The sequence below is a fragment of the Enhydra lutris genome, unplaced genomic scaffold (genome assembly GCF_002288905.1).
Source record: "Enhydra lutris kenyoni isolate GAN:26980312 unplaced genomic scaffold, ASM228890v2 scaffoldscaffold43, whole genome shotgun sequence".
NCBI classification, from domain to species: domain Eukaryota; kingdom Metazoa; phylum Chordata; class Mammalia; order Carnivora; family Mustelidae; genus Enhydra; species Enhydra lutris.
The window spans coordinates 4230644-4292014 of NW_019154127.1; the positions used below are offsets into that span (position 1 = coordinate 4230644).

At 44.4% G+C, this 61371-nt stretch overlaps 2 protein-coding genes and 1 pseudogene across 2 annotated transcripts in view; all 3 read left to right on the plus strand.

Moving 5' to 3' along the window:
• LOC111155723 (interleukin 10 receptor subunit beta) overlaps positions 1-817 on the plus strand; it is a 22930-nt gene extending 22113 nt beyond the window's left edge. Inside the window, 2 exon segments of the mRNA XM_022516065.1 lie at positions 536-743; positions 746-817. Coding sequence (XP_022371773.1) covers positions 536-743; positions 746-789 — 252 coding nt within the window. The 3' untranslated portion in view covers positions 790-817.
• A 23636-nt stretch (positions 818-24453) lies between these two features.
• Positions 24454-25277, plus strand: LOC111155666 (annotated as a pseudogene).
• Positions 25278-35475: 10198 nt separating this feature from the next.
• LOC111155707 (interferon alpha and beta receptor subunit 1) lies at positions 35476-59878 on the plus strand. The gene is made up of 11 exons (XM_022516024.1): positions 35476-35732; positions 39967-40090; positions 45293-45471; positions 47394-47551; positions 47662-47800; positions 49012-49126; positions 51621-51820; positions 51925-52082; positions 55416-55566; positions 56459-56604; positions 57558-59878. The coding sequence occupies exons 1-11, from the start codon at positions 35660-35662 to the stop codon at positions 57795-57797; spliced, it is 1683 nt and encodes a 560-aa protein (XP_022371732.1). The 5' UTR covers positions 35476-35659; the 3' UTR covers positions 57798-59878.
• The last annotated feature ends 1493 nt before the right edge of the window (positions 59879-61371 follow it).

Below are 61371 nucleotides of genomic sequence, written 5' to 3' on the forward strand. Positions count from 1 at the left end.
CCATTAAACAAGAACTCCCCCTCTCGCCCTCTGCAGCCCCCGGCACCCCCCATCCTTCCTACTTTCTGTCCGTGAATTTGACTCCTTGTGGGACCTCACATTTAGTAGAGTCATACAATATTCGTCCCTTCGTGTCTGGCTTACTCCACCTAGCATAACGCCCTGTGTAGCAGGTGTCAGGAATCCATTCCTTTTCAGGGCTCAGTAGTTTTCCACAGTAAGGATAGACCACATTTTCCTTTTCCGTGCCAGCGCTGACGGACACCTGCGTTGCTCTTACCTTCTGGTTCTTTCTTTGAGACCCAGCTTTCTGTTCTTCCGGGTATGTATTCAGAAGTGAAATTTTGCACTGTGTGGCCATTCTGTTTTTAAACTTTTGAGGAACTCTGATGCTGTGATTGTCACATGCTTTAAACCAGCCTTCTCCAGCCAGGAGTTCCATATAAAATCTGTGTAAGCCCGGAACAAGGAATGGGGAAATTTTGATCACTGACTTTGTGTTTTTTTTCCTTTTCTTTTTTTATCCCCCTCACAGTTTTTAGGCCACCCTCCTCACAGTACGCTTCTGTTTTTCTCCTTCCCGCCCGCTGATGAAGTCTTTGACAAGCTGAGTGTCCTTACACAAGTCCCCGACAACAGCAGGCAGAATCCTGGCGATGGCAGCACCCCCGGGGCCCCATCTGGGCAGGGGTCCTCCGAGCTGGTCCCCGAGGAGGGAGTGCACACCAAGGGGTACAGCACCCCCTCCTTCTCTCGCCCACCTGTGAGGGTCAGCGGGAAACCACCTGAGCAAACCCCGCATCTAAAACTCTCAGATTCCAGGACAGCAACTGAACAACCGAAGAGCTAGATCTTAAAGGCTCACTTGGCAAAAAAAAAAAAAAAAAAAAAAAACACTCCACAGGGGGAATGTGTTGCTTTATAAAGGCCTCAATGATTAAAAAAAAAAATTCTTGATCACTAAGGAGTATAATTTCCAGCCTCTTCTGCGCACTACTGTGAGGAACAATTTGTAATTAGAAGAAACAAAAATACTTAAAATGAGGGATAAAAAATGAGATGCTGCAAAATCCAGCCAGATGGCCAAGAGACAGATCCGGAAAGCAGCCTCAAGTCACGGTGGCCAGCGAACTTTTGGGATTCTCAGGGATACTTGGACTGGATTTATTTTGCTATCTGTACGTGTTCTATATAGTGCTGGTGCTCTAGTACAGTTTTATTCTCTAGTTCATCTGTATGCGTGAATGGTACCCCGTTTGGGTACTTGGCAGATAGCGCGTGAGGCTGTCGTTTGCTATTTCCCGTGTCCGTTCCACAGGTATTCCTCGGTCCTTTCCTCCGTCACCTGGGAACAGTGCGGGGTGGGGGGAGGGTCTAATGGTATCTGGGAGCGATCAGTCCAGGAAGCCTTGGGTTCCACTCAGGCACCTGCTAGCCTGTGATCCTTCAGCTTCCTCATCTGTACGTGGAAATCAAAAGACCTAAGGATTAGTCATATTCCATGAAAAGCACCACCCCCAGGGGCGCCTGGGTGGCTCAGTCGGTTGGGGTCATGATCTCAGGGCCGTGTGATCGAGCCCTGTGCTGGGCTCCACGCTCAGGGCAGAGTCCGCCTGAGGATTCGCTCTCTCGATCTCCCTCTGCCCCTCCCCCTTCATGCTCTCTCTGTCTCTTTCTAAAATAAATAAATCTTAAAAAAAAAAAAAAATTGGCTTCTGGGTGGCTGTCATTAAGCGTCTGCCTTCAGCTCAGATCTTGATCCCAAGGTCCCGGGATCAAGCCCTGCATTGGGCTCCCTGCTCAGCAGGAAGCCTGCTTCTCCCTCTCCAAACCCCCTGCTTGTGCTCCCTCTCTGTGTCTCTCTCTGTCAAGTATATAAATAAAATCTTTAAAAAAAAAAAAAGAGTGCTGTCTCCAGTAGGCACTCAACAAATGGTAGCTCTTCATATCAGCGATACAATCTCATGGGTATGAACTTAACCCCACACACTGAAGTCAGCAACCAGTGTCCCTTCCTCTGTGTCAGATTGCCCAATAAAGCAGATTCCGTAAAGGCCACAAAAATGGGGAAAAACTCTTCTTGGAATGACTTGACATTCTTAAAATGAAGTATCATGGGCTCGGGAGGTGGGGGAAAGGCAGGGTGGGGGTAGGGCTGGAGACGAGAAGATCGTTGACCTTCCTTGCACTCATTTTACATTTCAGTATTTTTAAATTATTTTCAGTAACACTGTGAGGGAGGGATCACCATATTTTCAGTTCTTTGTGCTCCCAGACATCTTAACTGGGGTCTGGGTCTCATCTTGAGACAGGGGAGAGAAATTGATTCTCTTCCCCAGTTAAGTTCTTACTTCCTAAACACACATCGATGGGGGAGGGGCACTCAACTTGGGGAGGCATCTAGCTCAGGAGAGAAGAAAAGAGACACCCCATCACCCACCCTCTCACCCCTGTGGACTCTCAGCATTCTTTTGCCTCCCCTCGCACCTGACTCTCCTGCATGTGTCTGAGGAATCTCCCCCCTTGCAGATGTGAAACTCTTCCTCTCTCTGGGGGCTCCAAATGCTACATGCTCATTTCCCAGCCCCCTCACTGCTGGCCTAGAGGCTCCAGCCCAGCTTTGACTTAGAAGGTGGGCACCAGCAGCAGAAGCAGGAGCTTGGGAAGAAGTAGCCAATGGCCAACAGGGGCTCACACCAGCACAGTGACGTCCCCACCAGAAGGGGTCTGATTTGAACGTTGTTCCTGCTTGGGTCCCCGCTGAAGCTATTTCCCTCCAACTCTTTAAGAGAATCTGTGAGATCCTCTCTATGTCCATCTCCAAACTCCTTTTCTGCTTGTATCAGCCCCGATCAGTTTCTCATCTTTGCATCTAAAACCCTGAGCAGGGGCCCCTGGGTGGCTCAATCAGTTAAGTGTCTGCCTGTGGGTCAGTTCTTGATCTTGGGGTCCTGGGATCAAGTCCCGCATTCGGCCCCCTGCTCAGCAGGGGGTCTGCTTCTCCTGCCTGTGCCTCTCTTTCCCCTCTCCCCACTCTTGTGTCCGTGCGCACACACTCTCCCTCTCCCTCCCTCCCTCTTTCTCTCTCTCAAATAAATAAAATCTTTAAATACTAAAAATAAAACTGGGAGCAGGCCTCCAACAGTGGAGCGGCATGGATGTGGATTTCCCAGGCCTAAAAAAGCATGTGCAAGAGGAAGGTGGGCATGAGACATCTCTCTGCTTGGTTTCCTAGCTGAGGGAGTTGACAGGAACACCTTCCCTCCAGAGGTGGGAGGTCCTGAAGGGTTTAGGGAAAAGGAGTTGAAGCCCAAGATTGGCTAGCTGGAGCCTGAGGGGCTAACAGCCTCCTACCGAGGATTGGAGATACGAGGTGCAAAGACAAGGGGAGAGAAAACTATGGGTCCTCCCCGGCCAAGAGCTGACAACTGGTATCCTGCCCTACTGGGAAAGACCCCAGGTATTTTGTGTGGTAAGGGTGGAACCAGGATCACCTCAGCGACCAAAGATTCGAAGCACACTGACAAGTGCACTGTTGTCTGCTCCCCTCACACTGCCCACACTCCCCAACTCCCACTGCTGACAGACATTTGCTTAGTGCTGAGAAGCAGCCCCCACCATGTATTCCCCATCCCCCTAAGCACTCCTTTTATCTCTTGACCACCTCTTTAATGACATGATCTGCTCTTGCCTTTAGCACAGTAAATAATGGACACGTCTATCCTTTGGCAATCTTGATGATAAGGAATGCCGATTTGACTTCCGTTTCCCACAACATGGCTGACTAGACAACCTTCCTGACCCTTAGATGAAATCAACTGAAATGTTGGAGTAATGTTTAAAAAAAAAAACATTGTAGTTATTTCCTAAAAAGGAAGGAAGGAATATCCAGAGGCCAAAATCTATAAAAGCTGACCAAGTGTCACGTTTCACCTTGAGGGCATTTGACAAACCCTGTGGGTATCAGTCCCTCACAAGTTCTGAGGGGACAGAAGACAAAGACCAGGGCTCACCTAAGATGGGGTCTCAAGGAGCCCTCTTCATAAATCTGAAATCCCAAAAAGCCATCCCCTCTGTGTAAGGACTACTAGGAATAAATGAATCCCACCCTGTGACTATATTTGTTTTCTAGGGCTGCTCTCACAAAGTACCACACACGTGGTGACTTAACAGAAACATATTCTCTCACAGTTCCAGAGGCCAAAAATCCAAAATCAGTATCACTCGGCTGAATTCAAGGTGTTCGAAAAGTCTTCAGAGTTTTTAGGAGACAATGTGTTCCTTCTTCTTCCCAAACACTGACTGTCCCTTGGCGGGTGGCAACCTCACTCCAGTCTCTGCTTCTGTGTTCACATGACCTTCTCGACCTTCTGTGTGTGTCTCCCTCTGCCTCGCTCTTCTGAGGACATTTGTGGTTGCATGTAAGCCCCACCAAGATAATCCCGGAAATTTTCACCATCTTGAGACCCTCAGTTTAAGCACATCTGCAAAGACCCTATTTCCAAATAAACATGTTCGCAGGTGTCGGGGATTAGGACCTGGAATCTTGGAGGTTATTATTCAGCCTACCACACATCCCTAGCTGGGACTACAAGGGCACCTTTTTGGTTTTGGTTGTGTTTTCAGAGTGAAATGGCAAAATATATCCTCCCTGAAAAGTTATCATCTCAAATGAAAGGTGTGCAGCCCAAAATCACACTGTCTCAGTGGTCAACGAAAACTTCAGAGTTCACTGTTAGAAATCACAAAACCCAAAGGGAAAGCCTCATAAGCAAGAGCCAGCAGAAACAACAAGCAACTAAGTCAGACCCACAAAGACTTTAGACCCTGCTGTGCACAGAATATACAGCATGCTTAACAGAGTTAAATGCATGTAAGGGGCACTGATAATGTCAGGAAGGCACAAGAGGCTGGATCATTCCACTTTATTGTGGCAGCACATGAATCCCAAATCTCAGTGACTAAGAGCAAAGATTTGTTTCTCACTCATTTTGTTTGTGGCTGAAGGTCAACTGTCAGTCTGTTCTAATCCCAGTGACCTCTTCATTCTAGGATCAAGGCTGAAGGGCATGCTAAATGGTGAGAGAAATGTCAGCCCCCACAATAGTTTTTAGAGCTTCTGCTTAGGTATAGAGCCTGTCATTTCTGGCCACATTCCTTTGGTCAAAGATATGGTCAAGGCCAATGTCAATGAGTGAGGAAGTACTCCTCCCCTGGGGAGGAACTGCAAGTCATGTAGTGACAAATGGAGGAATGTATAATTCTCTTACAAAGAAGGGAGAGAATCACTGGGAGCAATCATTACAATCTGCTACAGACTGAGAAATTGCCAAATAGATTTGGGGGGTTGGGTGCAAATAGACCTGTAGAAATGAAAACTCTAATCACTGAAATGTACAAGTTAGAGAATGGGTTGAACCACCAATTAGACACAGCTGAAGAGAGAATAAGAAAATTGGGCAGGAAGGGGAGTGTATCTGTCAGGGTTCAGAGAAACAAAACCAATAGGATGTGTGGACTTATATGTAGAGAGAGATTGGTTTTAAGGAATCGACTCATAAGATCATGGAGGTTTATGAGTCCAAAATACATACGGCAGACTGATAGGCTAGAGACCCAGGGAAGAGTTGACATTTAGTTGAGTCCAAAAGCAGCCTTGAGAAAAAATTACCTCTTCCATGAATACCTCTGACTTTTTGCTCTTAAGGCCTTCAACTGATTGGATAAGGCCCATCCACATTATGGAGGATAATCTACTTTACTCAAAGTCTACGGATTGAAATGTAAATTTCATCTGAAAAATATTTCCACAGCAATATTCAGATGCATCTGATCAAATACCTGAGTACTATGGCCCAGCCAAGTTAACATATAAAATTAACCACTGGAAGGGTAGATCTGAAGTGAACATCAAGGAGGCAATATAGAGAAACATAGGATAAGAAAATGTGAGAGGTTAATATATAAGACATATGATGTATAGAGTGAGATGATCTAGTAAATGTCTGATCACAATCTCAGAGGACAGGTGAGAAATGAGGAAGCCACTTTGAATATTTGAAAAGACAACAGCTGTTTAAGACACCAGTCTACCAAATCAGGAATCCCAGCAAATCCCAAGCTGGACAAATAAGGAGAAACCACATCATGGTAAAACTACCAGACATCAAAAACAGAGAAGGTAGATTACCTTCGAAGGAAGAACAATTAAATTTATGGATGATTTCTCAGCAGTAACAGAAACCCAAAGTGGATAAAATAAGTTCTAAGTGCATCAAAAATCTCAGTCAGGGGCACCTGGGTGGCTCAGTTGGTTAAGCATCTGCCTTTGGCTCAACTCATGATCCTGGGGTCCTGGGATTGAGCCCTGTGTCAGGCTCCCTCCTCAGTGGGGAGCCTGTTTCTTCCTCTTCCTCTGCCTGCCATTCCCCCTGCTTGTGCTCTCTCTCTCTCTCTCTCCCTCTCTCTCTCTCTGTCAAATAAATAAATAAAATCTTTTAAAAATTCTCAGTCAACCTAGACCTGTATATCCTACAAAATGTGTATCCCTTCAGGAAAAGAGACAAAAAGACTCAGACAAACAAAAGTTGAGAGCATTTGACATCAAAAGGTCTTGATCAGATAAAGATCTAAAGGGTGTGTTGTAGGCTGAAGGATACCCTTCCCACGTGGAAGTTACGATACCTAAGAAGAAAAGAGGAGAGAATCTGGTAAATACGTGAGTTAATCTAAACAAATATTGACTACATATGACAGTAATGCTCTATTCTGGGTTGTCAATGCAACAACTGAAACACAGAGGGGAAGAACTGTAGGGAAAGTGACTTCATGTTCCTGCTGTGTTTCAGAGAAGAATAAAGACACTGATTGTTTTGAGACATGGATAAGTTAAGCATGTATAGATTCCTAGAGTCATCTCATCACTAGAGAAGTGGTTTCCATCTGGCTCAAGGAAGGGAGACAGTTTTGACCGCAGGGGACATGAGACAATGTCTGGAAACATTTGTGGTTGTCAGAACTGGAGGGGGTGTTACTGGTCTCTGGGGAAAAGAAGCTGTGAGGCTGCAAAGCAGCCAATCAATGATGCACAAGATAGCCAACATGCAACAGAGAATTATTCAGCCCAAAATATCAATAGAGGAGAGGTTGGGAAACTCTGTACCAAAAGGAAAAAGCAGAATAAGGAAAATGACTCACTCAAGAGATTACTCTGACCAAAAAGAAGGGACCTTAAAAAAAAAAAGGCAGAACAAATGGGAAACATAAGTAATATAATAGAAATAGATCAACAAGTCAGTGGACTAAGAGATCCAGTAAAAGATAAAATTGTCAGAGTATATTTTTTAAGTGATAGTAAAATTCTAGCTGTTTCTAAGAGACCCATAGAAAACATACAGATCTAGAAAAATTGGAAATTTTTAAAAAGAGGGCAAAGTATATGCCAGGCAAATTCTCATGAAGAAAGCTGATTTCATTACATTAACATCAAAGAAAGAAGACATTGGGGCGCCTGGGTGGCTCAGTTGTTAGGCGTCTGCCTTCAGCTGGGGTCATGATCCCGGGATCCTGGGTTCCTGGGATCCAGCCCCGAATCCAGCTCTCTGCTCAGTGGGGAGCCTGCTTTTCCCTCTCCCTCTGCCTGCTCCTCCCCCTCCTGTGTGCTCTCTCTGTCAAATAAATAAATAAATAAATAAAATATTTAAAAACAAAGAAAGAAGACATTAAGGCACAGAGCATCTGTGTAGAAGTTTCGATTCATCAGGAAGGTAAAACAGTTCTAACCAAGCACACACTTTGTGGCGTAGCTTCAAAATAGATCAAAATAGGTAGAACCACAAGGAGAGCCTGCCAAATTCCCTGTCCTATTAAGATAGTAATAATGGCCACCACTTGTATGGCACCGACAATGAGCCAGACGCTGTGCTGGGCACATCACCAATTCTGTTGTCTGCTGACTCTAAAATGCCATCAGTTGTAAGAGGAACCATTAGTATTTGAACAGAGAAAAGAGAAAGAGGGAAAGAGGGTCTGCTGGGGGGGCTCAGTTGGTTAAGCTTCTGTCTCTTGATCTCGGCTCCAGTCTTGATCTCAGGTGGAGAGTTCAAGCCCCACCCAGTGTAGAGCCTACTTTAAAAAAAGTTAGCAAAGAACGAGAGAGAGAGAAAGGAAGAAAGAAAGAGAGAGAGGAATAAAGAAAGAGAGAGGGGGGAAGGAGGGAGGGAGGGAGAAAAGGAAGGAAGGAAGGAAGGAAGGAAGGAAGGAAGGAAATATTAGGATGGAAGTTGCCTCGGTATTGATTGTCAGACAAAATCTATATGTCAGGGATGTTAAAAATGTGTGTGTGTCTGTCTGTGTGTGTGTAGAGAGAGAGAGAGACAGAGAGGAAGTACCCATGACAAAGTGTTAATAATGATTCTAAATGCCCGGTATCTAGACATTCAACTTCTCTATAGCTCAAAAAGTTTTCCAGACAGGGGCGCCTGGATAGCTCAGTCGGTTGAGCATCCAACTCTTTCAGCTCAGGTGGTGGAATCGAGCCCCGCTTCGATCCTGCGGAGCTCCAGGATTCTCTCTCTCTCTTTCAAATAAATAAATCTTTGAAAAAATTTCTCACAATAACTAGTTGGGGAAAATTGTAATAAATATACAAATGCTTACAAATAGTCCTCATTCCAACACTTTTCAATTCCCATATGTGTTCAAAATACATAGGATTTTTCTCAAAATGAGCTGGTAATGGATTATTGTCTCAGGAAAAAAAAAATCTGTGCAGGCGTTTTCACATTTGTTTTGTTGCTCTAACGTTATAAATGGCTCTGTCCTGGTATCTTCCTATTAGGTGACATTTCCACTGCCCCTTGGCAGGGGGATGCTGTTGGGGGACTTCTTTGAGGGGATGCTGCCTGGGCTGAGAGGTAGCCCCTAAACAGGAGAGAGATCGAGAACACCACACCCTGGTGTGTAGTGTCCACACTGGTGGTGAGTGGGACAGGCTGAGCCTGTGTCCCTGAGGAGGCTTCGGGGCTAAGTCACAGAGCCACACGAAAACAGGAGGGCTAATGGCATCCATACCACACACAGGGACACTGGCAAGGACATGAGGCCACCAACCCTTGTCCCAGCTAACTGTCCAGTTGATTCCTTCTCATTTGCCTTCTTGTTTTGTCTGTTCGGCAGTCAGAGGCTTTTCTCCCCAGAGCCGTCTAAAGCCCTTTCTCTACATGATGGAACCGTTTGAGGTGCTGGAAACTTCTCTTTTTTTTTTTTAGGATTTTATTTATTTATTTGAGAAAGAAAGAGAGAACACGAGCAGTGGGAAGGGACAGAGGGAGAGGGAGAAGCAGACTCCTTGCTGAGCAGGGACACCCCCCACCCTGCCCCACTTGGGACTTGATCCCAAGACCCTGAGATCACAACCGGAGTCGAAGGCAGACACTTCACGACCGAGGCCCCTCGGGGGCGGGTCTCCTTTTTTTTTTTTTTCCTTTTTCATTAAGTAACAACATTGACACTATTATCATATATTAACTTTGTGCTGGGTACCGAGCTTTGTGATTCATTATCTCACTTACTCTTTGTGGTCGAACCTTCAGCACGAACCTCTGAAACCTTGTAACAAAAGGAGCTCATCCTGGATCTGTGACGAGAGATAGGGTGGATCCTGCTGCCTTGTCGAATGTCTGGAGGCCTGCCATACTGAGGAGGATGTGGGCAACTGACTGCTGAGCCTACAAACTTGGCAGCTATGAAGGAAGGCAGGGACCCCACTTATGTGGAAAATGTCCAAGACTTCTGGGACAAGAGTGGATTCAGCAGATCATCTTGTGGGTCACCGCTAAGACTCTGTGGCAGAAACATGAAGTCCCTCTGAGGGCAGCCAGCTGAGCCAACTTCCCCTCTTCTAGGTCCTTCCTCTTGGAGACTCTTCGTGGGAGTCTAGCCTGATGGGAGAAGAACTCACCACACATCCTCATGGGGTCCCTGCCCGGTTGCCCTTAGCTGCCAAGGCATTCTGGTTCCCTTCTCACATCTGTGGGTGCCCATCGTAGCCATCTGGGGAGCATTAGAAAAGCCAGTGCCCTGGCCTTGCCCTGACCCATTAATTCCGGCTCTCCTGGGGAGAGATTCAGTCATCACTCTTTTGTAAAGCTCCCCCACGTGATTCTAGTGGGCAACCAAAATGGAGAACCACGGCTCTCTTTGAGCATTTATGCTGCCGTTCAGAAGACAACCATGGGAGGGCCCAAACTGGCGTCTCTGAGACCAAGTCGCCAAACTGGCACTTGATACATAATCTAATTGCAGTTTCGACTGCCCCTAGAAATGCAGTCTTAACTGGTCAGTCAGGGGTGTTTCCCTCAGTGCCAAGGAGTCTGCCACAGGGCTCCCCTTCCCTCCCCCAAAGGAAGATGCGGTCATCTGCTTGATAAGACCCCTTGCTCTTCCCTCAAGGGAAAGCTTTGCCTGGAACAGTTCTTTGCTCCTGCTAATAATTTTTGTGCCCCACCCTCTTTCCACAAAATCCTTCCATTTGGTACATCTCCTCAGAGCACCCTTCCACCTTCTAGATGGGATGCTGCAACATTTACGAATCAACGAATAAAGCTAGTGAGATCTTCAAATTTACTTGGTTGGGTTTTTGTTACTTAACAGTAGCTTGTGAGTACCTGCTAACGACACTCCCTGGGTCTTCCTGTTCTCCAGTCTTCAAAGGAGGCACTCTTGCTTTTAATACCCAGCTAACACGGTCCACCCACCATCCTGTGTTTTTCTAGGAAAGTCAGAGGTCACCCAGGGTTATAAGCATCTCTGGGAAATATTTTCATGGCCGACACCTTCCCCTTCCCCCAGCACTGCTTCAGGCTCCTGACACGCTCACCACAGGCCATCTGGGAAGCAGTTCTGGGTGCTGCTACCCCTTTCCCTGGGCCAACACTTGTCACAGAGCCTAGTGCTAAGAAATGCCTATTAAATCAATAGCTAATACAAAATGGTAGACTGCAGCCTTCTAGAACATGCAACAATGGCACATGTGGATGGTATCAAGAGTCATAAACATGTGTAGCTTAAACAGAGCAGATTCTGCTCAGATCCAGTAAGTTCACAAAACACCACTAAAACACATGAAAGAGAGCAACAAATCCAGTGAAATGCCCAGCTAAAAGAAAAAAGGGTTCTATTCTGTAAAGCTATCCTGACTACTTTTTAATTGAGTTGAAGATGCTTTTCAGATCCAACCATACATCAGGAATCACTCAGAATGTTACCGCATCTCTATCCATTCCCCATTCTTAATATTTTGGTTTCTCATCACTAAAATGTAGCCTCTACTTTAGCTGGCAGTGGAAGAGCCCATTGGGAATGGGCTCAATGGCAAACTCCGTTTTCATGTTAAAAGCCATCTTGGAGCCTAAGGACCAATCATGGAGTATTTTTTGGAATGAGTTTTGAAATAGCTGGCTGGCTGTTTAGAGAAGCCCAGCATCAAGGTGTTTCTAGATCCAGAGTTTGGTCCAATATTCTCGGTCCTCATTGAATTCTCTGATCATCCTTAGAGGCAGATGTGAGAGTTAAAGCGTTCCTGTGCCCCCCACCCCGGGGTTTGTTTTTTCCCTCAAAGACTGGCTTTGCCTGTTCCTGTCAAGATGGGCTCCTGAGGCTACCTCCATCACTAGGTGTCTGCTCGTAGCTTCCGTCATAGGAAATCACATCTAATTTCTCAGACTCTCTTTCTCACCAAAAGGTGAGGAAGAAACAAATGCAGAGCTAGAATAAGGGTAGATCAAATAACTGTGGAAGAAAACTTAAGTTAAACAAAATCGCTGTTTTGCCTTTCTTTTTCTAGCCTTCCAGAAATTTCATATAGAGCTCATGGTAAAAAGTGACAACAGATTGCATTTGCCAAATAAAATCAGGGAATGCTCATATTTGGATGCTTCCAATCTGAAACTGGAAGATGCTTTTGTGGCTGATCAGAGCCCAGGAGGGCCTCCAGGAAGCCACAGAGACATGCAGTACTAATATCAGAGCAAAAAACACAGGAAGTGCTCCGTTTACCCTCAAGGGAGCTTGTGGCCCTCTTCGGTCCTGCCCAGCATCCTGTGTAAAGTGCAACTTCAGTACTTTAAAAACTAATAATAATAACATCTTTCCTGAGATGTAATTCAGCTACCACACAATGGGCCCATTTGAAGCAGACGAGGCAAACGTTCTCAGCGTATTCACAAAGTCAGGCAGCTGTCACCACTATCCACTTGAGGAACATTTTCATCTCCCCAAAAAGAGGTTCTCTACCCATTTAGCAGTCCCTCCCATTCCTCCCTCCCCTTTCAGCCCTTGAGAACTACTAATCTGCTTTAGATGTCAGTGGATTTGCCTGTTCTGGACATTTAACGTATGTGGAATCCATACAGTCTGTGAGCCTTCGTGACTGGCTTTTAAAAAAAAAAAAAGATTTTATTTATTTATTTGAGACAGAGACAGAGACAGCATGAGTGGGGCAAAGGACAGAGGGAGAGGGACCAGCAGACTTCACACTGAGCACAGAGCCTTTATGTGGGGCTCAATCCCAGGACCCCAAGATCATGACCTGGGCAGAAGTCAGGCGCTTAACTGACTGAACCGTGCAGGCACCCCATGACTGGCTTCTTTCACTTAACAGAATGTTCCCAAGAGTCACTCATGCCATACAGTGTGTAGCCAAGCTTCATTTGTCTTTATTGCCATTTATTGCTTGGTCACCATTTATTATATGGATAGACCACATGGTGCTTATCCATTCACCAGCTGGTGAACATGGGAGTCACTTCCACTTTTTGACCCTCATGAATAAAGCCACTGTGAACCTTTGTGTATAGATTTTTGTGTGAACATGTGTTTTCTGTGCTCTTGGGCAGATACAGAAGAGCAGAATTGCTGGGTCATATGATAATTTTCTGTTTGGCTGTTTGATGAACTGCCAGATTGTTTTCTAAAGCAGTTTCATACTTTCTAAGTCTCTCTGAAACTGTGCCTCATAGGGTTAATGAGGTTAAACCTATTACCAGCAAGACCCCCACTGACCACCCTCCCCTTCTTCACGGGAATGGTAACTTCATCTTTGAGAGGCAAACAAGAAGAGCTCAAATAGCCCACCATGTTGAGCTCAACCACTGGTTCACACCTGCACAGATGGACCAGGGAGAGGAAAGGCAGAGGATAAACACCGAAAGACAAGTGTGGCTGGCTGGCCAGCTGGCTCAATGTACCAGTATTGGATAAATCTCATGAGTGCTTTCTCAACTCAAAGTCTCCATCTCCAGCAAGTCTCTCTAAACTCAAACTTATTCTCTGGGCCATGGTTAATGGATTCTCTGCATTATGCATCAAACCAGAGAATTTAATGACATGAGCACCCTGATCTACAGTTTCCTTTGTCCTCACCACCCCAGCCTCTACACCAGCCCTTCTCCAGGAGCCCCACATCCCCACATTTCTCAGATGAATCACAGGAGCTGGCTCTGCAGGTGGGTTTGCAAAGTCTTCTAGTCTCAGAGGGGGCTCATTCCAACGGCCCCTTCGCTACAACCATCTCTGGCTTTGGACTTGCTTGGAAGCACGTAGTCCCATCTGTCCTTTCCTGTCTGACCCGCTCTCTGTGATGGTGAGCCAGAAATAGAAATAGCAGTTGAATAGTTCTGCTTCCTGTTGGGTCTCCACTTACAATACACCTTCTACCCAGAACAATGGGCTTGCCCCTCTTTGTTCTTCTTGTTTCTCAAGAGCTCATAGAAGACTCTTGGCTCATTCTGGTGCTGCAGTCTCCCTCAACACTCTTGTTAGAAGGTTCTAGTCACTCTAAAACAATTGCCTTTGGCTGTGTGCCCACTTAGAATCTTTAGAATGGATCCTCTTTGAGTCTGGGCTCAAAAAACCTTAGTGGGTAAACATTTATTTATGACATTCCTCCTTCTCCTTTATATGTTATTATATAGTCAGAATTTCAATTCTTAGCACCTCTTCCTGACCACCGTGCCTCAGTGGCAGCCTTAATTTAGACTAAAACATTACAACTGGCTTTCTTACAGTCTATGATTTCTGTATCTCTCAGCCTTTCCATGACTGGACCATCATGGAGGCTATGTTTCTCCTCCTAGTCCACAAAAGCATCATGTATTAATTACATCATGGAATTAATCAGGCAGTAGGATGGAAATAATGTGGTAGGCTGAAAAATGCTTCCTCCGCCTCCCCCCCATCTCCCCACTCCCCACCCCCCCATCAAAGATATCCAGGTTCTAATCCCTGGAACTTGTGAAAGTGGCTTTATTGGGGTGGGGTGGGGGAGGTCTTTGAAGATGGGATTACGTTTAGGGTCTTGAGATAAAGACATTATCCTGGAGTACTGTCCTGGGCCCTAAATGCCCTTATAGTGAATTAGTGAAATCTTACAGACTAGCTTCTCCTTCACGGTGTTTCCCATAACAGTAGGGTTCCTCAAAATGGTGACCCTAAAAAGAAGATTGATGATTGAGGAACTGGGAAAGCAGTCAGTTAAACAAAAATAGTTTGACCACATATTGTTACTGCAGGACTTTTCAAAGCATATTATGTCTATATATTCCCAGAGGGGGAATATAGCACAGACCATTTTTCAACATTTGATGATAAGATCCTTGTTTGGAAAAAGACCCATGAATACAGATGCCAGTCAAGGAATGTAATAGTGATTTAGTGATAGCCATGTGGAAAAGAAGAGGAACTAGCCTAGGCAATAATATAGTTAGAAGCAACTGTGGCCGGGGCACCTGGGTGGCTCAGTCAGTTAAGCATCTGACTCTTGATTTCAGCTCAGGTCATGACCTCAGTGTAATGGGAGAGAGTCCTCCCACCACCACAACCCAACCCCCCCAAATCAGGCTCCATTCTCAGCAGGGAGTCTGTTTGTCCCTCTCCCTACCCCCACTTGCACTCTCTCTCTCTCTCTCTCTCTCTCTCTCAGATAAATAAAAATATATTTTTTAAGATTTTATTTATTTGACAGACAGAGATCACAAGTAGGCAGGGAAGCAGGCAGAGAGAGAGAGGGAAGCAGGCTCCCCGCCAAGCAGAGAGCCGGATGCGGGGCTCGATCCCAGGACCCTGAGATCATGACCTGAGCCGAAGGCAGAGGCCCTAACCCACTGAGCCACCCAGGCTCTCCAAAAAACCTTTTTTTTCTTTTTTCTTTTTTTTTTTTTTAAGAATAGCAAATAGTTAATGATGTCACAAAGCATAAGGAATTAACAAATACAATTAAGTTCTGGAAGCCATTCCTTTCAAATCTGTAGATAAGACAAAGCTGAGATAAGTGATGAGCATATTAAATGAGACATTCAATAAGACTTTTGGCAAGCTGTGGTGGGCTAACACTAACAAGAGATCCTCAGCAGGGGCTATTCATTGAATCGGGGTTTCTCGTGGCTGAGTGCCACAGAGAAGAAGGCAGGAATTGAAAATGAGCTGGAGAGTGTATTTGATGTCAGACTGGGCCTGTGGTGATGGTGTGCTGAGCTGTGTCCTAGAAAGCTAGGTAACTTCCGCCTGCATTCTCCACATCCCAGCACACAGGCCACAAGAACCATCTCCAGAGCCCTCCAAGGGCTTGCCATCGACCCACCCTGTTTTCTAGAGAAACATCAAGTGCCAAGTGGAGCACCCGGGTTAAAGACATAAAGGAGTTCTTTGTATGATTCTCACAACTTCTCTATAGGCTTTAAATTACTTCAAAATAAAAATTTAGGGAAAAAAAAGAAGAGGAAAACTTAAGGGTCCAGGACCTGTGTCAGATCATACATAGAAAACTACATTTCGGTCCTGGTACCACCATGAAAACCTGCCACACACTGTGGAAAAGGTAGCAGGATAGGGATGTTTTTAAAGGAAGTCAAGATATGATGGGGCCAACCTTTCTGTGGCTGTCTCCTGGAGGGCTAGTGAGAAGGCAGAACAGTGAGGCTGGGCTTGAGGAGAAAGAGCTCGCTCATAGAAGGCAGGCATTTCCACCCATCCCTTTGGTCTAAGAGGGAAGAAGCTGTCTCAAGAGGTGATGGTTTTCTTCCAGCATGAAAGTGATCAGTCAGGGTTGAATTAGATTGCCGTCTGAGCTGGATCAATGGTATTAAGGAGACTTCCCACCCTAACTTGGTGGGTGTCTATAAGGCTATTTTAAGAACGTCTGGGTGGCTCAGTCAGTTAAGCATTGGACTTTTGATTTTGGCTCATGCCATGATCTTAGGGTCGGTCATGAGTTCAAGACCTGCATTGGGCTCCACTCTGGGTGTGGAGCCTGCTTGAGATTCTTTCTCCCTCTTCCTTTGCCCCTTCCTCCCTGCTCATGCTATAAATACATAAATAAATAAAATAATTTTTTAAAAAGCTACTTTAGATGCCCGGGGAGGCAGAATTATATAGATGGTACATCTCAAGACTCACTGTGATTGATTGTTTGCTCAAGACAGACTCACTTTATCTCATAGTTTTGTCCTATTCAAGAATAAATCTTAGATAGCTAATATCCAAAATATCTGAATAATTTACACAACTCAAGAATGGCAAAACAAATAATCCGATTAAGATTGGGCAGGGGACCTCAACAGGCATATTTCCGGGAAAGACATACAGATCGCCAACAGACACACAAAATGATGCTCAACATCACTCACCATCAGGGAGAAGCAGATCAAAACCATGATGAGATACCACCTCACCTGTCAGAATGGCTACTATCCAAAAGGCAAGAAATAACAAGTGTTGGTGAGAATACAGAGAAAAGGAACCTTTGTGTGCTGTTAATGGGAAAGTAAATTGGTGCAGCCACTGTGGGAAACAGTGAGGAGGTTCCTCAAAAAATTAAAAATAGAGCTACCCTATGATCCAGCAACTACTGGATATTTACCCAAAGAAATGAAAACCCTAATTCTCAAAGATATATGTATGCCAATGCTTATTGAAAGACCTTTTACAATAACCAAGTTATGGAATCAACCAAAGTGTCCATCAACAGCTGAATGGATAAAGAAGTTGTAAGGTACACACATGCATGCGTATACACACACACACGCACACACACACACACACACACACACACACACACACACACAGTGGAATATTACTCAGCCATAAAAAAGGAATGAGATCTTGTCATTTGGGACTACATGGATGGACCTAGATGATACTCTGTTAAGTGAAATAAGTCAGATAGAGAAAGACAAATACAATATGATTTCACTCATATGTGGAATCTGAAAAATAAAACAAATGAACAAACAAAATACAGAAACAGAATCATAAATACGAGAACAAACCAGTGGTTGCCAGAGGGGAGGGAATTGGGCACATGTGAAGGGGATTAAGAGGTACAAGCTTCCAGTTATAAAATACTGGAGTTATAATACAGTTATATACAGTTATAAAATCATGGGGATGAAAAGTACAGGACCGGGAATATAGTCAAGAACATTGTAATAACATTGCATGTTGACAGATGGTAACCACAGTTGTCGTGGTGAGCATAATGTACAGAACTGTTGAACACCTGAAACTAATATCATATGGTATGTCAACCACACTTCAGTTTAAAAACACTGATAATAATTAGGGAGAAAAACAATAAATCCTAGAATTAGAATACAATAAATTGTCCATAGCTCTAGATTTCCAGAGGACCTCAGAGCCATGATGTGAAATAATTTGCAATTAGTGAAGATGAATATATACAAACGATGGGAAGTTGTACTGGGTTGAATAAAGTCCCTCCAAAATTCACATCCACCCAAAACCTGAAAATGCGGCCTTATTGGAAAATAGTGTCTTGGCAGACACAATTAATTAATTTAAGATGAGGTCGTACTAGATGGGCATAGACCCTCGTACACTGCCTGGTGTCTTGTAAGACAAGACACACAGACACACACAGGGAGAAGGTCATGTGACTCTGGAAGCAGAGATTAGAGCAACACGTCTATGAGCCAAGAAATGCCAAGAATTGCGAGCCACCATTGGAAACTTGGAAGAGAGGGGGCATGCCCGTCTGGCTCAGCCGGTAGAGCATGTGAATCTTGAGTTCAAGCCGTACGTTGGGTGTGGAGCCTACTTAATATCAGAAAAAAAGAAAAAAGAAACTAGGAGGAAGCAAGGAAGAACCTTCTCCAGAACCTTTGGAAGGAGTATGACCCTGCCACATCCTGACTTCAGACTTCTAGTCTCTAGGACAGTGAGAAAATAAATGTCATCATTTTAAAGCACATAATGTGCTGTAATTTCCTAAGGCAGCCACAGGAAAATGACACTTCAGTGAAAGCCTCCATCCCTTTTTTGTCTGTATGATTTTTTTACAATTCTATGTATTTATTTGAGAGAGATAGAGAATGAGCAGAAGGGACAGAGGGAGAGGGAGAGAACCCCAGGCCAACTCCACCCTGAGCAGGGAGCCCAATGCGGGACTCAATCACAGGATCCCGGGATCACCATCTGAGCAAAAGGCAGACGCTGGATTGACTGAGCCACCCAAGCACCCCATGCCTCCATTGCTTTATCGTGACCAGATATAACCCCCTTTTAGTGCTTAAAATGGGGAGGGAGAGCAGGATGTCCGGAACTCTTGCTGCCCTCTCCTTTGCAATGGACTTCTGTGAGCTGTCTTATATCCTGGACACAGTGGTTCAGACAAAGCTCGAGCCAAGCCACTTCCCTAAAAAAGAAAAGGAAGAAAGAAAAAAAAAAGAACAGTCCATCTCAAGCGATGGAGACTCCATGGGATTTTCTTCCTGAGTCAAGTTCACACGTCTCCTAGCTGCTTTCTCCTGGCTCCTGTCTAGACCAAGCAGACCCCCAACAATGCCTTTGTGGCCACACACATTAGAACTCTTCATGAAACAGTCACCGACTAGTGGGCTGGCACTTTCTGAGCCCAGATTAATTGCCTTGGTTCAGGACTAAAAATATACCCAGAAGACTTACCAATGGGAGTAAAGCCTCTGAGCAGGAAAAATCATGGCAAAGACAGGCTCAAGGCTGGATTGAACAATTCCACAAGAATAGGAAACCCAGCATAGCTGTGACTCCCCTTCCTTTGGGGGCCGCACTGCACACCTGCCCCAACGGGGCAGGAGAATAGCCAATCTCTGTGAAGCAATAGTTATGTACAGGCCCTGTTTTATGCATTTGCCCATTTTTATTTAATTCCCACAACAATCCTACGAAGCAGGTACTATTATTTGCCTCATTTTTCAAAAGTTGAAACTGAAGTACAGAGAGAGTAAGTAACTCATCTAAGATTACACAGGGAAGAAGTGACAGAGTCAAGTCACGGTTGGAACCTAAGTGGGCTGGCTTCAGAGTCTGTGCTCCTATCCACCTGTGACGGGCACACTAAGAAGAGCACCCATGCCCCCATCTCCTGATAGTCACACCTTTGAGTAACCCCCTCCTCTTGAGTAAAGATAGTTCCTGTCACTCAACAGAATATGAGAAAGCTGATGGGATGCCACTTCCATATTTAAGTTCTGGGGGATGGTAATTTCCATTTTACTAGTAGACTCTTTTTATTGTCTTCCTGGCAGTGATAAAAACTTAAGCAATTAAGCTCTTCGAAATGAAAGCTTGATGAAAATTATGAGCCAAATCATGAGATCCTTTTAAATTCTTTCAATATCTTAAAAATCTGATACACATGAATACAATGATTACCAAATTTTCAGGAAGAACCCTAAAAAATGTTTTTGCAAAAATGCCAGTCTCCCGGATCTAAATTTACTTCTTCATTGTCTTTGCTTTTCCTCTTATTCTCTCTTTTTCATATTGCTTGCCTGGGGCACTGGAGACCCCCTCTGCCTCCCTGGGTCCATTCTCCCTTCATCTGCCCTGCTCCATGCTCTGGGAGACTCACTGTAGAAAATGCATCAACAGAATCCTTTACTCCAGTCTTTGCTTGGGTTTTATCAGTGGGAGGCATCAGCTCGAGATTTGAGGGTGGAGGAACAATGAGGTCGGCTCCTTTCCAGAGGAGTCTGTATGAGTTGGCTGTGTCTCTCAACAGAACATCATATACTCTGTCACTGACCCCAGCTCCCTGTGGCATTAAGAGTGCCTCCCTTTCTCCTCCAGGCGTGGAACTGATAAGCTCCCCATACAAGCCTCTTGCTCCTGTATTTTTCCTTTTCAGTTTCCCTTAACCCTGCCCATCCCTCTACGGGAGAGTACCTTCACGCCACCCTCCCCAGTCACTCCACTGGAGCGTGCCATCTCTTTCCTTTTAGGTCTGTGACTTACAGACTGGATTACAATTTTATTTGCTTGACTTGGAGAGTCAGAGTGACCTTTGCTGACCAGTTAGGTGACCAATACAGATTAAGATTGAAGATTAAGAACCAGGGACAGAAGACTTGGATCTGCCACCTAGAGGATTCTGTCCAAGTGGAATAGACTCTTTATCTTTTTTATAAAAGATTTCATTTATTCATTTAATAGAGATCACAAGTAGGCAGAAAGGCAGGCAGAGAGAGGGGGGGAGGCAGGCTCCCTGCTGAGCAGAGAGCCTGATGTGGGGCTCGATCCCAGGACCCTGAGATCATGACCTGAGCCAAAGGCAGAGGCTTAACCCACTGAGCCACCCAGGCGCCCCAACTCTTTATCTTTTTGAGGACAACTTTTGTCCATTACCTGAGGACCTCCCAAGTGATTGGCTCTAACCAATCAATTTTGCTTTGATTTTTTTTTTGTGCCCTTTCTCTTAGAATTCTTTGAAAAATAATGCTGTTTGAAGGTCTTATCTTGAAAATAGAGCCTGTTTGTGATGCAACCAACATAAGACATTTGGCAATGACTTTTTCAAAACCCCAGAGACTTACCGCTATCTATCATGTGACATATTTACTCATGCTCATTGTCTACTGTATTAGTCAGAGTTCTCTGAGAAACAGAACCAATCAGATTTGTTGTAGGAATTACTTCACATGATTGTGGAGGCTGAGAAGCCCCATGGTCTGCTCTCTGTAAGCTGGAGGCCCAGGAAAGTTGGTGGTGTAGGTTTCAGACCAAGTGCAGAGGAAGACCTATGTTGCCTTTCACAATAATTTCTCTTCTTTTGTTCTATTCGGGCCTCCAACAGATGAGATGAGTGCCCCCCACCATGGCATGTGTCTTGTTTACTGCTGGATCCCCAGTCCTTAGAACAGTGCCTAGCACTTAATAAGTGCTTAAGATCTACTCATTGAACACATGAATGAATGAAGTAAATCAGTGGCAAATTCAGATCCAAAGATAAAGTCTTCTGTGTTCCTTTTCCCGGTCGGTATATTACATCCTAGGACTCCCCATTTTCAGATTCTTAGACACTGTATGTACCTGATTTGGAATCAGCACACATATAACCTTTCTCACATTGTTCAATTTGTCGTTAAATTATATCTGTACCCATAGCTAGGACTTTAACAGCATTGGTTTCTTCTGAGTGGAAATGCAAGCACTTTCCTATTGATTCTCTTCCATTCCTTCTAAAATGTAGAATTTGTGGCTGAGATCCTACCCCACTCATTTCTTTCTCTCTTCTGCCCTTGTCCCTTTGCTTCTGTCTTTATCACAGGAGGCTTCATGCATTAGGGTTCTTTCTTTCTTTCTTTCTTTCTTTCTTTCTTTCTTAAGGGAGATAAGGTGGCTGAGAGTCAGCCAGCATCAGGAAAGTGTCCCAATCAGGTCTCTAAGGTATGCAGATTCACTGCCCAGCTGCAGTGCACACTGGGAACAGACCTGGGGGATGGAGTGAGAAAGCAGAGGGAAAGGGGTCTTCTGTCCTCACAGGTGCAGACAGTCCAACCTGTTCACCCTCAGACCTTCAGACCTAACTGGCCAGAGATCTTCAGTTGTCTCAGAGGTACTAGGGTTAGACTGCTGAAGGGCCACAGAGAGAAAGGAGAGGGAGAAAAGTGTCCCTCCTGAGGGCTAAATTGGATATCCCTCACGCTTTCTAGCAGGGGCAGTCCCGCTAGTTCCTCTGGGGCTTTGGATCCTCACCAAAGAGTCACCTTAGCTGGAGGTCATCATTTCCCCCAGCAGCCCTAGAGTTGGTCCTCCAAGGAAAAGTCAGGAGAAATTGCCAGAGAATACAGGAGGAGCCCAGGGCCAGCAAAGGCTCTCCATGCACGGTCCACCAAATGTGGGATCCCCCAATTGGATAGGGACCACCAAATGTGGGGCAACCCAGCTGGGTGGAAGCCCACAGATGCGGGCAAAGAATGCACACGAGGCAGAACAAAGGAGAGAGTTTTTGAACACACCACAAGGGAGCAGCAGGCGGGACAGCAAACCAGAGACTCTCTGCCCTATTAGGGCTCTAATTACATGAGTCAGGCTTCCCTCCTCTGCTCTGAGGTTGGAGGTGCTAGAAGCAGCATCTGGGAAATTCATCCTCAGGTGTTCTGAGAGAGGGAGGTTGATGGGCCGCAGGCAATAGTCTCTCTTTTTTTTTTTAACTGAGGCGAAACTCACATGACATAAAATTAAACGTTTTAAAGTGTACAATTCAGTGGCATTTAGTACATTCGCCATGTTGTACAACCTATTTCAAATACCACCATTTTCATCACCCCAAAAGAAAACCAGAACGCATTACGTAATCATTCCCATTCCCTACCCCAGTCCCTAGAGACCACCGTCTCCCTTCTGTCTCTGCGGATTGACTTATTCTGTGTAGTTCATATGAATGGAATAACATGTGTGACCTTTTACACCTGGCTTCTTTGACTTCCCCTAAAGTTTCAGCGGTTCATCTACATTGTAGCGTATTTCAGAATTTCATGCCTTTTTGTGGCTGAATAATACACACACACACACACACACACACACACACACACACATCACATTTTGTGCATCCATTCATCCACCAAGGGACATTTGGGTGATTCCAGGCAATGTCCTTTCGAGCAAGTTTGTAAAGATAAAGCTGAGGCTAGAAGCTAGTGCTTTCTGACTCGCAGAAGAACCCCATAGTAATAGCGATTTGAAATACACACTGGTGTGGTTGTGGCATGGATTGCCTAGATTGGGGAGGTATCACAAGTGTGTTCATTTACAATGTCTTGAGCAATTCCAAGGACAAACATAACTTGTTGTGTATTTCTCATCAAATAAATTATACCTCTGGGCACCTGGGTGGCTCAGTCAGTTAAGCATTTGGTTCTTGATTGTGGCTCAGGTCATGATCTCAGGGTCATGGGACTGAGCCCCATCAGGCTCCCCACTCAGCAGGGAATCTGCTTCTCCCTTTCCCCATGCTGAGTGTGGAGCTTGCTTAGGATTCTCGCTCTCCCTCTGCCTCTGCCCCACGCACCCCCTGCCCCGCTCACGCACGTTCTCTTGAGTGTGCTCTCTCTCTCTAAAATAAATATGTAAATATATAAATAAATAACATTTTTCTCCACAAAGCCTTATGTTTCTCCTCCTTCTCCTTTTCCCTCTTCTTCTTCTCCTTCTTCTTAATCCTCCTCCTCCTTCTTCTTCCCTATGATGAACCTAAGGAGATTGATAACAGGAGATACATGGAAAATGGCCCCTGTGGTACAAGCTATAATGAACTTACCCCACCTGCCTAACAATGTTTTATATAAATTAGGCTCTAAACTTTTTTATATCTCACTCTTCAACACAACAACTGGATGCCACAGTGTTTCTTATTTCATAAAACTGGGACATATTTCATGATTAGGAGACAACTTTTACTTTGTTCCTTCCAACATAGGGTGTGCTTTTTGCCTCCCCTTGCCCCTTTTTTCTCCAGCCCTCTGTCCCCCAAGCTGCCTTGCTCCTGCTTCCCTGCTCCTCCTCTCTGATGTGCTCAGGTTCTGGACCCTCCAGGTCTCTACCGTATAGTTGGGCTTTGCTGGTGGCCCTCCTTGCTCTCCACAGCTGGTCCTCCAGCTGACATCTTTCCCTTTTCTTCTCTTCGCCCCTGCGTGGCATCAGTACTCACAGAACTTCCCAGAAACTCCTCAGAGGACCTCCTTCCTTGTTCTGGGAAATACAATGCAAATGTAATTAAGGAAGAGAGCAGAACTTTTCCTTCAAAGCCTGTCACTTTATGTATGTAAAACGTGTCCCAAAAGACTAGAAACCTTATAACTTTCCACAGAATCTGCACTGTATTTGCAATACATTTGGATATGCTAATTAAGTGTTACAACTAAAAAGAATGAGATTGCTCGTGCACATTTAAAATTAAATGGGGGAGGGAAGCAATACAAAACTTTAAATTAAATTAAATTAAAGGAAGGGGCACTTGTCTCGCTCAGTCAGTAGAGCACACGACTCTTAATCTTGGGGTTGTAAGTTCGAGCCCCACATTGGGTGTAGAGATTACTTAAAAATATAATCTTTCAAAATGTTTAAATTAAATTAAATTAAGTGACGTAGACACCTTCCGCCACATCTGCCTGCAGGGCAATGCCCTAATCCAAGCGTGACAAGAATGTTTCCTTAACCAGAACTCCCAAGAAAGGCTTAGAACTGAAACAGAACCTGACAGAAGCACTTGGGGGATGTGTGGACACGTCCAGGTACCTTTTCATCTTCTCAATGGCTCCCACGCGGAAAGACATCTGGACTGCCTAGAAGCACAGCTGGGTGTTCTTTGGTGAACACAGCTCGATGACAGTGGCCTCGGGTGGAAGCCCATCTGACGAGTACAAAGACAACCTGTGTCAGGTCTGCGAGAAGTGGAGGGGGGAGGTTCAGTCTCCTCTCCATAGAACGCCACCAAAGAGGAAGTGAACGGGCGGTTCACCAAACACATAGAAATGGACTTCACTGGTGCAGGAAACCAAGCAACTTTCACCATGAGCCTGGCCCCCAGGGCTCCTGAAGCACCACACCTGCCCCCACCATGGAGTCACAGCAGAGACAGCTGGTGCTGCCCACTGTCCTCAACAGAGGCCTGGTGACCCTGCTGTCTGACCAGGAGATATGCAAGGAGGGCGATGTGCTGTGCCCAGAGCAGTCCCACATGCTGAAGCTTTTTGGGTGTGAGATGGCTGAATTCAAGGTAACCATCAAATACACATGGGATGCACAATCCAGAAGGTTCCAACAGATAGATGGGAGAAGACTTGCCTGAGAGCGCGATGGAGGGGCAGAAGAATGAGAGCGGGAAGACAACGGCTGACAGGCACCTGGGGCCAGGACGCATGGGACCACCAACCCCGCTGTGGGGGAAGCTGTCTAGCTATTTATATCGCTGTGAATACAGACAAACAAGGGAGGGCGAGTAGAACAGATTGTTCTTCTATAAGGAATAAAACCAAAGGGTTTTATTGCTCCCTGTGAAAAGCAAAGAAGACTTATCATTTTAAAAAAGGTCTTGGCTTTGGGGTTTTGTCTGGATTCCCAGGATTCCTCTGTTTACCTGGAGCCAGCTTCCAGCACTGGCTCCTTCATGGGGACTGGGGATGTGGGCTGGGGATGTGGAGAGCTAGGGCTCCTCCTCTTCCCCAGCCCTCCATGCCTCTCTGCTGGAAACAGGGGTGTGCATTTGTCCAGGAATATGGGAAGCCTGGCTGCCCTCCCTACCCCTTTCTTTCTCTTCCTCCTCGCCTCAGCCCACCTCCTACCTTACCCCTACCCTCCCTCCCAAACCAGGGCCAGGAGTCTTACAGATGACAAGGGGATGGGATCCTTTCACTAAGACAAGAGTAAAGCCACTGCTGAAACCCAGAGCAGATATGAAAACGGTTCCACAGCAAAAATTAAAATTAAAAATTAGATGAAGCAGGCTAAAGTTTTACGAGCTTAAAAGAACTGCTAATGTAGAATATGCCAGCCCAAGGATGCCTGTGTAAGTAGAAAACTCTAAATATCCCATCATCACTAATAAAAGACCTTGACTCCACTAGGGGCAATACGATTACATGGAAAACTACCTAAATCATATTAGAAGATTCTACAAAAGAAACAGACTGTAAGATATAATCATCTAAGCTAGGAGGGAGAAGAACATCAGCCCCTTGAAGCAGGTGTTCTTAAAGTGTGCTCCCTGGACAATAGCAGTTGCCCGGAAACTTACTCGAAGTGCAAACTCTGGTCCCACCTAGACCAAGTGGATCAGGGACGCTACGGTTGAGGACCTGGGTTTAATCTAACAAGCCCTCAGGTGATCTTGATGCACACCAATGTCAGAATCACTGCCTGAAAATATACCCAAGTTGTTAATTGAGTATAAAATCTGCAGATTTCTGGGTTATTGTGCTTTCGATTTTTGCAGGAGAAAAAAAAAACACCTTATTTTGATAGAGATAAACAGATATGAAACCCCAGCATCAGCAGAAGAGATGTGACAGCTGGAGCCTACATTTCAACTAGTCTTGCGGATTTGCATTCACTGTGGTTTAACAGTCTAAGTAAGAGACAACTCTGCCACATTCTGGGGGTCTGAATTTTTCCTGCCATAACAGGGTCGAACACATTCTGAGAAGCACAGAAGTGGGAATTTGCTCCTCTTTATCAATCTCTCTATTGAACTTTTAGAGAGAAAAGAGTTGGGCTTTTGGTGTAAGGAGATATGGGAAGGGTGTCGACCTTTGGCCCATACTATCACTGATCTTCATTGGATCTCGCCCCACAAAGATCCTGAGATGACAACTGCGGGAGTGTAGTTTTTCTGGGAGGTGTAGGACAGCGCCAAAACAGGGAAGTGATACATGGAAGGGAAAACTTCCAACAAGCCAGTATCAAAGTGGGAGAGTAAACCTTAATCCCATGGAAAAGCTCAAGGAAATGGGGTAGAGCACATTCCCCAGAAATATACGGGCCAGGGGCACCTGGGTGGCTCAGTCAGTTAAGTGTCTGGCTCTTCATTTTGGCTCAGGTCATGATCTCAGAGTCGTGAGATCGAGCCTGGCATTGGGCTTCACGCTCAGCACGGAGTCTGCTTGAGATCTTCACTACCTCTCCCTCTACCTCCTCCCCCCATTTGCATACACACATGCTAAATAAATAAACAAATAAATAAATAAAATATTTTTTAAAATAAAAAAAGAAATATACTGGCCAAGGGGCAGGGAGCTAGGATATTTATACACCCACCCATCATTTCTAAGAACTTCTGGCCCAAAAAGAGGTGCAGGTGCTTGCCACTGAAAATGCAGGCTGCTGGACCCAGACAAGTAAAGAGGTTACCAGGTGTCATGGACTGGCCACCCAAGCATTAGTATATGCAAGTCTGCTCCAGGTCTGAAAAGTGGACAATGAGGACTTGGTCCCTGCTTAGGATGGAGTTTTATTTGGGTTCATTCCCAAAGCAACAAATAACCCTTGAAAGTGATCAAAATGAGGTAAAAAAACAGATGGGTGCCTGTGGCTCACCACTGTTTCCCTTTTGCCTCAAGCTCACAGTTCTGTTGTCTCAGCCTTTGTACTGAGAAGAGCCCACTATCGTGGGTTCACAAACTTGTATTGCCTCTAGCGCACAACAACTTGTCCTACTAATAAGACATTAAGACTAATGTCCTACTAATAAGACATTAGTTATGGTGCCCAAGAATCATTTTTTGTGCCTCTTGAAGGGAAAGAAAAATAGCTTTGACCTTTTAAATATAAATGGACACCTAAAGATTATCAGACAATGAGAGAAACAAGCAACATAAGGGAGAAAGACAAAAACAAGCAAACAGAACAAATTGCCTCTTGAAGAAATAGAATGTTGGAAAGATGAGAATGTCACAAAAACCCAAATACTTAAAGATTTGACATATTAGAGCATCCATAAAACAAAGACAGGGTGCTATCTTTTTTTAAAGATTTTTATTTATTTATGACAGAGAGAGAGAGAGAGAGAGATCACAAGTAGTCAGAGAGAGAGGGGAAGCAGGCTCCCTGCCAGGCAGAGAGCCCAATGCGGGACTCGATCCCAGGACCCCGAGATCATGACCTGACCCGAAGGCAGATGCCCAACCCACTGAGCCACCCAGTACCTTGACAGGGTAAGAATAAGAAAGTGCTTTTGAAAATTAAGCATGTAATTGCAGAAATAAAAATTTCACTAGAGGTCAAGTAAATCCCTCAGAACCAAGAGTAAAAAATACAAAGAGATAAAAACTAGAGAGAACAGATCAAGAGACATCAAGGGTAAAACCGGGAAGTACAACTTTTTACTAAAAAGGAAAAAGCACAAAAAATGGAGAGGAGAAAGTATCTAAAAAAAAGCACAATATTGGGGCTTCCGTTTCTGGCTGGGATGGAATAACACAGACCAGATTGACTTTCCTGCCTTAAACAACTAATAAACAAAAAGACAAAATATATTTTAGATAGATAGATGTTAGACAATAGATAGTTCAGGACAGTACTTCCTGAGAGAAGAAAAATAAACAAGTAAGCCCTGTAAATACCCAAGCTGACTTCCTGGAGATAATTTCCAGCCCTCAGCACAGAGAGGAGGAACCCAGAGCCCTGTGAATTGAGGATATGGGATCAGGAGCCCAAGACAACTGAGGCAGTTGGATCTGACAGGGAGAGGAGAATGCTGTTCCAGAGAAAACTCTGGAAGTCTACGAAGGGTCTCTCTGAAGCATTTCGCTAAGTACTGATTAGAGCATATGTTGTGAAGAAACTTGAAGCTAGAGAAAGAGCTACTCCCCAAAAAACAAAGGGACCAACCCCTAGGGCTCATACAAAGCAGGGAATAGTTTACCAGCCAGAGTGGAAAACCTCATCATTCATGAGGCATCAGGAGGAGTGATCAGGAGTATATCAGTGGGACAAATTTAGCCCCATGTTAAGCCCTTCTCTGGGATCACCTAACAGAACCAAGCCTCCAAAGGACAAAACTCTTTCTAAGTGACCTAACTACATCCCAGAACAAAACTCAAGCATATCTATAGGAACACAGAAATTTCTAGCATCCAATAACGTAAAATTTACAGTGTCTGTCATTCAATCAAAAATCACCAGGCACTCAGAGAGGCAGGAAAATAGAACCTGTAAAGAGAAGGAAAATAGATCAATGCAAACAGTAAATAGAATTAGCAAACCAGAACATTAAAACAGTTATTAAAACCATATTTTGTATGTTCCAGAAGGTAGAGGAAAGCGTTAGTATGTTAAGGAGAGACACAAAAAGTATATTAAAACAAAAACAAAGACAACCCAAATCAAACATGAAAAACACAATGTCTGAGATGGAAAATATACTAAATTAGGGTTAACAGAGATTAGACATGGCAGAGGAAAATGTCAGTGGACTTGACAACATAACAAAAGAAATTGTGCAAAATGAAGGTTCGAGAGAAAAAAGACTGAAAAGAAACAAAAAAGATACCAGTGAGCCACACCAGAGTATCAACATAACCTATGTGTTATGTTGGAAAGAGAACAAAGAGAGGGCACAGAAGAAAAAATATTTGAAGAAGTCATGGTAAAAAATGTTTGGAATTTGATGAAAACCATAAACCCACAGATCCAAAATGCTCACAAACTCCATTTCTTTCAGCCAAAGAGAGACCACAGGCTTCCCAACGGGAAGGGCCCTCTGAGTGTCCAGGTAGCCCACTAGGACACGAGCCCAACTGAAAAGAAAATGCAAAGCCTTGATTCATTTATGGCCCCCAGGGCCAAGCAAGAGAGGCACAGGCTCCCCAGGGTCCCCCCCACCCGCACCGGAACTGCTCAGAGAAGTCCAATAGGTGAAGCAGATGGGGAGAACTGTCTCACCGACAGGGATCCCCAAACAAAGGCTCCTGAACAAAAGCAGGGTGTGGCGAGGGAGAAGGACTAGGAGTGGAAAGGCAGGGAGTCAAGGTAGAGAAAAGGGTGTCAGCCCGGAGGTTTGGGGAACACAGAGATGCCTATGAGCATGGCTGGCCTGGGGCAGCCTAAGCTTTTTGTCTACAGCTCCCTGTAGAAAACTGCCCTGAGAGCTGCCCCTGGGCACTCAGAGGCTCCTTACCCCTCCCCTGTCCTTGGAATGTGGGTTTTGCTTGCCTTTCCCACGCCCAGAGGCTGCTCCAAGGACACAGCCTTGAGATGGGGATGCGGTGTTGAGAACACCTGCATGGTGTACGTGGCTGGACCCGATTAGGACCTCTTTATCCGCTTGTAAGATTTTATGTTAGGGTGGGTGCGGGTATCCATTCGTCCTGCTTCCTCCTGAGACAAGCCTCATGTATAAATTCCCTTTGGTTATTAAAACTGCCACCTACCAATCAGGGGTGGTCTGTCTCTTTCGTGGATCTCTCCCCACCTTCCATGTACCGGGAGCCAATTTCCCATTAGACCTGGAAAGCTCCAGGGAGGGCTATGAATCAGCAGTTGTGCACCAAGTCTGGGGTGGGGAGGGCAGTTTCCCCTGTGACACCTGCCAGGCAAAGCTTTGGAACTGGTGGTGGTCGGGGCTGACAGATCACACAGAATATTTTGCCCTGGAACTGGACTCCTCACGTGGGGAGCAAAATAATTGGGGAATATTTCCAGCACATTGGTGGGTGTAAAATCTGGATGTCAGATGCCAGATCTAGGTCAAAGACAATTTGGGGAGCCACCAGCAAAAATGATAGCTAATGAACTCATACAGGGGAGAAGAGCATGAGGGGATATCACTTAAAGTGAGAAGAAAGGGGGTAGGACAAAGTGGGAAGTGACACCAATATTTCAGTGGCAAGCAGTGGCATGGGTTTGTAATGGAGGTTGAGAAGAACGGCCAGAGGGGTAGAAGAAAAGGGAAATGACAGAAATCATGAGACCCCAAGAAGAAGAGAATGGGGGTGGGCAGTGCCTGGGTGGCTTGGTTGGTTAAGTGGCTGACTCTTTGTTTTGCCCCAGGTGGTAATCTTGCAGTCATGGGATCTAACCCCCATGTCCCACTCTGCCCTCACCAAGGAGTCTGCTTCATATTCTCATTCCCTCTCTATGTCCAGGTCATGCTCTCACTCTCTCTCCTCTCTAAAATAAATAAATAAAACCTTTTTTTAAAGGGGGTAGGAACAGGGAATGAAATATACTAAATGATTCTGATAAGTCAAGTGTGACAAAGGCTACAGAATCTAATGGGTTTGAGTCCTAGAAATTAGCTGGTGATCTTGGTGAGAATGGGGTAAGCCCAATCAATGGGAAGGACTGAGAGCCAGACTCAGTGGGCTGAGAAGAACACGGGTAGTGAAGAAATACAGATAGGTATGGATGAATGTAGTTAAATCTGGTTGTGAGTGGTAGGACAAAGGACCGCTTCTGGACAGAGTAATGGCTATGCCTTTTTAAGACGGGAGAGACTTGAGGGTGTTTCATTGTTGATGAAAAGGAACCAAAGAGAGATGAAGTCATGGGGGAAGGGAAAGATAATCAGTGGAAAGCCATCCCTAGAGAGAAGTTGCTTACAGAAGCAGGAGGGGTTCTGACGCCGCATGTCGTAGGGAAATATTTGTTCTGCTTGCCCCTGTGTGATGATAAACTAAGCATATTCCTTTGTCAGCAAATGCTATTAGGTGTATAGAAAATGTGGCTGTAGATTTGAAGAAATGAATTAACCTTCACGATAGGGGAAGTTTGCCATAAAACTCCAAGGCAACGAGATACAAAGGCAGCTGTTCCTAACAAGCGCTTTTCTGATGTGAAATACGCAAGGAATGACTTTGTTAGCCAACCAAGAGAGAGACAAAGATACACATGCAACACTAACTTACTGCTTTAATTAAAACAAAAAGTTTTAGTGCCCAGATGTTTGTTTCTAAATACTATTTCCCACTAAAAGAAACAAAGGCCCCCTGGAGAAATGGCTGATTTCAAGGCTGAGGCAAGAAAAGTCTAAGATGACCCTAGAACATCTTATGCTAGAAATGCTTTAAAAAAAAAAAAAGGATATAACAGAAGGAACAAGAACCAGCTTCAAATAACTCTCACTGGCCAAAACTAGAATGATTTGTGCATTAAGGGGGATTTTGAAAGCAGTAAAACTGTATGATATTGTAGTGGTGAATAAGTGACATCTTCATTTAGAAAAAGCCATAGACCCAGACTACCAAAAAAGTGAACCCTAATGTAACCTGTGGACTTTAGGTAATAATAATGTATCAGTATGGAATCATTAATTGGAATCATTAATTGTAACAAGCATACCATACAAATACAAGATGTTAACAACAGGGAAATTGGAGAGACTGTGGGGGTAGGACCGAAAGGGAGTATCTGAGAACTATCTGTACTTTCTGTTCAATCTAGCTGTAAATGTAAAACTGCCCTAAAAAGTAAAATCCATTAATTAAAAAAATTTTAATAAGGATAGCAATGAACTATAACCAACTGAACAGAGTAAAAATCTATGAGTCCTTACTAATAATAATGGAAAGAAGAGAAAGCTCTTCCATATCCTATGTCGACCAATGGTTGTATTTGGAGAAGCAGGATTGTAAAATTACCATTTCACAGCCACCAAAGTAGACTGTCTCAGACAGGGATCACTAACGGATACTAATTCTAGATGTGAAAGTTTGATAAAGAGCAGGGATTACCCTAGATTGCAAGATCTAGGGTATCTCTCCACAGATTAGCTGCAAGGGGAAAAAATAGCAGCCATACAATGGAGAAATTGGATAACACCTTGACCATCCGATCAAAATTAGCATTACCAACGAGGGGCTAAGGAACATAGGGTGACTACAGGTGAGATATCTGGGAACACCACATAATTTATGCAGTATTCTAGCCAGGAATATGTAATGTAATCTGAATCTAATCACGACCAGCATCAGACAAGCCCAAATTAAGTAGCATTCCATAAAATAATTGGACTGTATTTAAAAAATGGGGGGCAGTGTTGTGAAAGACCAAAGGCAGGTGCTCCAAATCAAAAAAAGCTAAAGAAGTTCGGGGAAACTGTATAAATGTGGACAGAAATATTTCATTTGAACTGGAGAGTACACATGTGGCAAAATATTAACAGTTTGGGGAATCTGAACAAAGGGTATGGAGTTCTATTATTTTTGCAACTTTTTGGTAAATTTGAAAGTATTTCAAAATGAAAAGTTAAAAAGAACATATTTTATGGAAAACTCCAAGTATAACCTCTGATTAATCATTTTGACATGAATAAAGGGAGTGGGGGGCAGGTTCTGAGTTAAGATTACAAAGGCAGTACCACAGGGGAAATTAACTCATGTTTTATCCACAAACCACTACAGCAAATAAATTGAAACTTTTATTTACAATGTATTTTATTAAGATGGGGAAAGACCATGAAAATCTTCTGTGCCGTACAAATGCTATCAACTTAAAGATGATTTTTTTTTTTTTACAAGATATTTACTAACCTTTGTAGCAACTGGGTAACACTAGCATGTTATGTGGCAGCATTGAAAAAAAAATGTACCATAAAATCCTTTAAAGCTGCTTTAATGAACAAATGAAGATAATAATATATACATAGACGTATACTATACATAACTCTTGCATTTTAAAATACATTTGGATTATTTCCATATGGATGTGATTTTTGTTGCCAAAAATGCTGTGTGCATCTGTTAAAAAAAAAAAAAAAAAAAAAAAAGAACTCTTGCTTCCCTTGGAGTGGGGGAACTGCCAACATATTTTTAAATATTTCAAATGGAAAGTTTCAGTCCATGAAATATTTTGGGCCCATTGCTCTAAATGTAAAAGTACAACCTATTTCAACTAGTTTGCAAGAACAACTTTGGACAGTAGGAAATGGAAATTTTAATTAAAACCTTAAGTCAAGGGGGACCTGGGTGGTTCAGTGGGTTAAAGCGTCTGGCTTTGGCTCAGGTTACTATCCCAGGATCCTGGGATCGCACCCTGTATCCAGCCCCCAATCGGGCTCTCTGCTCAGTGGGGAGCCTGCTTCCTCCTCTCTCTCTGCCTCCCTCTCTGCCTACTTGTGATCTCTCTGTCAAATAAATAAAATCTTAACAAAAAACAAACAAACCTTAAGTCAAAAAGTTGTTGGAAAGTCTTTTAAAAATAAGTATGAGGGCGCCTGGGTGGCTCAGTAGGTTGGGCCGCTGCCTTCGGCTCAGGTCATGATCTCAGGGTCCTGGGATCGAGTCCCGCATCGGGCTCTCTGCTCGGCAGGGAGCCTGCTTCCCTTCCTCTCTCTCTGCCTGCCTCTCTGCCTACTTGTGATCTGTCTGTCAAATAAATAAATAAAATCTTAAAAAAAAAAAAAATAAGTATGATTTAGTAAGTGCAACAAGGAATTTCCTTTTTCCATTTGGACCCACATATTCTCATAGGATATTTTTCCATCTATGACATTGTTAAAACACTGGCAAACCCAATATCAAACCTAAAATTCTTGACTGACAAAGTAATAAGCCAAGGCTTAAGAAAATACGAGGCCTGGAGCACCTTGGTGGCCCAGTCCGGTAAGAGTTTACTCCCGATTTTGGCTCAGGTCATGAGGTCAGAGTCCTGAGATGGAGCCCGTCCATTAGGCTCTGCGCTGTTGAGCCTGCTTTAGATGCTCTCTTCCTGTCTGTCTGCCCCTTCCTCCACACCCCCCCACCCCAACCCTTAACACCTGTTCTGGCTTTCTAAAAATAAAAATAAATAAAAATAATGAGGCCTAACACTGATTATTTACTAAAAATCATTTTTCACTTAAAATGGGTGAATTTCATGGTATATAAATTAAACCTCAAAGTTGTTTATAAGGCAAAATCCAAGGGCATTGTTCTCTACAAATATTCATTTCATCACATAATTGATAATTAATATGGTTTAGTTGTAATTAACAGCTAAGCATGATTATTTCATCTCTCAGCCTCTATATTTTCCGTTTTGCACATTTTAAGAATAGACCATCTATTATCGAAGCGTTTAAATAACGAGTTGAATGGTGGACCCAAATTGTTTACTGTTAAGAGTAAGCGATCAAAACTGCTTAGAGACCGGGGTTCCGGAAACCTTCCCAAGCCCCGACGCTGTCACGACTTTCTCCAAGGGTCCCGTGAGCCCCTCGGCCGGGTCGCTCGAAAACGAGCGCTCGACGCTTCCTGGCTTAACTCTGGGCACCCTTGTCCCTCGATCACAGCGCTCTGCTCACAGAAAACGGCCTGGTCCCCTCGGCAGCTTCCTCCTTCCTGCCTCCCCTAAGCAGGCACCGACACCGCGTCCCACGGCCTCCGCGACCGGGAGGGGGAGAGCGAGAGCCGGCAGCGCCCGATCTCCGCCGCGATCGGAGGGCAGGCGTTGGGTAACCCCACCGCCGCAAGGCCTGAGCCAACAAGCCGCATTCCTGTTTGGGTCAAGGTCTCCTGTTGGGCGTAGCCTTTCCGGAAAGAGAGGGTGGACCGCCGTGGGCGGTCACTGGCGGTAAAAAGGAGGAGCGAGAAGGACAACGGGACAGAACCCCCCCCCCCATTCCAAGTGCGCATGCGCAGACTACTGCCCTCCCACCAGGAGTGCACGGGCGAGCTAAACCCGGAGGGCAGCGCGCGCACGCGAAGGGGAGAAGCTAGCGTGATGGGGACGCGCGTGCGTGGAGAGGCGGGGCGAGTGCGGAAGGGCGGGGCGAGCACGGAGAGGGCGGGGAAGAGAGTGGCGAGGCGGAGTCAGGGGGGTCTCCCTAGCGCCTAGGCTTGCCTCGCGTAGTTCGGTGCTGCGCGAAGTGACCGAGGATGTGACTTTCTTGGCCGGCGGTGGCCCGCGGACCATGCTCGCTCTCCTGGGCGCGACGACCCTGGTGTTGGTCGCTGGGGTGCCGTGGATGCTGCCGGCAGCCGCAGGTGAGCGACGAGGGGTCCAGGCGCAGGCCCGGGGCGGGGCGAGAATCTGGGCGGTGGGGGCGTTGGAACCCTCGGCCCCGGGAGGCTGGCGTGCGGTCCGGGGCACCTCCGTTAGTGCGGGGTCACGGCGCTCAGATCGAAACTCTGGAAGCATTGGTGTTCCAAAGGATCCCTCCACGCCGGTTGCTAGGGGGCCGGCAGACCCGTCCCTGGGCGGGGCACGTCCTCCCCGCCGGCTCTGTGGGCTTCCACCGCAGGGTGCTGGGTGAGCCAGAGCCTTCCTGCCGGCTTTGTTTCTCTTCGATGAAGCCGGTCGCCGGGCTGGAGCCTTAAGTAATACACAAGGCGTCAGCGGCGAATCGTGTTGCTGTTCCTGAAACATTGTCTCAATTTAGGGAAACAGTTATTCAGCCCCACGTGGGAGGGGGATAAAGACTGCAAGAATTTCGCTGCCCTCGGGATTCGTACAGTCTCATAAAAATTAATAATAAAAGAAAAATACGCAAACAAAATAGAGAGGCCGGGACCACCAGGCTAGTTTGCTGCCTTTATTAGTACTTAACGGGGAGGCATCGGGGGAATGGCTACTATTACAAGGTTGACTTCGTAGTGAGGAGGGGTACCCAAAGAGAAAGAGGGACTAGCACCGCAGGGCAGGAATCCAAGGGGTCAGTGAGGCCACCTAGTAGGTCTAAAGTCCTTAATTGTGTGCTTAGAAAACTGTACCCCCATACGGAACAATGGTGTCCTATTTCTCAAACCCACCCATAAATATAATATATATAGTATATGAGTACTATGGTCCTGGTATAATTCGCGGTAATTTCTTTGAAGTCTTTTCTTGAAATTCTTGTATTCAGCTCATCGTGCAGTGATATAAAAAGAACTTCCCCAGAATTTTCACATAAAAGTAGCATTCCAAGAGGATGTTCATTAAGATCCTTATTTTAATCTAAATTAGGGGAGAGCTGCTAAATTAAACTTTATACACAGCTAGCATTTATTGGACTCTTAACTAAGTGCCAGGCAATTCTCTAGGTATTTTAATGGTATAAACTCATTTAGTTTTTAGTACAAATCTACACGCTGTTATGCTCATTTTACCATAGAGCAAACTGAGACACTGAATAGCTTTGGCCATGCAGCTAGCCAGTGGCTGAATGGGAAAGTAAACCCTGGGAACCAGGCTGCAGAGCCCTGGGCTTAAGAGTAGTCTGTTTTCCTAAAGGTTAAACAATTTAAATTCTCAATTCTCCATCAATATTTGTTAAGCGCCTAGTTACCTGTCAGTTAACGAACATACTTTTTTCCTCTATGGAACAGTAAAATGGTCAAAACTCAATAAAATTTTAACCCAAACTAGAGATGCTAATGTTGCTCTCTTCCAAAGTCATTAAAATATTCGTACTTTTAAACCTAGTCAGTTCAGTTCTGCGACCCTAGCCTAAGAAAATTACCCAAAATATGGGAGGAAATTTATTATTTGTATGGACATACGTGTTTGGATTTATGTCAGACTTAAAACGAGTAAATCATTTCTGATCATCCATTAAGAATGTGAAAGGCTGGGGGCGCCTGGGTGGCTCAGTGGGTTAAAGCCTCTGCCTTTGGCTCAGGTCATGATCTCAGGGTCTTGGGATCGAGTCCCACATCGGGCTCTCTGCTCAGCGGGGAGCCTGCTTCCTCCTCTCTCTGACTGCCTCTCTGACTACTTGTGATTTCTCTCTGTCAAATAAATAAAATCTTAAAAAAAAAAAAAAAAAAGAATGTGAAAGGCTGGAAGCAACTCGATTAAGTGCCCATTTATAGATCTTTCACACTACAAAGGTGAAATAGACCGTTTTCAAAAGAATATTGCTTGATCTTCCAAATGCTAAGATGTCCCCAGCTGCAGTGTCTCCATCCTTTAGCAGAAGAAGGATGTAGCCCAGAGGAAATCCTTGTCTCGACCCCATCAAATTTCTTCTCCCTGTCTCAAGGGCCACAGTTAGTGAAATTAGACTAGTCTAGACCAGAGACTACAAACGCCGTCAGATCTTTTGTTGGTTCCTATAAACCCAGTCAACTCCCCTTCGGCTGCATACAATCTATAAAATCCCAATAAATGGGATGAGAATTAAGTTTAGAGGGAGGAGTGGAATAAGGAAAGGTAATGTCCTTTGTGATGAAGTCTCAGAGAAAATAAGTGCAAAAAAGAAAATTGAGGGTGGGGAGACTCGAGGAGCTCCCCAGATTTAAAAAAAGAAAAAAAATTGGAAGATGTTTCCTCAGCTCTTCCCCTTTGGACTTCATACCATATCTCTAGCTGGAGACTAGAGGAGACAGTCCCAATAAAGAAAGTTCTACGTAAGGACTCCTATGGTGGAAAGTCTACCAGAAGTTACCTTGCCTGCCCCGAGGCAGAAGTAAAGGCTAGAAATATTATAGGAACCAGAAATAAATTTGAAAGCTGACCTTTTAGAAATTTTAGCTCCTCTCAGTGAGAGATCAGCGCTTGGTGCTGTTGAAGAAACTTCTGTGAACCCAGCACTGTGCTGAGTCCTCTGAAAAATGCAGATTGAGTAGAGATCCTGCTGTAGAGATCCTGCCCTTAAGGAACTTGGCATCTGAATAGGGATCTGTGTTTAATGCAAGAAGGAATTGGCTTTCTTTTGAAATATCTTCATTCAGCAAGTTTTGAGATCCTACTCGATGTCAGGTACTGTGCTGAGTACATCTGCTTTAGTGTGAAATTGACCGGTGGGGATCCGTAGTCCAGCATGTAATGAAAGAGCAAAGTTAGCGTGAGCCGCAGTGTTAAAGGAAGGTTTTCTGTAAGGAGTCAGACTTGAGCTGGGTCTTGGAGTATTTGGGTAATCAGAGAGGAAGAAAACAGGTTAGAGGGGCCAAAAGGAAAAAAGAAGAAGAAGAGAGGACATCCAAATCAGGGAAGATTCCTACTGGAAGTGTAAGAAGTAATAGATCTCCAGACGGAAGTCCTTAAAAGTAAACGGAAAGGTTCAGGCTCGATATGAACACCTTTCTGAGTTCCTGTAGGGCTTGGCTGACGTGATAAACATTCATGCCTCAGTCTCTCAATTTTGTCATGTGAATATTTGGTTTCTGTGACTGTTACCTTTGAAATCACAGCTGCTCCATTCTGTATCAGAATATATGAAGCATATATACAGGATGTGAAACCAAACTGAGGCCATTAACAGTTGAACCTTGTATCCCTTACATCATTTCTAAGATCAAAGACAAGTATTATGCAGAGACTACTTTTTCTCTCTCTCTTTTTTTTTTTAACCTGAATTGCTAAAAAATGCCAGCTGTCATCTGAGCTTTCAGCAAGTTGTAATCTTTTTGCTGGTGGAAGGTCTTTTTTTTTTTTTCTTTCCAGCATGATGAGTGTAGTCTTTAGTCCCCTTCACCCATTTCCCCCATCCCCCCACCCCCTCCCCTCTGGTGACCTTCAGTTTGTTCTCTAGAGTTAGGAGTGTGTTTCTTGGTTTGCCTCTCTCTTTTTTTTTCCTTTGCTTATTTGTTTTGTTTCTTAAATTCCACATATAAGTGAGATCATATGGTGTTTGTCTTTCTCTGACTTACTTGACTTAGCATAATACTCTATAGTTCCATCCATGTTGTCGCAAATGGCAAGATTTCATTCTTTTTATGGCTGAATAATATTCCATTATATATGTGTGTGCACGTATGTGTATGATATATATATCATACATATACATATACATATCATACATATCGTATATATATATATCATATACATATACATATATATATATATGTATATGACATATTTTCTTTATCCATTCACCAGTCAGTGGACATTTGGGCTGCTTCAATAACTTGGCTGTTGTAAATAATGCTGCTGTAAATGTAGGGGTGCATGTATCCCTTCGAATTAGTGTTTTTGTACTTTTTCGGGTAAAGAGACTTCCAATTAAAAGATCAACACTGATTTTCTTTCTTTATTTTTTCCAGCTTTATTGAGATATATATGATATATAAGGCTTCCTTTTTATAGATTAAAACACCTCAACCTTTTTCTGGCTCTCTCAAATACGGAGATTAAATACATAATTAGCAGCCTCCATGTGCTGAGAGCAACTGTTGGGATTTTTTTGGATTTTTTTAAAATGCTTTGTTGTATTTGAAATGAAAGGGAGAGTAATATTTTTAAGAATAGCTACAGTGTATATGTAACTGTCTTCTTCCTTGTTGCCTTGATTTCTAGGAGGAACAAATCTAAAATCTCCTCAAAATGTTGAAGTCTGCATCATTGATGATACCTTTATCCTGAGGTGGAACAGGAGCAGTCCGTCTGTCAGGAATGTGACTTTTTCAGCAGATTATCAAATGTACGTGACTGTAATGATTGCTTTGCAAGAATTGCCGGAATAATTTTGAAAATTGTAACACCATCATTTATTTCTCAGATTCGGGAACCAGTTGTTTTTTCCATCTTTGAGAGAAATTTTGTGTCTACATAATGTTTACAACTTCCTTTCTACAAACAGAGACTTAGTTCAGTTCATCTTTGGGTGGTGCCCAAGAAAGATTTGAGGGATGAGGATAGCAGACAGCTTCCATAGACCACAGCCCTACCTTCTCTCTTTGAGATGCACCACCTTCTTTGAGTATAAATTAGGCTCTAAACTAGAACATGTCTTGAGGATATGGAAGAGTACCCCAAAAGCTCTATCCAGGGTCTTGAGATAGGCCCCGCAGTTCTCCTAGGGTCAGGCTTTTTCATTATCCCCATCATATACATTGTTTTAATTTAGATAAAATTTATTAGCATCCGTATATAGGATCCTGCCTTTCCACAGACTCTGTTTCTGGAGTTTCTGCCTTCTCCCCAGCGCTCACATTCTACCTCATAGCTGCCAAGAGGTTGGGCAGGCGGGAAGTTGCCGAAGAAAGGATTCCAGAAGGAACGCAGCCCAGGAAGTACAGTACCTTGCTTTGGGTGTCAGAGCTCTGTGTTCTAACTCTGATCCCTGCCCAAGAAAGAGCGGCCAGTAATGGGGCAGTGAAGAAACAGGGTGTGGGAACCCCAGAACCAGGATCCCCACTTCAACCACGGCCCCAGCACTCAGTTCTCCAGCTGATGGTTAACAGAACTGTGAGATTAATTTCCTCTCACAGCTTTAGTCATTTGTGTGTGTGTGTGTGTGTGCATGTGTGTGTGTACGTAAATGTGTGTACACATACACAAACATGGATACATACATCGATGGTTTTTCTCGGAATTAATCATTTAAGAATTTTTATCTTGAGAGATTTTCTTTAAATTGAACTTCGAGTTTTGCCCATTTCATTCTTTGCTTTAGTTCAGAATTTTCTATTAAACAACTATTTTAGGTATAACAGGTTGCTTCAGATACTCTTTTTAAAGTTGCCCTTTTAGGGACGCCTGGGTGGCTCAGTTGGTTGGGTGTCTGCCTTTGGCTCAGGTCCTGATCCTGGAGTTCCGGGATCGAGCCTCGTGTGGGGCTCCCTGTTCAGTGGGGAGTCAGCTGCTCCCTCTTTATCTGTGCCTCCCCCCACCAGCTCTTGTTGTCTCTCTCTCTCTCAAATAAATAAATAAATGAAATCTTTTTTAAAAAATAAATGAAGTCGCCCTTTTAGTCAAGAGCATAGATTGTGCCCTCGTATTGTTCCTTCACACGTTCTGTTGTCGATACTAAATTCTCCAGTCCGTGATAGCCTGCCTTTCATCCTTTCGTTCTGACTTCAGCATCACATGCATTATTTCAGTATGTTCTCATTCTGGTCTCTTCTACCAGCTTTATAAATAATTGCCCTATAAAGATATGCCAGACTACAAGTTTAGGGAGACAGTATAGCGATAGTATGGTGTGCTGGGGACTTGGGCCAGGCTGCTTGGAGGCAAAGCTGTCCCATGCTGTATATGCTTTCCCTGTTTCCTTGTCTGTTAAGTCGTGATAAAAACTAACGTGACCATGTGGAACTTATCCTCCAAACCAAGATCTTTTTGAGTTAAAAGGGCCAGTTAATTTTATGTTTTTTTATTTTTTTTTAAGATTTTTATTTATTTATTTGACAGAGATCACAAGTAGGCAAAGAGGCAGGCAGAGAGAGAGGAAGGGAAGCAGGCTCTCTGCTGAGCAGAGAGCCCGACGTGGGGCTCGATCCCAGGACCCTGGGATCATGACCTGGGCCGAAGGCAGAGGCTTTAACCCACTGAGCCACCCAGGTGCCCCGGGCCAGTTAATTTTAAATAAGCTGGAGCAACAACTTAAACCGGGGCCACCCCAGGCACACTGGGATGGGACACCACCCTGCCCCTCCCCCCACCGTAATAAGGTGTCTAACTTAGAAGGCTGTAGAAGTGTAGAACAATTGTTGGTTTATTTACGATTTTATTTACAATTTTATTTATTGATTTGAAAGAGAGAGGGAGAGCACAGAAGAGAGAGAGAAACACTCCTCGCTGGGCAGGGAGCCCTATATTGGGCTGGATCCCACAATCCTGAGATCATGATCCAAGCCGAAGGCAGACACTTAACCCACTGAGCCACCCAGCCACCCTGAAGCATGTAAAGTATGAAAAGTGCTCAGAACAGTGGCATGGAGTAAGTGATCAATGGAAGTATAGTTAATAGCAGTAAACAACTATCTTTTAATTAAAAAAAAATTTTTTTTGAGACAGAAAATGTGAGTGGGGGTGGGTCAGAGGGAAGGAAAGAAAGAGAGAGAGAGAATCTCAAGCAGGATCCATGCCTAGTGGAACTGAACATGGGGCTCCATCTCAGGATCCTGAGATCGTGACCTGAGCCAAAATCAAGGGTTGAACACTTAACTGACTTGAGCCACCCAGGCGCCCCTTACTGTAGCGTTTCTCCAAAAGTAGGACAGATGCCACGGGTGATAAATGATACAGAGACACACAAATAAGCTGTTGGGATTCCAATGACTGTAGAACACATGCTAAGACATCGGTGTTAGTGACCTATATCCAAAATTTTGTTATGATGTGTGTAGTGTTAGTATTCAGTCTTCCATCCAGTAAAGATTGTGTGCCTTGTATGCTAAACACTCTCCTGGGTACTTAGAATATATGGGCGAATAGGAAAGGCAAAGATGGCATGTGATTGTATTATGGCACGGGTTTTACAAAATGAATTTTCTATCAGTTACTTCATTGTCTTCAAATCATGTTGTGTTCTGATCTAAATACTTTATATGATAAAGCTGGGTTTGGTTGTTTTTTTTTGTTTTTTGGTTTGTTTTTTTTTAAGATTTTATTTATTTATTTGACAGAGAGAGATCACAGTAGGCAGAGAGGCAGGCAGAGAGAGAGAGAGAGAGAGAGAGAGGAGGAAGCAGGCTCCCTGCCGAGCAGAGAGCCCAATGCGGGGCTCGATCCCAGGACCCTGAGATCATGACCTGAGCTGAAGGCAGAGGCTTAACCCACTGAGCCACCCAGGTGCCCTGTTTTTGGGGGTTTTTTTAAAGGCTAATATAAAAGCAATTGCCATTGCAGTAGCTCCCTCGTAATACAAAAACACTGGAGTCAAGCATGCTTCTGCACCTCCTGGAACAGGAAAGATGGAGGGGAAGAGGGCGAGTGGATTGGAACCTTGTCAGGACTTAGGTTTACAATTTTTATAAAGTTTTCTGTTGTTTGTTTGTTTTTTAAGATTTTATTTTTTATTTATTTGACAGAGAGACACAGCTAGAGAGGGAGCACAAACAGGGGGAGTGGGAGAGGGAGAAGCAGGCTTTCTGCTGAGCAGGGAGCCCGATGCGGGGCTTGATCCCAGGACCCTGGCATCATGACCTGAGCCGGAGGCAGACGCTTAACGACTGAGACACCCAGGTGTCCCTAAAGTTTTCTGTGTCTAATAAGGGATTCTGGCTTTTTAACACAGGTTCTGATGTGGAGGGGTTTCTCAGGAATGGTATCATTAAATGCCAACTCTGGCCTCACAGCTCAGAGAAGTAGAAAGGGAAACTGTCCAGGAATAAAGTTTCCCACATACCAGTGTATATTTTCAGTAATTTTTTTAAATATTTCCTTTTTGAAAAATGAGATGGACTTATATTTGGGCAGCTCAGAAATGATGTGGCTATATCATTCCTAAAGTCTTTTATCTTAAATTTAAAAAGTTAAAATTTTTCAAAAGTCTATAGGGGTGCCTGGGGGGCTCAGTCATTAAGCATCTACCTTCGGCTCAGGTCATGATCCCAGGGTCCTGGGATCAAGCTCCGCATCAGGCTCCCTGCTCAGCAGGAAGCCTGCTTCTCCCTCTCCCGCCTCCCCCCCCCCCCTTGTGTTACCTCTCTCTCAAACAAATAAAATCTTTCAAAAAAAAATAAATAAAATGAAAATTTATCCCTCCCTCCTCTGCCCCCTTTCCCTCCGTAAAGCTTGTGCTAGAAACTATAAATCAGTCTTGACAGAAATGCCTTGTCAGAGGAGAGTTTCTCTGCCTGGTTTAAGGTCGACAGGGCTTCACATGGGCAAAAATTCCAGAACCTAACTAAGTTTGTTTTCAGTCTCACCTTCCCATCAACCTCCTGGTGGGGGAGAGGGGGGGCAGAGTGACATGTGGCAACATGTCCTTTCTTGATTTCTTCATGTGTTTGAAGAATCTAATATCGATAAGTTCTGCTTTTTAATGGACTAAACAAGGAACTCGTCGGTGTATATAAATAAACACTTTAAGTTCTTCATTTCTAGTGATGGAGTAGGAAGATTTATGACAGAGGACAAGCAGAAGGGACGGTTTGGTTTTGATGAAGGCAGAGGAAATTCTGCAACCCTGCTGATTTCTGAGGCCTTTCTTTGGTCTGGTAAACCCAGTCAGAAAAGTTCCAGAGGGGATCCTCAGATCCAGTCACCAAGTTTTCAGTGAGGAAAAGATCCAGAAATACGGAGGAGTTGGCCCGAAATCACACAGCTGTTTTTTTTGTTTTTTTGTCTTTTTGGTTTTTTGTTTTTTTAAAGATTATTTATTTATTTGACAGACAGAAATCACAAGTAGGCAGAGAGGCAGACAGAGAGAGAGGAGGAAGCAGGCTCCCTGCCAAGCAGAGAGCCCGAGCCGGATGTGGGACTCGATCCCAGGACCCTGGGATCATGACCTGAGCCAAAGGCAGAGGCTCAACACCGTGAGCCACCCAGGTGCCCCCACACAGCTGTTTTTAACAAAGCGGACACTTAAGTCTACTCTTGGTGCCTTCTAGGTTATTTCTTTCTCTGCTTCTTTGAAATCCTAACGCAGCCCGTCACAGAATTACAGAACTGTGTGAAAAAATTAACCGTCAGAATGATTCCACTTTCTAAATAATAACTTGGTACATACGTGCTGGGCAAGAGTGCCATGTTGCCACTAAAATGTTCACAGGCCATTAACTCAAACAGAGTAACTACTTAGCCTAGTAGTTTCTAGTTTTAGTAAACAGTAGTCATAATAGTGGTTATACCAGTAGTTAGAATAGTTAAGAGTTTTAGTGAACAGAAACTGTGTTTGACTCTTTTGTATTCATATATTTTCTTCTTCATTCATCTCCTTTTTCTAATCTCAAAGACTTGAAAATGGCGCTTGGCTCCAATTGCCTGGCTGTCAGTCTGTGGCCAGTACCGAATGCAACTTTTCTTCAGTCAAGCTCAATGTTTATGAAGAAATTAAACTGCGAATAAGAGCAGAGGAGGGCAACAACACTTCTCCGTGGCGTTATGTTGACTCATTCACACTGTTTGAAAAAGGTAAGAAGTTGCCCACCGAACTACAGGCTGTTCCTCCTGAGCTACTCTTGTCACAGCTCACTTCCCAAGACTGTTTCTGTGTGACTGTGTAACATCTCCTGTTAAAAAAAAAAAAAAAAAGGCCAGACTGTTTTCATGATAATTCTAAGACTTATCCGCCCCTTCCTTTCCATTCTGTCTTGGGTGTACACTGGAATTTTCCAGAGGCTGATGGGTGACAGGGAGACCGACCGACTGACTTGCAGAAGCGAGCGGAAGATACATCTGTCTTCTTGGTGAAGCCAGACATTAATGAAACTGGAACAAGATGTGACACAGCTCCACTCTTCTCGCCATGTCTGTTTTGGGAAATGTTCTTTTTTTAGAACAAATATCTGTCACAGTGCAATGGGTTTACCACTATTAACTCTTCATGAATTAATATTTGAAAATATCAGTTTTCAGGTTTAATATGCTAAATAATGAAAGACATAATCTCTATAAACAAAAACTCACTTGGACCCTCAGTTTCTTTGAGTGTGAAGGGCTCCTGAGACCGAAACAGTTGGGAACCCCGGCCCTCTGTCAGAACTCCCGAGAAGAATGATGTCTGGCCCTCTCTGCGCTTCTCTGCCCACCACTGTCTCTGCAGCCCTGTGCCCTCAAACTCTGTTCCTCCTCGCTGCCCAGAAACCACTCTTGTCAAGAACCCTGGTGACTTCCTCAGTGCCCAATGAGTTCCCAGTCTCTTCTGGCTCAGTTCCTGTGTACCACCACGGAGATCACTTGAAACCTTCTACTTCTGGATCTCCAGGGCCCTGTTCCCTGCCCGCTCTCCTCCTGCCATCCATCTCTCCTTTGCCCCTTTCTCCTGCCTCCCAGACCTTTCAGTGCTGGACTGCTGAGGGGCTGGGTTGTCGTCCATCTTCTCTTTCCACACTCGGTCCACTGGGAATCTTATGGCTTTTAAGCCCATCTGTGTGCTCTTGAGAAAAGCCCAGACTTACATCTCCAGCCCCATCCTTCCCCTTGCCTTTACACTGTATCACCAGCTCTCTTTCCACAAACATCTTTGCTTGGGCGTCCAGTCATCTGGTCAACCAAAGCTCTTGATTTCCTCCTCAAAACATGCTCTTCTGGCAGATTTTTCCATCCCCACTATGGTCAGCACCTGTTTCAGTTGCTCAGGGCAAGAGCCTTTGAGTCATCTTTGGCATTGCTTTTCCTCACGCCCTGCATCCGGTCTGTCAGAACATTCTGAATGATCGATCTTCATCCCGAAGCAGATCCCTCATCGCGTCCACCACTGCGACCGGCCTTCACTAAGCTGCTCTCTCTTGAGTTACTGTGGTAGCTTCTTCCCAGCCTTCCTGTTTCCTCATGCCTCAGCTAAGATGATCTTTCCAAAATGTAAATCCCAGCCTGGCACTCCTCCAATCTCAGGCCTCCAGCAACCTCCCGAAGCTAACTGCCGAGCTCTTCCTTTGTCATCTGGCTTCTAGCTGCTTCTCTGATCTCATTTTCAGCCACTCAGCTACCCGAGCCTCCTTGTTGCCTCTTGAAAATGTGAAGCCCATTCCCACCTTGGAGGCTCAGCCTGGAATATTCCTTCCCTAGATAATTTGCCTGACTGACTCCCTCAACATTATCTGGGCCTTAGCTCAAGTGTTGCAGAGAGAGTTTCCTGACTGACTTATCTGAACCAGGTCTTGCCACCGTCTTCTCTCCCTCTGTGTTACTTCATCTTTCCTTACAGCACACACGACATTACATGCATTTGTCTGGGGATTTTGGCCATATTCCCCCGCTCGAGTATAAGCTCCATGAGGGACTTAAGTGTGACTAATGCCAGGTACATAGGACGTGATGAGAATTATTTGCTGAATGAACATTTCGACCCTGTATTAATGAAGTTATATAGTAAACGTGTTCTTTTTTTACAGCTCAAATTGGTCCCCCAAAAGTACACTTAGAAGCCGAAGATAAGGCAATAATCATCAACATCTCCCCACCTGGAACAAAAGATGGTGGCATGTGGGCTTCTGATAGCTCAGGCTTCATCTACAGCTTAGACATCTGGAAGAATTCTTCAAGTGGAGAAGTGAGCATTCTTTTTACCTCTGTTCAGTGTGAGAGAAAAAGGAACTGAATGTGTTCAAAATACTGACCTTAGACTTTTTTAAAGAGCAGACTTCTATTTTTTTATTATAGAGAAAGACTAAAACTGTGTACTCCAGAGATAAAATTTATGAACTCTCACCAGAGACCACCTACTGTTTAAAAGTTAAAGCAAGACTTTTGCCAAGAAAAACTGGTGCCTATAGTCCCGTGTATTGTATAAAGACCACAGGTAAGGAGGAAGTTATATTTTAGATTCAGTAAATGTATATACAGAGGGGCACCCTATTCATTCTGGCAGTTTTCCTCCTGGTTGCTAAGTGTATATGATAATAGATACTAAAACAAAAATATTACAGCATTTACATAAGCAAAAAAAAAAAAAAGTCACAGTAACTGGGATTTTTTTGTCTTAAGTAAACAGTAATGAAAGTTCTGTCTAAACGTCTAAATATTTTTCTCATGACAAGAACTATTTTTTCGGGGCGCCTGGGTGGCTCAGTGGGTTAAAGCATCTGCCTTCAGCTCAGGTCATGATCCCAGGGTCCTGGGATCGAGCCCCAAATCGGGCTCTCTGCTCAGTGGGGAGCCTGCTTCCCTCTCTCTCTCTGCCTGCCTCTCTGCCTACTTGTGATCTCTTTCTGTCAAATAAATAAATAAAAATCTTAAAAAAATAAATTTAAAAAAACAACTATTTTTTCTTCACAATCCACAAAAGGGAGAAAGTAGTTGCTCAAGGAGCAGTTAGTCTTCCAAAAAGTGCCCCATCACGTTCTTCTAAATAGCTACATACTATCACCTTGTGTGAACAGACATCAGTTGTAACTCCCTTAGCTGTTACCTCCTGATAACATGTAAGCCTTTTCTTTTCTTTCCCATGCTGTTAAGCTGTTAAGTATTCTTACCATGGGGACACCTGGGTGGCTCAGTCAGTTAAGCGTCTGCCTTCGGCTTAGGTCATAATCTCAGGTTCCTGGGATCAGGTCCTACATCAGGCTCCTTGCTCAGTGAGGAGCCTGCTTCTCCCTCTCCCTCTGTGGCTCCCCCTGCTTGTGTGCTCGCTCTCTCTGTCTCACAAAAAAAGAATAAATAAAATCTTAAAAAGAAAATTCTTACCATGTATCTCTCTCTCAAATAAATAAATCTTTTTAAAAAGCAGGGGGGAGGGGGGCACCTGGGTGGCTCAGTTCTGTTAGGCATCTGCCTTTGGCTCAGGTCATGATCCCTGGGTCCTGGGATCGAGTCCCGCATCGAGCTCCCCACTTAGGGGGAAGCCTACTCCTCCTTTTCCCTCTGCCCCTCCACCTCGCGCTCTCTCAAATAATAAATAAGTAAATCATTTTTTAAAAATTACTTAATTTGGTACTCATGGTACCCTTCGTACCATGTCTTATCTCACTAAAGTAACAATGTTTGCTTCTCTGTGTATTTTTTGTCTTCTAGTTGAAAATAAACTGCCTCCACCAGAAAATATTCGAGTTGATGCTAAAAATCAAACCTATATTCTTAAATGGGATTACGCGCAGGAAAATGTGACTTTTCACGCTCAGTGGCTCCAGTAAGTTCTATTCCATGAGTTTCCTTTCGCTCAATTTATGATGATTCCTTTCCTGCCGCTTCAGCCCCCCCTGCAGCTCCAGGCACTGGGGCAGACTGCTTGGGATGATTCTATCATTTTGGAAATGGGATATTTAATTCTGGTCCCTGCTCTGCGGTTGACTGGATGACCCTGAGCTAATCCCTTCATCTCTTCCGGCCTTGGTCTCTTCATTTGTTGTAATATGGGCATATTTAATAACATCTCGTGTACTTACTGGTGCTTTTTTTTTTTTTTTTTTATGTGCTCCTCGCTGCATGTCTTATTTCCCGAATCTGGAATCCTTGCCATGTGACCCTGACCTTTTCCTCAGAGCTCACTTGTTCCCCGAGTCCTAGGAATGATCTCAGTCCAGTCTGTCTTACTCATTTAGAATCAGCCTTCCCATTTTCTTGACAGTGTTAGTGGTTTTGACAGATTTTTTTTTAGGGATCACGTCAGTGGGAAATGAAGAAAGTGGCACAGCACTGTGTTCTAGCCGACTATGAGTCAGGTCCAAGAAGCACATTTTGTTCCATGTTGGCTGGCAAGTTGTAGGGGATAAAGAAGGAAAACCAGCAAAAGGAGGAGCAGGTTGTGGGGAGGAAGGGGACAGGTAAGCAAGCTCCCTTGAGAGCAGAGGAGTAGAGGGACCAGAGGCAAGTATAGCAGGGGCAGGAAAGGGAGAGTGTGAGGAGGGAGAGAAGCAGGAAGTGATCTGAGGGCAAAGGGAAGGGAGGACCCCTCTGGTGAACTCTCCCATCCTTCCGTCCTTCCGTGTTAGTCATGCAGTGGGAGCGCGTCCCTGCACTGCAGGCCCTTTGACCCTGCCTGACCCGGAAACTGGGCGGTCATCTTGCCTTGAGACTTGAGAGGGCTGGGGTTTCCGGTGGCCGGTCTCGAAGTCTCTTGGGAGCACTCAGGCACACTGTAGGGAGCGCCGAAGGGAGGGCGAAGGCACGGCAGTGCAGCACGTGGTTCCTGGAATCCAAAGCAGATAGCTGAGGTGTCATAGTGACGGTGGTTTGGGGCCGAGGAGTGGTCTGCAAATGATGAGGGTGACAGAAATCGAAAATGGAAAGGTGGTTGGGGCCGGAGAGACCCAAGGAGCCATGTGGAGAGAGACAAGACGTGAACAAGGCCTTCTTCATTCGTGAATCGTGTATTTTAAAATTTGACACAAGAGGGCACGTTAGGCAGAGCTACAGCACGAGGGAAGCGCAGGCGACAAACAGATTGAAAATCAGGTTAAGGTCAGAGGTAGGGGGTGTTCCTGCTCTGTAACAAATCACCACAGATTTAATAACAGCTTCAAGAGTGCTCTTATCCGCCAGTGACTTCTGGTCAGGGGACCAGGCCTGGCTTGGCTGGGCCCTCTGCTCAGGGTGTCACAAGGACTCTTGGAGCCCATCCAGAATGTTGCCTACCACGTGGGAGAAGGCCTGCCTTGAGAACAGTTGACTGTTGGGGCAGGGGAGAGCAATGAGAGAGAAAACCGAATACGCAGGATAGGGTGAGATGAGGCTTAGCCTCAGACTGTCCTGTAGGCCTTTGGGTGCCATTCAGAATTTCACATCGAGGGGCAGGTGACATGAAGTGTGTGTTCAAGGAGGGGAAGATCTCCGCGTTGTATGTGGACCACAGAGACGCCAAAGGCGGGAGAACCAGTTGGGAGGCTGTTGGAGTCGCAGACTTGAACTGGGTTGCTTTGAGCTGCTGGTTTCTGAGTAATTTACTTGACCTCTCCAAGCCCCGTTAATGTCCATGTTCTGTGTAGACTTGCTCTTACCACACTGTGGCTGAATCTCCATTTTAACACTCATGCTGCTTTCCAGAAGGAAAAAAAAAAGCCTTATTTGTAGCGCTTGCCAGTTTTCATACCGTAAATACACCTACCATGGTCCCTTTCAGCATGATGTCACTGACCGTGGCATTGGGAAGAAATGCACAGGAGGACCCCGTTACAGAGTATTTCCACCATAGAGATACAATAGACGTAAATAGCTTTGAGCACAGATAATAAAACGTAGTGAAATAACCAGGACAAAATGAGTTTGGGTCCAGTTTGTCCCCTGTGCTGCTGACCTGCCAGCTATAAATTTAAAAAAAAAAAAAGTTTTGAGTATTTTTATTTTTAATGCAACCTGTTTATCTGTAAGTCGATGTACTTTATTTTGTAATAATGGCTTTTAATAACTGGCTAGCACCCTTTGGGAAAATTCAGGGGTGGTTCTTGTGGGCTGGCTTGGGTCGGCTTTGGTGCAACAGCGCCCCCTTCTTGTCACACCCCAGAGCAAGGGCTCTGGTTCTCTTTGTGGTGGTGTATGCTGGTCTCTTACACTGTAGTGTGAGTTTCCTGAAGGTGGCGACTGTTCCCTTCTGTGACCTTAACCCCGAACAGTATCTAGCATGTTCTAGGTATTTCTTAAATATTCATTGAATGACTATGTTTGTAATATTTTTTTTGTCTTAAAAGTGCCTATTTAAAAAAGATTCCTGGGGACAATTCAGGTAAATGGAAACAAATACCAAACTGCAAAAATATCCGAACTACGCAGTGTGTCTTTCCCAAAAATACTTTCCATAAAGGAATTTACCTTATCCGTGTTCAAGCATCGGATGGAAATACCACATCGGTTTGGTCTCACGAAGAAAAATTTGATACTCAATTACAAAGTAAGCCAGTAGCTTTTACTTCGGATTGTGCTTCTCTGATTTCGTACAGAGTCTTAACATTGTTTTTCCGAGTTGAACGTTGTGTCTGTACACTTTTTTCCCAGTTACCCTGTTTCCTCCGGTCATTACCATGAAATCCACTAACAATGCTTCCCTGCGGGTCTATATCAGCGCTCCAGAAGAGTCGGAAAATAAACCTGTGAACCATCTTTACCCGCTAATTTATGAAATTGTATTTTGGGAAAACACTTCAAATGCTGAGGTAAAAACAAAAAAACAAAAACAAAAACTGTGATGTAAGTCTATAATGTAGGGTTGTAACTAGGATTTGGGGAAGCAAAGCTTGAAGTTGAAATTTTAGGGAGATTTTTAAACTTGGGACTGTGAGTAACTCCGATACTTACAACAAGAAGAGTATTAGCATCTTTCCCTGTTTATGGCTTAGTTATAGATCACCTGCCTCTGGGCATCCTGGTATGTTGTTAACATTCGGATCCCTGCACCTGTTACTACTCAAATCAAAATCTCTTGGGTGGAACTCGGGAATCTGCGTTTTTAGCATGATTCCTGGGCATTCATCTAAACCAGAGTTTCTCAGCACTGGCAGCGTTCAGACTGGATAAGTCTTCATTGTGGGAGCTGTCTTGTGCGTTGTAGGATGCTTACCCTGCTGGTGGCCAATAGCACTGCCTCCCCATGGTGACAACCACAACACCTCCAGACTTTGCCAGATATCCCCTGGGGGCAGGGTACCTCCGAGGGGGCAAAAGAATCTCAGATGGTCTGGTGGTTTGTGGCCCTCCGAGAGGAAAGCGTGCCTCCAGAGTTCAGGTTTGCTGCACAAAATCCTGTTGCTAACAGTTCAGTTTCATGGCAGGGAAAGGATTTGAAAACAGTCCTCTAAAAAGGCTCCTCAGCAGGGGCAGTCATGGAAAAAAGAGTCAAGAAACAGGTTTTTAAACACTAATACTCAAGGGGTGCCTGTGGGTTAAGCCTCTGCCTTCAGCTCAGGTCATGATCTCAGGGTCCTGGGATCGAGTCCCGCATCGGGCTCTCTGCTCAGCAGGGAGCCTGCTTCTCCCTCTCTCTCTGCCTGCCTCTCTGCCTACTTGTGATCTCTCTCTCTCTTTGTCAAATAAGTAAATAAAATATTAAATAAATAAATAAATAATAAAACACTAATACTCAAAAAACACAGACAAAGGCAGTACACAACATTGGATAACCCACATGATTCTAGATCTCTTTTCCCTACGGAATTGCAATCAAGGAATCGACCTTGAAAAGTCTGGTGGAGTCGAGTTGGGTAGATAAATTTTGTAACCTGACTTTATTTTCTGTTGGAAATCTAAGAAAAGTATAATGACTTGGCCACTTTCCTTTTAACTGTGTGAACACACTGTAACCGAAGCATAGTTTAGCCCACTGAGAGTTATAGTCGGTTCTCAGTTGTCCCTACACCAGGGGAACCTCTGTTTGTGTCTCAAGCCATCAAATTGTGTAACCTTAGGCAGGATGCTTTTCCTCTCTGAGATTTTGTTTCCTCTTCTCTAAAGTGGCAGTAATCATAGTAACTCCATTTTTTTTTTTAAAGGATGTGTATGAGGTTTAAAATGAGGTAACGGTGCCTGGGTGGCTCAGTTGTTAGGCATCTGCCTTCGGCTCAGGTCATGGTCCCAGGGTCCTGGGATCGAGTCCCGCATTGGGCTCTCTGCTTCTCCTTCTCCTCCTGCTTATGTTCCCTCCCTGCCTGTAAGATTAATTAATTAGTTAATTAATAAATAAAATTTAACCATAAAAGAAAATAAATAAAGCAAAAATAAATAAATAGAATAATGAAATAAAATAAATAAAATGTGAGGAGCACCTGGCTGGCTCAGTCGGTAGAGCGTGCAGCTCTTGATATCAGGGCTGTGGGTTCAAGCCCCACGTTTTATGTAGAGATTACTTAAAATTTTTTTTGAAAGTCTTAAAATGTAACATAGGAAAACACTTAGCACATCAATTTAACAAATAGATAGTAGAGATTAAATAATTTCATTTGCTGGCTTATCCTGACAGTAATCACAGTCCTAATAGCAGCTCACATTTACTAGAAGCTGTTACGTACCAGGTACTGTGGTAATTTACGTGAATTGTCTCAGTCATTCTTCAAAACGATCCTGCCAGACTGCCTGATGGATCAAGTCGGTTAGCAGACACTTGGGACAGAGAATCTCTTAGTGCTTCCCTTACACTGGGCTGTCAGCGGTACAACGTGGGCGGTTGTGATGCGAGGACGGTTCAGCTTGGCTCTGGGGCTTCTCTGCATGCTGCACGTGGTTTCTGGTCTGAGGAGGACGAGGGACGTGGGGAGGACCCACAGCCTCAGTACGGGCTCCACAGTCAGTCCGGACACGCGTGAGTGGGAAAAAAATCAATGGGTTTTGAGCCACAGGATATTTTGTTATAGTACATGACATCACGTGACGTTATTTTGTTGCATTATTTTTGTTGTTGTTATACAGTATTGTTGTGGCATAGCTGACTACTGCAGGGAGCAGCAGTAATTGTCCTCATTTTACGGATCTGAAAATAGGGCCAAGAAAAAAATGAAACAACTTGCCTGAGGCCACATAGCTATAGGCGATACCATAATACAGGCAATTTAAGGTCCGAGCCCCCCCTCCTAACTACCCCTGCCCCCGAGCAGAGGAAATACAGTGACATTTAAACCAAGCCGACAGGTATTATAAATTTAGAGCTGTCTTAAGAATATGTCATATTCCGGGGCGCCTGGGTGGCTCAGTGGTTTAAGCCTCTGCCTTCAGCTCAGGTCATGATCTCAGGGTCCTGGGATCGAGCCCCACGTCTGGCTCACTGCTCAGCAGGGAGCCTGCTTCCCCCTCTCTCTGCCTGCTTCTCTGCCTGCTTGTGATCTCTCTCTCTGTGAAATAAATAAATAAAATCTTAAAAAAAAAAAAAAAGAATATGTCATATTCCTTTTTGGAAGCAGCATTTTTTTTTTAAAGATTTTATTTATTTGACAGAGAGAAATCACAAGTAGGCAAAGAGGCAGGCAGAGAGAGAGGGGAGGAAGCAGGCTCCCCGCAGGGCAGAGAGCCCGACTCAGGGCTCAATCCCAGGACCCTGCTGGGATCATGACCTGAGCCGAAGGCAGAGGCTTTAACCCACTGAGCCACCCAGGCGCCCCGGAAGCAGCATTTTTAAGTTTGACTTGGGTTGTAACATGTGGTCCAAAACGAATGTATATATATTTTTTTTAAGACTTTATTTATTTATTTGACAGACAAATCACAAGGAGGCAGAGAGACAGGCAGAGAGAGAGGAGGAAGCAGGCTCCCCAGTGAACAGAGAGCCTGATATGGGGCTCGATCCCAGGACCCTGGGATCATGACCTGAGCCGAAGGCAGAGGCTTAACCCACTGAGCCACCTAGGCGCCCCCAAATGTATATTTCTTAAACATACACCGGCTAAGTGGTTGGGAGAGGCCAATCTTCGACTGAATCTCTAGAGAATTTAGGAAATCGACATTCCCTATCTTATTTCATAAGGTGACTAAATGTTATCAATGATCTGCTTATTTTCTTATAGAGAAAAATTCTAGAGAAAAGAACTGATTTTACTTTTCCTCAATTGAAACCACTGACTGTATATTGCGTCAAAGCCCGAGCACTCATTCAGGATGAAAGGTGGAATAAAAGCAGTGTTTTTAGTGATATTGTGTGCGAGAAAACAAAACCAGGTCAGAATCTTTCATTATCTCTCTCTCTCTTTTTTTTTTAATGTAAGTGGACTTTTAAAAAATAATTCAATTCACTGAAAATTGTAAAGTATTTCCTTATTACTACACAAGTATAAAGAGAATACTTTCTTCATGAGCTACATGAATCAAAAGTAGACCTTTGGGCTAAGCCTTGCAGTTTTAGAAAATATTTTAATGCGTAGTCCAGTGTTTTTTAATGCTTTATATAGTTCATCCAGTATGCATGTAATTAATTGCCTTTAAAAATTACTCTTTAACATTTAAAAAGACTATTTTTAGGTGTTTTGTTTTGCATAGTTCTTAAGGTAACTATCATGGGAGAATCACTTCATTAGTTCAGTTGTGAGTTTTGGTCCATGGGAATGGTCAGGTCCCATCTTGTATTTTACAGTTTCCATTGTTGGCTTGTAGATGCTGATTAGTCACGGAATGGTATTAATTATGCTACCTCTGTATCACAGAAGGACTCGAGAGCACTTTGCACGATGGGAGCTTAATGTCAACATTGCATCCTTCACCTTGCCAGGCCATTCTTTAAATGGAAATGCATTACCTAAAAAAAGGGGTGAAAGGCTTTCATGTGGCTGGCTCAGTTGGTAAACATGGGACTCTTGATCTTAGGGTCACAAGTTCGAGTCCCATGTTGGGCATGGAGCCTACTTATAAATAGAGAGAGGCATAAAGGGAAAGCATTGCCTACAACTGTTGTATGCTCCATGTTACCAGAAATATTTCTAAGGGTATATCATATCATAGAATTTTCTATTTCCTTTCACATAGCTACATTTCATCCATGTAAACCGTCAGCATTGTTAACATATTTGTGTGTTGAGATCTATGTTGTTGCTAAATATCACTTACTTATTTTTAGGAAACACTTCCAAAACCTGGCTCATAGCTGGAGTTTGTGCTGCGCTGTTTTCCATCCCGGTTGTCATCTATGTCATGAAACTTCTCTTTCGATGTATCAGTTATGTGTTCTTTCCATCAAGTAAACCTCCTTCCACTATAGATGAGGTATGTGACTTTTGTCAGTGGGTGAATTTTTCTTAAAATGAATGGGAAATATATTTTATTTCCATGCAACATATGCATTTTCTTGATAGCCAGAAAACAATACAGACTAGGATATTTTCTTCACTTTCAGTAAATTGGCCGTAGAAACAGTCATTTAATATCAAATAACGTGGACTAGTAAGGTTTGTCCTTAATCTCATAGTTTTCTTCAGTTTGGCTATGTTGGCACTTGTTTTATCATGGAAAAGCTGGGTATCCACCCAAAGCCTACTGCACCCTCATCAGTGCGCCCTGTGGGTGACATCACAGAAAATGAAATAACAGAACATGAGCCTCCTTTCAGGACACCTCACAGGCTCCTGTTCGACCCCACCGTGAGGTTGGCATATCTAATGAAAGCACTAAATGACAAAGACCTGAGCCCAGGACCAAGCCTGGGGATGGCATGGCCACATGGGGTGGGGGTTCAGGCTGCCTGACTTGAGAGTTTCGCTTGGAGCCCCAGCTTTGGAGCTGGCGAGACCCGAAGGGGAATTATTGATTAACTATGATATGTTTGCACCTGTTAATTCTGTAAACTTAAGCAGATCCATTAAGAGAACTTGAGCAAGTGCTTTTATGCTGTTGAGTTTCAAAAGAAACTGTCCACAGTCCCAGTGCACCCCCCTTTCCTTCCTCTCCCATGCTCTCCGGCACCCTGTGCTCCCTCTTGGGTCCTTTACATGTACCTGCCCCAAGACAGTGCCAAGAGGCACGGGACCTCACTAGTGAGGGGTTTATTCTAAACGTCAGTTAGCAGTTTCTAGACTCCGAACTGGTTTTTAATGTTTATGCATATAAACCAGTACCACTGGTTTTCTCGGGAGCAGATTTAAGAAGCTGATGCCGCTGGAACTAAAAACTTTTATATTTTAAATAATTTTGTTCCTGTTCTTCCCCTTTCTTTAAATTAGTATTTCTCTGAGCAACCGCTCCGGAACCTCCTCCTTTTCACTTCCGAGGAACTGACGGAAAGATGTTTTATAATTGAAAACACAAACACTATCACGGCAGTAGAAGAGACTAACCAAACTGATGGAGAGCACAAAAAATACAGTTCCCAAACCAGTCAGGATTCGGGGAACTATTCTAATGAAGATGAAAGCACTGGAAGCAAATTCAGCGAAGAGTTCCTGCATCAGGAAACCGAGTGACCAGAAGCAAGTTCTAGAATGCTCGGGAGTTCTGGGGGAGCCGTGCTCAAAGCCTGGGCTCCTGCTCCCCTCAGTAACTGTGCAGTGGGTACCTGCTCGTTTGAGAAGGAGGACGTCTTCGGGTCACCGGTCCAAAAATATAGGCAAACACTTACCTCTTGGACAGAAGTTTTCTCTATTCCTTCCCGTGGGCAGAGCCTTGAAAGACCTGTCTGACGAAATGAGTGAAATCCAGAAAACGTTCTCTAGTGACATCTCAAGTTCCATTGTGCTAACGGCTTGTGGCAAAGCACACATGGTCACTGTGTCCCTGTCAGTGACACTGTCACCGTGTGCCTGTGGCTGCCCGTGTCGCCGACTTATCCTCTGTTCTCAGTGTTACACACCATTAAGGATTTATCTGGAAGTATTTTCGATACTTTTGACACTGAAGCCTAAGCCCTTGGGAAATTTCTTTCGCAAAGCTGGATACCACGACCACTGGCTTTCTGTAAAATAGCTTCCTCTGGAAAACATCTGCAGGTGACGGAAATGTGATCCATACAATTTTCAGGGGAACCCTATCCATGTGTCCCCAAAACCTTGGCTCTTACATCACAGTCACCTCTCCCTTCTGTGGTTTAGGATTCACACCAGGTCATCCTTTCCTGAACACTAATACTTCCTGGCTCACAACCTAATTCCCAACCTAGTAGAACAGTAGCAGCTTCTGATGCGAATTTGCAGTCAATGAAGTGACAGAAAGGGACAACTGTCTAATTAGAGAAGCTGTTATTAGGATATTTTAAGGTAAGGGAGTATGTAGAAGTTGCTCACGGTGTTTGCAGGAAGCCTTGGGACCAGAAAATGCTCCTGACAGAACAGAGTAAGAAGCAGAATCATTCGGTAGGAGGAAAGCAGGTGATGTTCATGAAAAATAAGAGAAATGCATCTAATCCGCTTTAATTATTAACATGCTATGGGGTTGCTCATGGTTGTCTTGGGGGTTTTTTCCCTTTCTCAGTTTTATTGAGATGTAATTGATGTGTAAGTTATCTGTGTCCTGTTTTGAACCCGGCCCTTTTCTGTGGGTGTCCCTTCTCCTCTGCTTACATGCACTCAGGAAAGGGAAGGTTCACTATCACGGTAAGGAAGAAAATGTAACTGGGAGGAAAACCTAAGTTTAAGAATTACATGATGTTTTTCCAAGACCATCTGGGGTGTATTCTTAGGAGACCCTTCATAGGAATCAGTCTAGGGACTTTGGCAGCCTCCCAAGGGAAGGGAGACGGAGGCACACACTACGCTGGGACGTACGCGACCAAAGGCCAGTATTATTTCTGATGTCGTCCCTGCTGATGTCCCACGTTCAGCTGTGGGGGAGAAGAGATGGAAGGCAGCTGCTCTGGGACAGCTCCCCCTCGGCATCGCCACAGCTCCACGGAGCACACCGCGTGCTTTGCTGGACCCGCAGCCCTGGCTTCTGACAGAGCGTAGCGGGGATCTGGGAGTGGACCCTGATGTGGGTCACATCCCATTAGGATAGCCATAAAGTACTTGCTGGTAGAGATTCTAATTCGAAAATTAGAAACGCTGCTCAGAGCTATGAACTTTAGAATCTGACCAGAAATTTACAACCTATAAAGTTATTTTTTAAATAAAGAGTCTGTATCTTTTCCCCCACATGTGACCTTAAAAAGCAGCCCTGGTTTGCTCTTAACGAATTCTACGTACAGAAACCTTCCTTCCTCCCCTGTCCTTCCTGCGACTTCTCGACATGTTATGTTTGGTTTTTGTCTGGTGTCTGTCTGCCCCCCTCAGAGACTGGAAGGTCTCTCAGCACAAGGACTTTCTTTTATTCATTGCCGTATCCCCAGTATCCACAGCAGTGCAGGGCCTCGCTCATGGACGGTGCGTGGAAAATTATTATCGAATGTGTGAAATCCACGAATGCTTCTGACTGTTGTCTGTATGTTGGTTGAGTTGGGGAAGGACATAACCACGTGTCCAGTGTTTCTTTGCGGTAAACTTGTACTTATGTTTTTGTTTTAAACCCTATTGCCATGAACAATTTTCTGTAATAAACGCTAGAGCCAGAAGTCTTTGATTTTGTTGTTGTCACGCTTAGACCTGATAAATTTTCATGGAGAAAAGCCGCTACAACCCACGCCTTCACGAGATACTCGCGGCAGAGGGGACGGATGCCCAGGCCCAACATTGCAATGTCCAGCGTTGGGTAACCACAGCTCCCGGACAAGGAGCTCATTCACTTGCTTTTCGCCTTTTCACAACTTCAACTTAAGACTTGGAGGGAGCACAGCCCTGATTAAGTGAGTTTGTAATGGCATCGCAAACTCTGCAATCCTGAACTAAACTTCCTGCTTTTTACAAATCCGTCTTCTCAGAATACACTCAAACTTCTTTTTTTTTTTTAAATATTTTATTTATTTATTTGACAGACAGAGATCACAAGTAGGCAAAGAGGCAGGCAGAGAGAGAGGAGGAAGCAGGCTCCCCGCTGAGCAGAGAGCCCGACGCGGGGCTCGATCCCAGGACCCTGGGACCATGACCTGAGCCGAAAGCAGAGGCTTTAACCCACTGAGCCACCCAGGCGCCCCTACACTCAAACTTCTAAGGATACTCCCCAATCCCACGTGTAAACGGATTCCTCCTGCCATCTGGACAGGTTTTTGTTTTTTTGTTCCTTGAAGATTTATTTATTTATTTTAGAGCAAAAGCAAGGGGAGGGGCGGCGGTAGAGAACGGAGAATGGGGGAGCACGGAGCCCAGTGCAGGGCTCGATCTCATGACCCATGAGATCATGACCTGAGCTGAAACCAAGTCAGACCCCTCACCCCCCTGAGCTACCCAGGCGCCCCTATCTGGACACGTGTACTCTGATGTTGAACACAATTGATACTCAGGCTGGGGACCCTTCAATGATCTGTTTTTAATAAGCTTCCTCAAATTTTCTTTCTCAAAAGGAACAAGGAAGCGAATGCTAATAAATACATCTCTGACACCCACGGACTGCCCTGTCACTTAACCAGTACCAGTAACACCCAGTTTCTTATCACTACATTTTTTCTTGGGTGTAGGTGACCAGATTCAAGGTATGGGGACCGCATAAATACATGTGGGTATTTGTCATGTGATATTTATATTGATGGAGGAAAACTAGGACTATTTTTTTTCCGTCACCCGAGAGGAAAACGTCAAGAAGAGAGAATTTGATGGTTTTCCTGCAAAAAATACACCAGTTTCCTACCTTTCATGAAGCCCGTCCCATGTGGGACTCACATTCTAGCAGAGGGTATCTTGTGGATGAAGTAAAAGTGATGAAGTAAAAGTGATGAGGAAGAAAGAAAAATTGGTGGAGTAGATAGTCTGGCTTAGAAAAAACAGGTTTGGGCGCCTGGGTGGCTCAGTGGTTAAAGCCTCTGCCTTCGGCTCAGGTCATGATCTCAGGGTCCTGGGATCGAGTCCCGCATCGGGCTCTCTGCTCAGCGGGGAGCCTGCCTCCTCCTCCTGTCTCTCTCTGCCTGCCTCTCTGCCTACTTGTGATCTGTCTGTCAAATAAATTTAAAATATATAT

What these genes read in the sequence shown, in the direction of transcription:
- LOC111155707 (XM_022516024.1), top strand. Translation starts at nt 35,660, where the DNA reads ATGCTCGCTCTCCTGGGCGCGACGACCCTGGTGTTGGTCGCTGGGGTG. An exon ending in ATTTGATACTCAATTACAAA is followed by an intron (nt 51,821 to 51,924) that starts GTAAGCCAGTAG and finishes CTTTTTTCCCAG; the next exon opens with TTACCCTGTTTCCTCCGGTC. An exon ending in CTCCTTCCACTATAGATGAG is followed by an intron (nt 56,605 to 57,557) that starts GTATGTGACTTT and finishes TCTTTAAATTAG; the next exon opens with TATTTCTCTGAGCAACCGCT.